This window comes from Phocoena phocoena, chromosome 11 (assembly GCF_963924675.1).
Source record: "Phocoena phocoena chromosome 11, mPhoPho1.1, whole genome shotgun sequence".
NCBI classification, from domain to species: domain Eukaryota; kingdom Metazoa; phylum Chordata; class Mammalia; order Artiodactyla; family Phocoenidae; genus Phocoena; species Phocoena phocoena.
Window position 1 is genome coordinate 88,912,201 of NC_089229.1, and position 72,089 is coordinate 88,984,289.

Genomic DNA, 72,089 nt, shown 5'->3' on the forward strand with positions numbered 1-72,089 from the left:
TATCAGTTTACTTATATGGTAAATCAGACATAAGCACCTTAGCCTCCTCACTCACCCACCACACACACACAAACACATGTGCACAAACACATGCACACTCATACAGTCATTGGTTTAGACCTAAATCTATAAAATAGAAATCATTTTAGTTTTATCACTTTTTCTAATCCCCATGGAAACAGGCAGGGTATCAATTTTAAACAATAATTAATAGATGTGAGTTTTGTCATGCCAAAGTGGAATATAGGCTGTAAAATGTAGTTTGAATCCTACTCTTACTTTTACTCTGGTGCCCTTGAGCAAGTTACTTCATATCTGTAACTCAATTTTACTCATCAGTAAAAGTGGAAAAATAATAAAACTTAATTTATAAGATTATGGTAAGGATTAAATGAGGTAATACTTGTAAAAGTATTTAGAACAGAGGCTGGAATGTAGTAAATGTTTGATGCAGGTTGGTTATTATGTGGGCATTTAGAGAAGTAGAAGGGAATACAAAGACTGTAATACCTTTCTTTTTAAATCACAGTTCTAATGGCTAAACTAAGTAAACATGTAGATAGCTGTCAAAATGGTAACCAGTATGAAGCATCCTTTTGCAAAGAGTTATTTTAAGAACATAGCATATAATTCTATTAACATGAAAAGAGAACAAAGAGAAAGTTTTTGCTCTGAGAAGTATTTCTATGTCTCTTCCTATTTGATTAGGTCTTACCTATTGGGTTTAAGGTGGGGAGAACCCTTAACTATCAAAGATCCATAGGCACAGAAAAACTTCTAGCCATGAGACTATTATGACCCAAGGTAGCCAACATAATTTTTCCAGCTTTTGTTCTAATTTTATAAAATGAGGAGTGTAATCCTAGAATAAGAGTCTTTGAACTTTGTGGACATGTACACAATTAAGGAAAATAATTAAATTTAAACTTAAAAATGCGTATTTAAATATATATACATATATATTTGCAAGTACATATGTGTAACTGTACTAATAAAATATACACATATGAAATGTAAACATACAATTTAAAATAGAAAAGAAACAATGTTTTTAGATGACTTTCAAATCATCATCCTTCATAGTATTTTTAGTTAATAACTCATAGGAAAATATACACTTAATATGAGAGTCATTTTTAATGATAGTGAATTCAAATGCATATTTCCAGTAGACTGTGATATTCATAAAATAATTCATTCAAGATTTTTTTTGGATTTGATCAGACCATCATTTTCTTCTTCTTGCTTTTTTTTTAATCTCTTAATGTGGTGACAGGGAATTCATATTCAAAGTAAAAGCATGTTAGTTCTTCTATTTTCTTACTGTTCCCTTGTGCTAAAATATTTAGTATTATCTTATTTCTGTGCTGTCTTGCTAAAGATTTTCCCCAGGCATGTTTGTATTTTGTGAATTTTTTAAAGTTAAAACCACATGCTATAACCTGCAAATTTAAATTGGGACAAATTATGATCAGCTGAAATATGTTAAAAGTAGACTGAAGAATGAGAGCCCGCTGATTAACCTCTGCCCCCAAGTAAGAGGGATGTCCGCTCTTCCCTCTTATGCACTATGCTGTATCTGACATTCTAGCCAGATGAAGTTACCAGTGCCTGTCCTTATGTTAAAACTTAGGAGTGCTAAATTGTTTTCTTATTTATTAGTTAAAAATAAATTTTAGCTAAAAATAGAAATTTTCATATTTCCTATTCAAATCCTAATAAAGCATTGCATATTCCAGAATGCTAAAAAATAATTAAATTGTCTGTTTATTTTAGGCCATTCCTCAGAATGTTAAAGTTTTTAAGTTCCATAATTTGTATTCAGATTTAGAAATTAAGAAATTCGAGCTATGAGCGATATACCTCCACTTGCAGGCTGCGTGTCTGACTAGCACAGGGAATGCATGGCAGATGGGAGCAGAGTTCCCCCCTTCTGCCCTTCTTCCAGAAGCTTTTCTCACCTCCAACTCTTCATCTCCATTAAAACATATTCAAACATAATTAGTGTAACATTAAAATGGAAGAAATTTTGTAATTGCCAGTTGTTCTGTAGCCATGGTTACATCCAAGATTTATAGCAAGTAACTCCAGGCTGGGCACGAACAAGCAGTTAGCAGGAACAACAGTAAGAAAATGTTTGTGTGCATGTGCAGGTGTGCTGATGTGAATGTTTGCCAAAAAAAAAAGGAAAAAGAAAAAAGAAAGAAAGAGAGAATATTCGGTGACATTTAAGGTGCTAATATCTGGAAGTCAACCTTTAATTTGACAGCTTTTAGTGCTAGTTAATTTCATTCATCCAGGCGAGGTGTAGGAAATTTGCAGCACCTTTAAATTATCACGTTTTTCCACACTGCCTCAGGCCTATGTGGAATACCTGAACCATACATTTTTTTTACCTTTTTTTTTCAGGTCAGTTGAAGTAAAACTTTCATTCCCTTTCTCAGACAATTAATCTTCAGCTAATTGAAGCAGGGATGCTGCAGGATGGGTTTCACTGGGGCCTGTAAATCTCATTTAGCAAAGTGAATTCAAGGCACACGCTGCACCTAATGATGTGACAGGTGGACTGCACCGCAAGACAGCAGCCTCGGAAAAGTTGATTCTCATTAGACCTGCAGAGTCCTGCAGTCAGTTTTCTGATGGCTGAAGAACACTAATCGCATCTGTTTGCTCCTGGGGAGGAGGGGTTGGGGGGAGACAGGGAAGTTGTGGGCTGGGGGGTGGGGGAAGGGAAGGAAAGAAGAGGAAGGGGCAAAATGTTCTTCTTTTCTTTCACGAGTTAATATCCTTGACTCCTGCCCAAAAACCCAGCAGGTCTACCTCCCACCAAGCGATCAGCCTCCGTTCTGCTGACTCCAACAGGGTGCACCCTTTCCCTAATTAACTAAAAGGGCTATGGAAAGCAAAGGAGGCCTTGTGTTGGGTGAACCAATTATTTTGAAGGGTATTAAGTCATCAGATTTACTTTTATCTTGATTGCATTGTGGAAATCGTGCATAATTAATGGTGGGAGCTTATTAGGAAAATGATTAGGCAAATTACACAGGTGTCGGATGCATTTTTTATGATAAATTTGCTAGAACAATCCTGCAGTTCCATCTGTTCAGCTCACATCAGAATGTCACTCTGAAGAAATTAATGGTGCAGAGTTATACAAAGTTACTAGAGGCTTTGGTTGCAGATTTAGGTAAGATATGTGTAAATATATAAATATAAATACATAATAACTAGCAGTTTACTAATAAGTATTTGATGTTACAGTTCAATAAATTTCTTATATAGTCTTGAGAGTAAATGATAGTCAGATGGAAACAAAGAAGTAGAACAAATGTAAACCTCATCTAATCAGTTTGATGTGTATGTAGATAAAAATAAGCACTAGCTATAATAACTCTTTGCTTTGCATGATGACTGCAAATGGGCTATCAGCTCACTAGTGTAGGAATCCTTGTGTTTTGTCCCCAGATCTTAAATCTTACCTGCAACCATTCCCATTTTCAGTTTCCTTTCCGTTTTAAATGGAATCACCTTAAGAGGCACACTTTATCAGAAGCTCTTGTACAAGTAGTATATCTAGTACATATAAACCAATTATTTACTATCTGAGGAGCCAACTTCCTCTTTGAGTGCCAGAAATAAGTCAAGGAGGAGAATTGTTAGGAGTTTTCATTCCACTCGGGCATTTGTTAGCTGGGATCACGCTCATTCTCATCAATTTATATATGATCAAGTAATGCTGTATCTTAATATTCTCTAAACTTCCTGATACTATGAACTGATGTAAATCTTTGATCTGAAATACGAGTTTAGTAATATTTAGAGAGAGTATTAATTATCAATAAAGGCAATATAGAATGTCTTCTTCAAAAATGTCAGGTCTAGTTTCGTTGTTCTATAACGAAAAAGTAGTTCATTTTTAAGTAGCATTCAAAATACGTACATACATCCAAAACATCAGAAAATGCTTTTAGCTTAAATTACTAGTAGTACTGCTCTAAAATAGCTAAGCACTCTTGCTGTTTGTTATATAATGTCATGAAAAGAACTATTGTAATCTTGTGTCTTTGGTCTCTTCAAACTGCAAAGCAACTCAGAATAATTATTAATGTTGACATTGTAGATTGGCCAGCTGTGTCATTCACCAAAGCAATATTTTTGACTTATAAAAACATAAAAGGTGATCAAGGTGTATAGAAAGAACCAGCTTCCATATTCTATATGTACTTTGTTTAAGCTGAGTATTTTCAACTGCCTGCTACACTGCTGTCTGATTTTCCTACAAAACACTCAAACTCAACAAAATAAAAACTAAACTCCTTATCACTACTTCCAAAATAGGGTTCTTTAACAAATGCCATTAATCCCACTTAATTAACCAGATCTAAAATTTGGAAACCATCTCTGTCCTCAGTTTTACTCCAGTGTCCAATTTGCTACAAAGTCCTGTTATTTCTACCCTAGAATATCATTCGCTATCCTCACTTATACCACCTCAGTTCAGCATCCATTGATTTTCACTGGTATTAATTTGATATCCTCCAAACTTGCCCTTATGCCATTAAGCATTTTACATTGCTACTGCAATCATTTTCTAAAGTGTATCACTCAACATTATTACATTGCCTATGAGATAAAATCCATCTTTAGGACAAAGGCCATTCATGATGTGACATTGTGCCTACTTTTGCAGCCTTATCTTTTGCCACCTCCCCACAGTCATCCTGAACAGCCTGTGATTCTTTGAGTACAGCATGCATTTTGGTGTCCCTTTGCCTTTGCAAGTGTTAATACCTCTGCGGGGAATCCCCTTTCTTAATGTTCTGCTGTCTGAATATTCTTCCTCAATCATCAGGTCTCAGAATAATGTCACATCCTCTGTGAAACTTACCTGAAACCCATAGATGCAGGTTTTACCTTTTCCTCTGTGCTAATACAGTGTTTTGTATTTAATTCAGTATTCCCATTTCCTTCACTATGTCTGTGTCTTCCACTTAGACGTGAGTTCCTTGAATGGAGGGATCAAGTCTCACTCACCACTCTACAGCTACTGCCTAATACATTTTCTGTAATATAGTACATAATGAATGATTGTCCAGTAAATGAATAAATGAAAATATATGTGTAGCATTACATGGCTGAATAGTAATACCCCAGTCTGCTTTAGCCAAAGAAGTTGGTTCATGGGTAAATGAAGTTTTGAATAATAAGTCAAAGTATTTTATGCTAGCACTTTTTTCGCAAGTCATAAACCAGGGTAAACTATCATTTTCTTGCTTGCATCCCTCTCTCACACACACAGGAACACAAACACATATTTGCTCACTCACCACAGGAAGCACAGAGAAAATATACTCTCTGGTAACAGTAGCAAAGAGCTGTGTTGAGGGTGCATATGATCTTGCTACCCAGAATGTATACCAGGACTAGCAGCACTGACATCTCTTTGTTAGAAATGCAGACTTTTAGGACCAATCCCCGACCTCCTGAATCACAATCTACATGTTAGCAATATTACCAGGTGATTTGTAGTGCTTAGTGTTTGAGAAGCCGAAGCATTAGAAAACACATCTTTCACAGACTCCAGGGCTTTATGTAGTAATAAATAGAAAATGCTAAAACACTAATAGATGTAACAGTTCAATACATATATAGTGAAATTTTTTTTTTTTTTGCTGTACGTGGGCCTCTCACTGTTGTGGCCTCTCCTGTTGTGGAGCACAGGCTCCTGACAAGCAGGCCCAGCGGCCACGGCTCACGGGCCCAGCCACTCCACGGCACATGGGATCCTCCCTGACCGGGGCACGAACCCACATCCCCTGCATTGGCAAGCGGACTCTCAACCACTGCGCCACCAGGGAAGCCCATATAGTGAAAATTTTAAATCCAAACTTTGATCAGCAGCGGACAGATACTAAGAATTTTCTGCATTAGCCATAGGACCTCTTTTTACACAGGGGAGTGACCTCTCTCTCTCATATTTCTGTAGAGTGTGGATCAGCATTAAAGGAGAAAAGTGTGAGCATGCATTGCAGAACCAAGGAAGACAGAAAATAAGGATCTGTGCAGGATCATAACATGAGTACCATCTATGCCCACTTTGGAGCAAAGTTCACGCCAGTTCCTTAAAGACAAAGATTGGAAGTTAATAACCTATTTCTATAGCTATGTGTGTGCATAACATAATATATCCACAGAGAGTCACACACACACAAAATGGATAATGCTTAAGTGAATATTTTTTACTACTGGTAAATTGTTTTCTTATTATGGATTCTACCATTGTCAAATAATCCTTTTGTTTTCTTCCTAAAATTTCCAATAAAAAATAATTCTTGTCAATATTACTAGGAGTACCTAAACCAGATAGAACTAAACTATGTAGAATAAATTTACAGTGTGAGGGGAACCCTGACGAAATAGTGCCTAAGCAAGTTATATTTCAGTCTAGGTGTGTCCCAAAGCCACAGCCCAAGGTCAGGCCTACCAATCAAAGGAAAAATGGAAGCTTTGGCAAGAAAGTGAATAATTCTGACACCAGATGCAATCTTATTTCAGTTAACCAAATATCCAAGACAAATATTTGCTTTTATCCTCTCGGAATGCATAGGACAATGTGGCTGAGAGAATTTAGCTTAAAATTAATATTCCATGTAATTAAATTAATTAAATAAATATGAGAAGGTAATCTTGGAATTCAAAACTGTAAGCATAAGATTATTCTTTATACCTAAGAATTGGATGAGTTCTTTAGACATCATTCAGATCCTTCTGAATATTAAACTTGTCTTTATTTCCTGAAAAATATAACTTTAAATAGAATATGAGAGGAGGGCAAATTTTTATGAAACTTCTTTTTTTTCAGAGATATGTAAGGAATTTTGATTATCCTTATCAACTATTGTATTATGATTAGTGTAGAGTGCAAAATTTAAATTTCCTTGTAATTTTCCAAATATTTTCTAGTATAATACTGTTTTATTACTATTATACATTTCCCTAGCCATAGTCCCATATTTTGAATCTAGTTGGTTTACATTATTCAATACAGATTATGACAATAATAATTGTAATTAATTTTGACCCTCCTAAATTTTCAAAGATTTTTTGCAAGACATGAAAATATGTAGTGTAGAGTGAAGCATAAGTACTTTATTGATGTTTTAATACAGCAGAATGTGTCAAATACTTAAACGTATTCAAATGTCAACTTATTTCCAACCATTTTATTTTCCTGCCATCAACATAATTTTTAAAAATCAAGCATTTTCCCTACTCCAACTATGATAACTCACCAAAAATTCAGATCTTGTTTCCAATTCAAAGAGCTCAACTGTGTAGTTTCATCACCAAGGAGAACTGCGCAAACACATACAAACAATGCAGTGGGAAAAATCTTATTTCTCTTTTACTGAGATTTCAGTGCTTATATAACTATTCATTTAATTGTAACAATGAAGAGCAATAAAACACAATCGCTAAAGTGATTGGGTTCTAAATAATCAGTGTCTTTGTAAGCACCGCAAAGACCAAAAAGTGATCATCATAGACTATATATCCAATGAATGCTGCATTAAAGATCACCAAATCTTTAAAAAATATACCTAGTATTTCACAGAATTGTATGTTCTAGGTCAGTATGAAAACCTCAAGGATTGAGCCATATAGTAATTCATTAAATTGTTTCAAATTCATAGGCATCATGACTAGGGAGTAAGAATTTTCTAAAAATATGTTGGTGAGAGAGAGAGGTGCTATTCCTGAAGGTTTTTCTGGCAAAATAACCTTCTGTATAACAAATGAAAAGCATGACCAGAAGAGTTCACTAGATATTAACATTTTGAAAGATAGTCACTACTAGAAAAATACATCCCAGATTGTCAAGATTGTTCTGGTTATCCATTTTGAGATGCTATACTACTCCCAGGAATCTATCCCTTACTTACTCCTGTAGCATATCGTCATTCTATTAGATTCAATTCTTAGTGAATTAGAGAGGCATCAAATAAGGTATCTTCTAAGATGCACTTAGAGGATAAACAATTTCCTATATTCTTGTATGCATAAAAAATGAGAGAAAAGACTTTTGTGTTGAGCATAGATGGTGCATATGTTTCAAATGTTATTTCTCCAAGTTCATTAGTTGTTATCTTCCATGGTCAATCCAGCAGCAATTCAATTCTTTATTGACTATGAGACCTTGGAGAAATTTGTTTTTTAGCCACAGTTCCTCATCTATAAAATGGGGACTCCTATATTCTAAAATTCTTTTGAGCATTGAATAAGATAATACACATAAAACACTTAATCCAATGCCACTTAATCCTGGTGCCACCAGCACCAAAATAATAATTCATTGATTATGTCAGATTGAGGAGAAATGCCCATTCTCCTAGTGCTCATACTTTATTAGTTTAATTTCATCTTTATCATGACTACCCCAAAGTTCAGAAAAAAATTAGCATGAATTTTCTCTCAAGATTTTCTGTCCTTTGTTTACTTCTGTCCTGGTGTTCAGCATCAATATTAATGACATCAAGTGCTGGAATTGAGTTGTGCCTTCCATAGTTCTGAAAGATAAATGACTTGTGGGATTATTTTAGCATTTGGCACCTATGTGATAAAAGAATGTGCCTTTTGCATTGTGGTAGGAAAGATCCATGGCTAGGCATAGAAACCAATGTTCATAGACAGCTCTTAAAGAATTGGAGTAACTTGGAAGCAATAATAGAATGTTAACAATGACAAAAACAACAAAAAACCCTTAAATTTAGGAAGGAGGAAAAGAGAAGCCAACAATTTAAGGAGCTCGAGTAAGGGATTTCAGTTACCATTAGGATATGTTCCAAAAACAAAGGCCCCAGGGAACTTAGGTTAATCCATCATTTATCTTACCCACGAGGGGGATCTGTAAATGACTTCATTGATCCACAGCTGTGTTCAGTACCTTACACAACAGTGGATCAGGCAGAAATAAGATTGTGTGGGCAAAGGGACATTAATAGAAAAGATTGAGCTGGAATTAGCTTCTCAGATTCTTTGCTAGTGTGTCCTGACAGCTTCCACCTGTTTGGTTTTAAACTTGAAGGAAATTTCTTCTTATGTGATTATTACCATAGGATGTCATTCAAGGCTGGGACAATTCCTTTCATTTTTCCTTGGTTTAATAAAAGAGATTCCTACAGACTTATGCAATCAAATCATTTTCTAGCCACTGTTCTGCAAGGTTTAAATAGCTCAGTGGTACTTCTAACAGACTTTATAGCTAGTCCGTAAAATAAAAAACTTAAACAAAGCAACTCAGCTCAGAGACAACAATTGGAAAGGGGTAATATTCTGTGTGAGTAAATCCCAGGGAGGTCATAGTTAGCACAGATTCACATCTCACAGAATTCAGAACATCTTCCGAATACTATCTCCCTGTTCTCTCAAGGTCGGAAAAGGAAACACATTGGCATTATGTTCAGTTCATAGTGAAAGTAGTGTGTGTTACAGAAGCAGCGACACAAGGTTGTTACAAATCCTTGACAATACTGTCTCACCCATGAGTGGGTTTGTTACTCTCAGAACAAATCCCGCTAGCATACATTTACAGATATCACCTGAAAACATTACTGAAGCACTATGTTTAATGTGTTTCAAAGTGAACTCAGTTTTGGTTCTGGAATCGTAGCACTAAGAATCAGCCAATTGAGAGATCTGCTTAATTCCCCATATTATTTATTCAGGACAAATTTTCAATGAAAGGCAGTCTGGTTTTCCAATAAACAGCCAAGGAAGATAGAGCAAGATTTCCATTCTGTCAACAGCTGGATTTATTCTCTTCCAAAACAAGTTTCCTGTTTACATATTAATCAATGAACTTTCAAATTACTGTTCTTTGTTATAAGAGAATTGGGACATGACTCAAATTTTGACTAGACTTGTGTCCCTCTTACCACCAGATGTCAGTTGGTTGCCCAGGATGAAATTTCATCTGAATGGCTACTTGCGAGGAACTTACATTGGTATGACATCTCTTCGTTTTATTAGTTAGCAGAGATCACCTTTCTCTCCTGAACCACTTTGTTTAAAATGCTTACTTGGTATGAGAAATGAGAGATGGGTTATGTGCAGAGTGAAAGAAAAGCTACACATTTATAATTTGAGCATCCTTTTAAAATGTAGGAAGAGGGCAAAAAAGTTACTTTGAGAGTTCAGGAGGGAGGCATTTATTTGGACAAACAGCCCGATAGTGATTTAACTAAGGAAGGTGAAGCTTTTGGGACAGAGTTGGGAATAGAGGAAAAAAAGGAAGTCAAACTACCCTGCAGATGAAATGAATAGGAATTAGGAAAGACAGAGAGCAAAAAAGAGAGAGGGAAAGAAAAGAAATGAAAAAGCAAGAACAAAAGCAAAATCTGGACAGTATGTTAGAAAGTTCTAACATATTGGGAAAAGGTGACAGGTGATAATTTCCTGGCTGCAGTGCAGACCACATTTTGTCACTCCACACCATTAGGAGCTTGTTATGTATATGCGCCTTGTTTGAGAGGGCTGACTGAAATTAAAATAAAAGCCTGAATTACACGTCGGAGTAGGCGTAAATGAAACAAGAATCATTTAAAGTGAGATAAGGGAGGCTAACAGATTAACAGAAAAAATAGAGACCTTGAGAACATAGATTGGTAGGTTCTTGGGAGAGACATGGCACTCTCAGAAGATATTGAACAGAGACATCTAGCCATTTTAATTTAAATCTCAGAGTATAAGAGGACATGCACTGATATTTGGTTACATAATTTTTTTTTTTTTTTTTTTTTTTTTTACGGTATGTGGGCCTCTCACTGTTGTGGCCTCTCCCGTTGCGGAGCACAGGCTCCGGACGCGCAGGCTCAGCGGCCATGGCTCACGGGCCCAGCCGCTCCGCGGCATGTGGGATCTTCCCGGACCGGGGCACGAACCCACATCCCCTGCATTGGCAGGCGGGCTCTCAACCACTGCACCACCAGGGAAGCCCTGGTTACATAATTTTTTAAATGAATATATTTTCTTTGTATAAATGACAGTTGTAAGCATTTGGAATGCTATACCCTTAGGTATAGCTATACCATAGCTCTCCAAAATGAAACCCAAAGGCAGCAGAAAGGCTCCTAGTCTTTTTATTCCATTTTATATGAGGAGTTGAAATATGCACTAAATATAACATGTGTAAAAGTCAGGACTATTTCAGTGCAAGTGACTAAAAGCAAACACATATCAGCAGATATTTGAAAACAAGTGTATTGGTCTCTTTATCTGATAAAGAGCTTTAAGATCTAATAGTTCAAATAATGTCATTGGGTTACTTATTCTTTCATCTGTCATCTTTGAGTGATGCTTTTCAGTCTGTTGGCTTGATTTTAAGGTAGACTCTCCCCATGTTGTGGTATTGATGGCTTACCTGCAGCTCCAGCTATCCCAAGGAGAAAATAGTTTCTTAAAAACGTCAGCAAAAATACCATTGCTCAGTTTGGGTTATGTGTCCATTCTTAATCCAATCAGTGTAGCAAAGTAAGACTCAGAAAAGAATTTGTAAAAGTAGATAGGGTCAAGAATGCTAGAGTCAACTCTTTTTAAATTAGTAGAATCTAGCTCACTTATAGTTATGCAGATATGAATTTTATAGTTACTATCCTCTATTCTAAAAACCAGAAAGAGGCCTAAGCTCAAGTACCATAACAAAGAGTGTTTAATTCATTTGTTTTCAAATTTGTTTCATTCACATAGATTTGGTCAGTTCCTCTTTCACTATTGATAGTTTTCCCAATGATTATATTTTTGGAAAGATATTAATAGTAAATGAGGAAAAAACTTGGTTTTTTAAAACTCTCAACAAGCATATGTGTAGCTCCTGGTTTCTGTGTTTTTATTTACAGCATATTTCTGTTGTTTTTTTGTATTGAGATATAGTTGATTTACAACATTATATTATTTTCAGGTGTATACCATAGTGATTCAGTATTTTTCAGATTATAATCCATTGTAAATTATTATAAGGTAATGGCTATAATTCTCTGTGCTATACAATATATCCTTGCTGCTTATCTATTTTATACATAGTAGTTTGTATCTGTTAATCCCATACCCCTAATTTGTCGCTTCTACTTTCTTCTCCCTTTCCGTACCACAAATTTGTTTTCTATGTTTGTGAGTCTGTTTATGTTTTGCATATAAATTCATTTGTATTATTTTTCAGATTCCACATATAAGTGATATCTTAGATTATTTGTCTTACCCTTTGGCTACTATAAGTTGTTTTCTCTGAGTCTGTTTTTGTTTTGTAAAGAAGTTCATTTGTATCATTTTTTCATATTCCACATATAAGTGCCATCATATGATATTTGTCTTTCTCTGTCTGACCTAGTGTGATAAGCTCTATGTCCATCCATGTTGCTGCAAATGGCATTATTCCATTCTTTTTTATAGCTGAGTAATATTCCATTGTGTATGTATACTACATTTTCTTTATCCATTCATCTGTTGATAGACATTTAGGAGCATCTTTTCATGTGCCTGTTAGTCATCTCTATGTCTTCTGTGGAAGAATGTGTATTCAGGTCTTCTACCCTTTGTTTGATTGGGTTGTTTGTTTTTTTGGTATTGCATTGTATGTACTGCTTATATATATTGGATATTAACCTCTTGTTTGTCACATATTTTCTTCCATTCTGCAGGTTGTCATTTCATTCCATAGGTGTTTTCCTTTGCTTTGCAAAAGCTTTTAAGTTTAATTAGGTTCCATTTGTTTATTTTTGCTTTTATTCCTTTTAGCTTAGGAGACAGATCCAAAAAAATATTGCTATGATTTATGTCAAAGTGTGCTCTGCCTGTGTTCTCTTCTAGGAGTTTTATGCTTTCTGTTGTTACTGGTTCTTAAGCCATTTTGAGTTTATTTTTATTTATGGTGTGATGAAATGTTCTAATCTCATTATTTCACATGTATCTGTCCAGTTTTCCCAGCACCAGTTATTGAAGAGGCTGTCTTTTCTTCATTGTATATTCTTCCCTCCCTTGTCATAGATTAATTGAGCATAGGTGCATGGTTTTATTTCTGGGCTCTCTATTCTGTTCCATTGATCTATGTGTCTGTTTTTGTGTCAGGACCATGCTGTTTCAATTACCGTAGCTTTGTAGTATAGTCTGAAGTCTGGGATGGTTATACCTCCAGCTTTGATCTTTTTCCTCAAGATTGCTTTGGCAATTCAGGGTCTTGTGGTTCCATATGAATTTTAGGATTATTTGTTCCAGTTCTGTGAAAAATATCCTGGGATTACATTAAATCTGTAGACTGCTTTGGGTAGTAAGGCCATTTTAACAATACTATCCTTGCAATCCAAGAGCATGGGATATCTTTCCATTTCTTTGTTCTTTATAGAATCACCATTCATAACACAGATGAAATATTACATGGACACACATACTAGATTCCACAGTTTCTAATATTTTACAAAGATAATACTTTAAAATCAGTAAAATTATAAAACTATTTATATAAACTTTCTAGCTTTTTGTTTTACTATGATATCAAAAATTCACAATTAATATTTGGATTATCTTGGCTAAATTTATTATAACAAGGAAATAGCAAAGAGATAATTTTGTTACTATAGTGGCAGAATCTTGAAAGTTATTTTTCCTCCTTTTCTTCCTCAGGTTTCATGTGCAGAATACTAACATTTGTAAACCACAAATGGGCAAATGAAATATGTTACATACAGCAAACCAAAGTTTATAAAGTACACATAGTGAATACGTATATATGTGCATATATATGGGAAGAGATGAGATAGAAAAAAAAGGGGTGAATTATATTCAGATATCCATGAGGAAGAGATGACTGCAGTCATAGTTTATATGGAAATGATCTATAAACAAAAACGTACATAATTTAATCTTATACTAAGTCTACTTCAAAGAACTGCCTAACTTTGACAAAAAATATGGAAACTTCGTAAAAGCAAACAAAATAATACATAATAAAATTTTAAGTCTATAGATTGAAGTTTCCAATATTTACTTGCAATGTATGATTCCCATTTAATCATAGTCATGAATTTAAATCATAAATTCATTGGAAGTCATATTCACTCTATGATTCTTTACAGAAATATAGAAAAATGTTTCTTTAAACGTATTTTCTATATTTATGTGGAAGTTAATAGCAAAAGGAAAACATAGTGTTTAGCTAGAAGAAGGGATTAAGAATGATTCAACATGTCCATCTTCAGATATGTGAAGGTTTCATACATCAAACAGATCAGCCTGATTTCTATGGCTAAAAATTATAGAATTGCAAGAAATTGATGGAAAGAAGTGAGATTTTGGCTTCAATAAACAGAATAAGTTTCCAGCAGTCAGAGCTGTTCAAAAATGGAATGCAGGGCTTCCCTGGTGGCGCAGTGGTTGAGAGTCCGCCTGCCGATGCAGGGGACATGGGTTCATGCCCCCGGTCTGGGAAGATCCCACATGCTGCAGACCGGCTAGGTCCGTGAGCCATGGCCGCTGAGCCTGCGCATCCAGAGCCTGTGCTCCCAGCGGGAGAGGCCACAACAGTGAGAGGCAAAAAAAAAAAAAAAAAAAAAAAAGGAATGCAAGGACTTAGGAAATAGTGAACTCTTTGTCATGGAATTGTGCATGACAAAACAATGGTTCAGGTATCATAGAGAGGAGTCTAGGCTGTGAATTGAGAGGTGGGATATATGAGATGAGATCAATGTTCATCAAACCTCCTGATTCCCAGATGCTATTAAATGTTTTATCAAGAATCTGAAGATAGATACTTTTTGATTGTTAATAACAGATGCTTACCCAAGTCACTTAAAATAAATGATAAATAATTCATGAAATTATAATGGGAAATCATGCCTTTAAAATAAAATTCTAATTTACATGCAGACTCCCAGGAACAATATAGATATCGTAATTGACAAGGTTTTATTTTTTTTTCATTTTAGTGTGGGAGGGGCAAGGTTTTAGTACATCATCCATTCAGACAGCTAGTGAGTCAGGTAACCGTCTGTTCATTCATCCATAAACATAGATTGAGCAGGTAATACGTGCCAGGTCTTCTGCTAACAGTATGAGATGTTTTGGTGATCTTGATAGACATGGCCTCTGCCTTCATGCAGCTCTCATTTTGGGAGGAATCTAAAGCAAAAGCAAGTAAAATAATTTAATTAAAATGGGGAGGGAGTTAGGATTGTCAAGAAAGGCTTTTCTAAAGAGCTGACATGTATCTTGAATCTTGAAGTTTGAGGTGTTAACTCTGTGAAAAAAGGGCAAAATTATTTCAGAGGAGTAAGCACTGGCAAAAGTCTTGGAGGCAGTGAAGAGATGACCAACAAATCGAAGATATGAAAGAAAGCCTTTATGGTTGACGTCAGAGAGAGGAGAATGACATGAGATAAAAATGTGGAAAGAGGCAGGTGTCCGATTCATTTTAAATGAGAAACCATTGAATAATTTTAAGTCAGGGTAAGAAATATGATTGGATTGTTTTTTAAAAGACTTCAAAGGTGGATGAGTAAGGAATGCATTGAGAGGAAAAGCAAGGAGACAAGATGGAGAAAATAAATGATTTCAGATATAATTTCAGGTGAAATTGATAGGGTATGCAGATAAATTTAAGAACTGTATTCTAGGCAATGCCAAAACCATAAACCAGTTTTGGAACTCTACTTACTAGTAAGGGCAGCACACTCCCTTCAGTGGTAGCAGCCCAACTATCACTTACAGTTTGTTAAAAATAAATTTCTACTAAATAAGAGCCAAGAAGAATCACAACATTTCCCCCAAATAAAGACTAATATTGTTCTCACACAAAAAAAATGTAAATATATAAATAAATAAATATATGTGAGGTAATGAATGTGCTAATTAACTAGATGGGAGGAATCATTTCACAATGTATACATATATCAAAGCAACATGACGTACACTTTAAATATCTCACAATTTTTTTGTATGCGTGTGTTTTAGCCATGCTGTGCAGCATGTGGGATGGTTCCCCAACCAGGGATCGAACCCAGGCCTCCACAGTGAAAGTGCCAAATCCTAACCACTAGGCCACCAGGGAGCTCACTAAATATCTCACAATTTTGTCAGTTGTACATCAGTAAAGCTTTGAGTTGAAACAGGTTTCACTACTTTCCTTCAATTTTTTGTAACCTTTGTAGGTCCTGGCTACCAAATTGTGTTGCAAATCAGTTAACGATAGAAGTTAAATATAATAACCTACATCTGAAGAGCATCTTAGCACAATGGTTTCATATTCATTTTCTTTGAAATATTACACATTTTGCAATAGGTATTGTTATCCCCATTGTCCAGATAAAGTAACTGAGGGTCACAAAATTTAGGTGACTTGCCTAAGATTACAAAACAAGAAAAAGGAACAGCCTTGGTACTCAAAACTAGGTTCTCTTCTTCTTACCCATGAGCTCATTCCCACAAGTAACACTTTCCCCTCAGTGCAAATTGGATCTGTCATGCTTTATCTCAGGCTTAAATATGAATTTGTGCAGGATGACTATATTCAAAATTTGCTCGTAATACAAAGCTAGTAGGAATAGTCATGAAAGGAAGGGAATTTAGCCTCTTTAGTCAAATCTTGGCCTTTCTGTTTAGACTGCAAATTAGTACTGATTGTGATAGAAGTTTCCATGGGGTAAGCACTAGGCTCTCAGGAACTGAACTTATATCATCAACATTTAAATCTGAAAGCCATTAGACAACAGTAACTTGGGTCACTGTTGTTATCATTAAGAATTTATGGGCTTCCCTGGTGACGCAGTGGTTGAGAGTACGCCTGCCGATGCAGGGGACATGGGTTCGTGACCCGGTCCGGGAAGATCCCACATGCCGCGGAGCGGCTGGGCCCGTGAGCCACGGCCGCTGAGCCTGTGCGTCCGGAGCCTGTGCTCCGCAAAAGGAGAGGCCACAACAGTGAGAGGCCCGCGTATCGCAAAAAAAAAAAAAAAAAAAAAAGAATGTATGCATCACTTTATATTTGGAAAGAGGTCAATGAACATAGTGCACAGTTTAAAACATAGAGAGCCTTCACCCTTACTGAACCAGGTAGAACACCATTTTTTTAAAACAGCTTTATCATTAACTATTCCAGGGCATCAGTAAAGTTATAAAAGATCCAATTTATTCTTTAGTCCCCAAGTATTAAGGAAAAATAAAATAAAATAAAACCTGAGCATAGCAGGCTTACTTTTATTTAAATGATTTAGGATAGTTTGTTGGCTGTGTTCTTTGAAGTCAAGGCACATGCAGGTTTCAATTTGTGTGTCTGCCCCCTAATAATTCTGTGACTTAAGATATGTCACTTAACTTTCCTGCACCTTTGTTTTACCAACATCTTTGGATGGATTACAAAAATATATGGACATTGCTCATTATTTTTGCCCACCCAGCCTCTAACCTAACTTTCATTAATTGAAGTTATTATTCCAAATATTCTACTTATTTTTATATCCTCCCTTGTGACTATGATGCAAGCACCTGATATGTAACTTGCCAATCCCCAAAGTCATCTTAGATATTTATTCAGAAGCTAGTGATGCAAAAAAGTGGGGATTCCTACAGGAGTGGCAGCAGCTATATCTATTTTCCCAGGGGAAGATATTGGCAGTGTTAGTAGCAGCATCCACTCTCTGATACCCATGGTGTCAAAGATGTACATGTGGGCATCGGGGGTACAGAAGGGGAGGAAATGGCATCATCACTGAGCCAATTCTGCTACATGATTTTGTGTTTTCTCCAGGTTGTTCTTGACCCTTTCCAATGATACTTAGGGTTTTCCAATACCTTTATAAATAATTTTTTCTGCTAGGTAAATTATCTTATAGTGCTTACACCAATGAACCCTGACTTAAAATAAAAATAGTGAACTGAGCACCTGACAATTATTGGTCTCAGCTCTGGAGTTTATGAAAAACTTTCTTACATACTCTTGCTTAGCCATTAGAGCAACACAGTGAAGATTAGCAATTTACAGCTGAAGGAGCTGGTGGTCAGAAAGGTCACCTAATTTTCCCAGGATTACATGTGGGAACTGGCAAAATCCCAAATGTAAACAGGAAAATTCTTTAATTTTCCTGACGCTGTATCTGGTATTTATTACTAAACTGTAACTTTTCAGAGTTGGCATTCATGCAGATTCTGGTTGATTGATAAAGAACAATAATGCATCTTTAAGTCATGAGATGTGGCTTATCAGACAACCACGTTTATGCCGAGCATACAATTGCCCTAAAATAATACACTCATTATAGTTATTATAACAAAGCTTTGTATAAAGTTTGCATAAAACAGATAACTTTACTAGTCTCTGTCAGTCTTCAATTTCCTATCATGCCTGATAGAGCAAAAAATGTATGATTTTCTGGTTTTAAAAAGGCAGAGATGATACGAAGAGATGGAAAGATATACCATGTTCTTGGATTGGAAGAATCAACATTGTGAAAATGATTATACTACCCAAAGCAATCTACAGATTCAATGCAATCCCTATCAAATTACCAATGACATTTTTCACAGAACTAGAATAAAAAATTTCACAATTTGTATGGAAACACAAAGACCCCGAATAGCCAAAGCAATCTTGAGAAAGAAAAACGGAGCTGGAGGAATCAGGCTCCCTGACTTCAGACTATACTACAAAGTGACAATAATCAAGACAGTATGGTACTGGCACAAAAACAGAAATATAGATCAATGGAACAGGATAGAATTTGTGTGTCTGCCCCACATAAACCCACGCACATATGGTCACCTTATTTTTGATAAAGGAGGCAATAATATATGATGGAGAAAAGACAGCCTCTTCAATAAGTGGTGCTGGGAAAACTGGACAGCTACATGTAAAAGAATGAAATTAGAACACTCCCTAACACCATCCATAAAAATAAACTTAAAATGGATTAAAGACCTAAATGTAAGCCCAGACACTATAAAACTCTTAGAGGAAAACATAGGCAGAACACTCTATGACATAAATCACAGCAAGGTCCTTTTTGACCCACCTCCTAGAATAATGGAAATAAAATCAAAAATAAATAAATGGGACCTAATGAAACTTAAAAGCTTTTGCACAGAAAAGAAGGTCATAAACTGGACGAAAAGACAACCCTCAGAATGGGAGAAAATATTTGAAAATGAAGCAACAGACAAAGGATTAATCTCCAAAATTTACAAGCACCTCATGCAGCTCAATATCAAAAAACCACATTTCTCCAAAGTAAGCATACAGATTGCCAACAGACACATGAAAAGATACTCAACATCACTAATCATTAGAGAAATGCAAATCAAAACCACAATGAGATATCTGATGGTCAGAATGGCCATCATCAAAAAATCTACAAACAATAAATGCTGGAGAGGGTGTGGAAAAAAGGGAACCCTCCTGCCCTGTTGCTGGGAATGTAAATTGATACAGCCACTATGAAGAACAGTATGGAGGTTCCTTAAAAGACTAAAAAAAAGAACTATCATACGACCCAGAAATCCCACTACTGGGCATATACCCTGAGAAAACCATAATTTAAGAACAGCCATGTACCACAATGTTCACTGCAGCACTATTTACAATAGGCACGACATGGAAACAACCTAAATGCCCATCAACAGATGAATGGATAAAGAAGATGTGGGACATATATACAATGGAATATTACTCAGCCATAAAAAGGAACAAAATTGAGTTATTTGTACTGAGGTGGTTGGACCTAGAGTCTGTCATAAAGAGTGAAGTAAGTCAGAAGGAGAAAAACAAATACCGTATGCTAATGCACATATATGGAATCTAAAAAAAAAAAGTTACTGATGAACCTAGTGTCAGTGGCAGGGCAGGAATAAAGATGCAGACATGGAGAGAGGACTTGAGGACTCAGGGGGAAAGTGTAAGCTGGGACGAAGTGAGAGAGTAGCATTGACATATATACACTACCAATTGTAAAATGGATGGCTAGTGGGAAACTGCTGCATAGCACAGGGAGATCAACTCGATGCTTTGTGACCACCTAGAGGGGTGAGATAGGAAGGGTGGGAGGGAGGCTCAAGAGGGAGGAGATATGGGGATATATGTATTTATATAGCTGATTCACTTTGTTGTACAGCAGAAACTAACACAACATTGTAAAGCAATTATAGTCCAATAAAGATTTTTAAAAGGCAGGGAAATGGCATGAAAATGAAAAAAATCTATATTTAATCTAAAATATTCCAAATTTATTTGAAAGTTTACTGATTCCTACACCATACAAATAAATAAATGTAAACACATATCTAGAAGTACTGAAATATATGATTTCCTAGAATTTTCCAATATTTCATTCAAGATACACTACAAATACACTACTTATTTTGTTCAGAACCTACAAATATTTATTTTAACTGCAAGCAAATAACTCACTTATGGAAAATCACATCGTATTGCTGGTAAGAGTTCCAGTTGGTACAACAACTTTGGGTTATGGCATGACCTCATAACATGGGACATGTGCAAACCCTGTAACTCAGAAATCCCCCTTCTATGCATATACCTGGAAAAACTTTTGCATCTGTCCAACCATGAGTTTTATACAAGAATATTAATTGTGGGACTGGTTATAAAAAAAATATTGGAAATAAACCAAATGTCAATTAGCAGGAGAATGGATAAATGATGGTATATTTTTAAAATGGAATATAAAATATTAAAAAGAATAAACTATAGCTGCAAACCACAACATAGGTGAAGCTCAAATATATAATATTAAGCCAAAAACAGGAAGTCAGAAAATAAATCATACTTTATGATTTCATTTATCATAGTTCAAAACCAGACAAAACTAATAATACGTTTTAAGGTTGCATGTAAATGTAGTGTAACCCCAGAGGGAAGTAAGCCTTTGATCAACACAAAATTCAAGGTATAGTTTTTATCCCTGGAAAAGTTAAAAATGTGAAGAGAGCCCATAAAAGGTATTGCTTAGATTAGATGATTAGATGAGTGATTATTTTATTATGTTATCTGTACCATAGCAATCTAAACTATAAATATGACATAATTCTTAGTATAACATCTTTTAAATATAACTGTATGTGTTAAGGACCTATTAAAAATTTTAAGTGTTTGTTGAAAGGGCTCACAGGACTCAAAATGTTTATACTCATGGAACAGCTTTAATATAGGTAAAGGGTACAGTACAGCAACAGTAGGGGAAGAATATGCATGAAAAGTGTCTAGAGACTCTAGTGTAGAATTCTTTGTCCTCCTTCCACTGGTCAAGTTGTACAGAACACATTGTGTCTGGGTCTCAGACTGCTACTCCCTTACCTCAGTACCACAAAACCCAACCTCAGCTTGTGGATGGGATATCTTAGAGTGAACTGGTCACAGAGGCAAATTCCAACTCTATGACCTTCCTTAACCATTAAGACCACATCTCCATGCCCACTGCCTCACCCTACCCTGCTCCCATGCCAGATTTCACCAAACCCAAATACAGATCATAAATCCAATTATTATTACTAACTAATGCTAACAGACTGATACAACTCATGGAAAAATAAGAAACCTGTGGTTATAGAACATCATTTTTCTTTTCTATTTTTTTCTTTCCTTTTTTTTTTTTGTGGTACATGGGCCTCTCACTCTTGTGGCCTCTCCCATCGCGGAGCACAGGCTCCGATGCGCAGGCTCAGTGGCCATGGCTCACGGGCCTAGCTGTTCCGCGGCATGTGGGAACTTCCTGGACCGGGGCACGAACCCATGTTCCCGCGTCGGCAGGCGGACTCTCAACCACTGCGCCACCAGGGAAGCCCCATCATTTTTCTTAAAGAACAGACTCCATAGATTGCTCAAGAGTTGGTAGCTCTGGGTAAGTGTGTGGGGTCAACCCAAACCAGGTAAGATTAATCCATGCTATGTAGTACATATTAGGGCATGTGTTCACCATTGGTATGGGAGTGTTGACTACATGTCAAAAATGTATTTCAATTTATATGAATAATTATTTACTGGCTTGTCTTTTATCCACACCCATAAAATCTTGACAGCTAAGCCACTTCACTCATACTTCTAGGCTTGGTCTAGCTGCTGATTTGGAGATCATCTCTATATCTAAGCAAGAACAATATAGGGAGTATCGGCCTCCATCAGCCTCAAATCTGCCTATTTAGCAACTTTGTTTTATTTTGACAATGAGTAATACCATTTATTAAGCATGTTTTGAATTAAGCATTAAGCTAAGCACCAAATATTTATTATCTCATTCAATACACAAAACATGAAGTAATGAGGAAACTGAGACTCAGAGCATTAAAATAACTTCCCCTAGGTTATATAACAAGCATAGCAGTTTGGAATGCTTTCAGCTGTAAGTATCAGAAACTTGATCACAATATATTAAATAAATTGGAGCTGATTTTTCTCTCATAAGGGAAAGTAAATAGCCCTGGCCTAGTTTGCACAATAATGTCAGTACCAGATACTTCATGATGCTTTTGGTTTTTTCTTTATAGTTGCAAGACAGCTGCTACAGTGATATGCATTATGTTTACACTTGACCAGGAAGAAAGGAGAAAGAGGCAATATCAGCAAAAAAATCCATTTTATCAGAAAAGCAAAATTTTCCACAGAAGTTTCCAACACATTCTGCTTATGTCTCATGCAGAAAAAGTGACATGTGGTCACACTCAACTGCAAAAAAGACTAGGAAAAGCAAGGAAGAAAGGTGTTGAGATTGGGCATTGGTTAGGTTAACAAGACTGTATGTTTACCAAGTGGCAAGGTCTGAAGTCAAAGATACCATGTTAAACAGACTCTCCCCCATTGTCTTCAAACTGATACCCTCACTTAGCCATCAGGTCCTGTTTTTGTGTTTATCTTGCATATGAGTCCTTACCTAGATCCTCTACCAAGAACACTAATTTCTGAGATACTTTTCTATCATCCCTCATTCTTTCTGTTAATTGCTCCCTAAAGCAGATTAAACACCTTACTGGGCTTCTATGATATTCTATTATTTTGTACTGCTTACCAACCAACTGTGGCCCAATCGATCCTTCTACTTCATCTGGATTTGGCTGTCTGCTCCTCTCATTAGTCTACTTATTGCTCTCTGAATATATAACCTAGCTTTAATCTCTTTAGATTGTTCCATTCAGTATTCCTGAGATGGCTTTTCTTCTCCATCTGTAAATGTCCATCCACTGTTCAAACCACAGCACATTCTCATTATTGAAAATGTCTCTGAATGACACAGTCTACATAGATTTCTATATTTTCTGAGGTAAAGTAGAACTTACAGGGTATATTCATTTGAAAAATAATGTCTTGCCTTATGAAATCTTTTGGTATATTTGATATTTATCAAATATGTTGTTATTTATTTTTTCTCATTTAAAAAATATTTGAAATATACAGAATAGTACAAACCATTAAAGAACAATCACTCCTATTGTCATCGTCAAGAATTAACTTTTACTTTTTGTCATTTTTTAAAATCAATTAATTTATTTTTATTTTTGGCTGTGTTGGGTCTTTGTTCTGTGCGTGGGCTTTCTCTGGTTGCAGCAAGTGGTGTGCAGGCTTCTCATTGTCATGGCTTCTCTTGTTGCAGAGTACGGACTCTAGAGCACAGGCTCAGTAGTCGTGGCACACAGGCTTAGTTGCTCTGCAGCATGTGAGAATCTCCCCGGGCCAGGGATCGAACCCGTGTCCCCTGCAATGGCAGGCAGATTCCCACCCACTGCACCACCAGGGAAGCCCTCTTGTTTTATTTTTCCCAGATACATACTCACTAAAACTCACTACTGGTGTTCGCATATATATAGTTAAGAATGAGATTAGATCACTCCCTAACACCATACACAAAAATAAGCTCAAAATGGATTAAAGACCTAAATGTAAGGCCAGAAGCTATCAAACTCTTAGAGGAAAACATAGGCAGAACACTCTATGACATAAATCACAGCAAGATCCTTTTTGACCCACTTCCTAGAGAAATGGAAATAAAAACAAAAATAAACAAATGGGACCTAATGAAACTTCAAAGCTTTTGCACAGCAAAGGAAACCATAAACAAGACCAAAAGACAACCCTCAGAATGGGAGAAAATATTTGCAAATGAAGCAACTGACAAAGGATTAATCTCCAAAATTTACAAGCAGCTCATGCAGCTCAATATCAAAAAAACAAACAACCCAATCCAAAAATGGGCAGAAGACCTAAATAGACATTTTTCCAAAGAAGATATACAGACTGCCAATAAACACATGAAAGAATGCTCAACATCATTAATCATTAGAGAAATGCAAATCAAAACTACAATGAGATATCATCTCACACCAGTCAGAATGGCCATCATCAAAAAATCTACAAACAATAAATGCTGGAGAGGGTGTGGAGAAAAGGGAACACTCTTGCACTGCTGGTGGGAATGTGAATTGGTACAGCCACTATGGAGAACAGTATGGAGGTTCCTTAAAAAACTACAAATAGAACTACAATATGACCCAGCAATCCCACTACTGGGCATATACCCTGAGAAAACCAAAATTCAAAAAGAGTCATGTACCAAAATGTTCATTGCAGCCCGGAGATGGAAACAATCTAAGTGTCCATCATCGGATGAATGGATAAAGAAGATGTGTCACATATATACAATGGAATATTACTCAGCCATAAAAAGAAATGAAATTGAACTATTTGTAATGAGGTGGATAGACCTAGAGTCTGTCATACAGAGTGAAGTATGTCAGAAAGAGAAAGACAAATACCATATGCTAACACATATATATGGAATTTAAGAAAAAAAAATGTCATGAAGAACCTAGGGGTAAGAAGGGAATAAAGACACAGACCTACCAGAGAATGGACTTGAGGATATGGGGAGGGGGAAGGGTAAGCTATGACAAAGCGGGAGAGAGGCATGTACATATATACGCTACCAAACGTAAGGTAGATAGCTAGTGGGAAGCAGCCGCATAGCACAGGGAGATCAGCTTGGTGCTTTGTGACCACCTAGAGGGGTGGGATAGGGAGGGTGGGAGGGAGGGAGACGCAAGAAGGAAGAGATATGGGAACATATGTATATGTATAACTGATTCACTTAGTTATAAAGCAGAAACTAACACACCATTGTAAAGCAATTATACTCCAATAAAGATGTAAAAAAAAAAAGAATAAATAAATGATGTGTATTATTCTTTAAGAATTAATAAATAAAATATTTAAAAATTCACCTTTGGCAATACTTCAATCCCACTCCATGTCCCCCATCTTTTCTAAGAGGTAATCCTTTCACAATTTCTGTGTGATATTTTCCATTTTATTTTTTGTACATGTATCCATCTACATCCATGCACATTCTATTATACATATTTTTACATTAGAAATTACACAAATGGTATTTATTTCAACTTGTGTCTTTCATAAAAGGTTTTAGAAATAAATATATGCACATACACGTACACAGATACATATATATGTACACATTGTAATTTAATGTATTCCAATTAGTCACTCTATAGTAATGCATTGTATAAATATACCGATATTTACCCATTTATCTTCTATGAATGAATAGAAGTTTCCAGTTTTTCATCATAGAGACAACACTTGATCAGAATAGTAATATATCCAAAGTGTACCTGTGCAAAACATTCTTTAATGTGTATGAAAAAGCAGAATGGCTGGCTATTAGGAAATAAGCATTTTAATTTCACTAAATTAGTAACATGTTGCTCTTCATAGTATGTGTTTATTTTGTTGGTATATGAGTGTGTGAGGGTGCACTTTTTCTTACATCCTTGCCAATTTCAATAATGTTAGATTTTTATGAATTTTTCAGTGCGATGAGTAAAATATCATGTAATTGTTACACTAGTTGCTATGTGCCTGATTATCAGGGTTGTTGCTTTTCAAAAATAGTTGGCATGAAACATACAAAACTTCAATTCATAACATAAATTTCAAATATATCTATTACTAAAAACTATAATTGCTTCCAAACTTAAGTGATATGTAAAAAGTAAAACATTAATGATGAGGTTAAAGGTTCTTATTATCCCATCCCCAGTCCCCAGATGCACCCATTGTCATGCTTTTTAAAATCTAGTTTGTTTCTGTTCTTTCAGTGTGTATATATGTACCTATAAAGAGTATATAATATTGTAATATGTTTTAAATTTCTGTAATATAACTTTTCTAAAGCTTATTTCCTTAATTTTCTGCTTTCAAGATCCACATATATGGAGATATCAGACATTCATTTTTCCTAGATAGTATCCCATTGTGTAAATAGAAAAACATTTATTTATCCATTCCACTGCTGATGGACATTGTGTTGCTCCAATTTCATGAATTACTAACAAGGACACCATAAACATTCTTGTACATGTATCATGCACATATGTGAGAGTTTCTATACAGATTATAGTGCTACAAATGGTCTTTCTGTACTTTCAGCTTTACTAAATATTGCCAAATTGCTATCAAATTCATTGTACAGTCGTACTTCCCTTGTTTTTTTGTATGCATGGTCATTATTCATTGAATGGCAGACGTTTGCAAATTTTACCGTTTTGAGTGCTGGATATTTTTGTATGGCAACAAATACTCTTCAGCTTTGTTCTAGAGCACAGTTATTTAAGAAACACTGTACTCTTTTTGAGTCTGGCTTTTAAGCTTTGTAAGGTGGGATCAGACTAGCTGTAAGTCTAGGGCTAATATTTCCGCAACTACTGAGACAACACCCTTCCGAGGCCTCTGCCCAATGTTCCATTAACTACGTTTTTTTTGTTTTGTTTTTTGCTGTACGCGGGCCTCTCACTGCTGTGGCCTCTCCCACCGCGGAACACAGGCTCCAGACGCGCAGGCCCAGCGCGCATGGCCCACGGGCCCAGCCGCTCCACGGCATGCGGGATCCTCCCGGACTGGGGCACGAACGCGTGTCCCCTGCATTGGCAGGCGGACTCAACCACTGCGCCACCAGGGAAGCCCCATTAATTACGATTTTTTTCCCACTCTAGTTGTTACCCACATATTCTGATCTGCAAACCCTATCTGCCTTGACCCCCTTGAATTTCCAATCTCTTGCACTCCATCTGGTTACCTCTTACCTATGCTGATGCCTCTCCAAGCATAATCTGGGATAATCATTGGACTTACCTTGCTTCTCGCCTCTCTCAGGGGTTACCATCCTTCATTATCTTGATGACCTATGTTTAGAAACCAATTTGTCACATATTTTGTTAAGTTTTTTAGTTGTTTCAGGAGGGAGAGTAAATCCAGTCTGAGTTACTAAATCTTGGCTTTCAGTGGAATTCTAACTCAATTTTTAATATTGTATTATCCCTACATCCCTGGGATAGTCAAATGTGACCACAATATAATTTTTTCTACATTATTGTATTCACTTTGTTAATTGTTTAGTATTTTGCATCTTTATCCTTATGTAAGTTAGTTTATAATATTTGCCTTGTGTTTTTCTTTCCCAGTTTTGCTATCAATGGTGTATTTCTCTCTTTCCAGTGTCTAAAGCAATTATTGTTAGTTCAATTATCTCTTGCTCGAAGACTTAGTAAAACTCCCCAGTAAGAATTTTTTTGATTGGTGTATTTTAGATTCAGGAGATGTTTTATGTTTAAAACATTATTTTTGTTTTATGTAGGTTTACTATTTCTTATGTAACATGTACATACAGTGTCCAAATCACTCAAGTTTCTAAATACATTGGCATAGATTATTCTGTATTACTATGGTTTAAAAATCCTGAAAATATCTGTAATTATTTTCCTTAGCTTTTAAAGTCTAATACAACTTATTTATGCTTTTTCTCTTTCTCTTTTAATAGTCTTGCTAGAGGTTTTATCATTATTATTGTTATTAATAATAATGGTTGAACTTCTATTTTTCATTTCATTTATTAATTTCTGCTTTTATTTTATTATACCTTTATTCTAGTTAACTCTTTCTCCTATTTTTAACTTGAATGTTTAATTTAATATGTTTCCTTTTATCTTTTAATGAAATTCATAAGGCTATGGATTTACCTCTAAATACCATTCTAGCTTTACCCATAGTATGGATCATTGTGACTTAATTGTAAGATATTGATTTCACAATTTTCACTGTAATTTCTACTTTTATCTATGAACTAGTTAGAAGTGAAATTTTAGTATCTAGATATATTTTATTTTAAGCCATCTTCCCTTTGTGATATTTAATTTTATTTACTTTGTTCATAGCACATGCTTGAATGATTAACACTTGATGAAAATTGGTAAGAATTTTTTGTAACTTTTGTGGTACTCAGCTTTTTCTATAATGTTCATGAATGCTTGAAAATAAAAGAACATTTTCTTTCTGTTGTTAATAGGAATCTACTTAAACTTACTAAATCAAATTATTGTCCAAATATTTTAGACAGTTTTTTTAATCTGTTTCGTCTAAAACTTTTGGATATTTTATGGTTTTTTTACCATCATAAAATGTTTTTCTAATTCTGTAATATTTTTTCTTTTATATATTTCAAATATACATCATGAGGATACAAGTTTACTATTGAAATATTTTCTTTATAATTTTATTTTATGTTTACATTGTTTTTATCCATAATAATATGGGGTTTTTTGCTGAAATTTTATTTTGAAAGATACTAATGTTTTCTTCTCATGTATATTTCTTATTGCATAATTTCCCTTTTTTCTGTGTCCCAGTGTTTTAAGTGTGTTTCTTGTAAGCACATATGATGGAATCTAATTTAATTTAGAAATCAATTTCATATACTCCAGATTTTAATAGAGTTTAATTCATTTATAATTATTATGATTGCTTATATATTAAAGTCTATCTTCTTGTTTTTATTTTGTTTACCAGTAATTTATTTTGTCCTTCTTGTCTCCTGTTGATTTGCTAGTATTTATCCCCTCCTTCTCTTTTTCGCTCATCACTGCAGGTTTTATTAGAAGCTGTAAATTGCATTTCATCCATATAACCATATAAATGGTTACCCACCTTTTTAGTCTGCACATTTTATTACACACATTTTCAAACAAAGTTTAAACATCTCTACTTTCTTCCAAAAAAACAAAATTCTTCTCAGATTACTACTACTTATTGTACTGGGAAAGCTTGTCTTTAAAAAAAAATTCACTTCCTTTCATTGTTGTTATAAACCATAAAATTCCTATAGTTTCTGGTAACTCTGCTCTTCCCCTGGGCTCTGTGTCTCCATCCACAGGAAAACAGGAGACACCAGAACTCTGCATCTCAGGCAAGACTTCTATTCCTCCCTCTTTCTTCATGGCCCACAACCTCATATCCTGGTTACCCTGGAGTCTATCAAAACAAGCTATCATGCCTTTATTTCTGTTTACTTCAGTCCTCAAAAAAGAAAAATATATAAATAAATTTAAAAATAAAAACAATAAAAACCAAGACCTTCTGTCAGCTCTCATCACATAGAATCATATCCTTGTAGTTTGTCCACCCCTATTGGGACCCCGTCTCCTACTCCTCCCCAACTCCCAAAACTCTTCCATAGTTCTGCCTGAAACTGAGGGATCTCAAACTCCTGTATTCTTAGAATCTCCTCTGAGCATTCCCTTAACCTTCCTGTTTCAATTGAAACTGACAGTTTTCTAAGCACACAGGTTTCCTTGCCATTCTCTTTCTTAGGTGGTATGTTTTTTTCTTCATACCTTTCAAGTTACCAACTTTGGAAGTGTGTGAGGTATTTCTTATTGTTCTTCCAGACCATTTTTCCTCTTATTTCATTTAGAAATAAAAATTGATCCACGTAAATATCTTTGCCAGCCTCTAGTCTTTCTTTTTGCAATTATCACAGAACTCGATATTTCCTTTCATGTATTGACTGTTTTAACTCTACAATAACTCTCATATTTCTCCTGCTAATATTCTTGGTGATTTTAATAAACACATAAGCAGTCCATCAAATATGATCTTGCACTTTCTTCTCTATTATGATGATATTGATATATCTCTCAATTATATACTCCCAGAGTTAGGTGCTAAATCCTTCCGTTGCCAGCAATTGAAATGTCTCCATAATCTCAATGGCAGTAGTTCCACTCTGACATTCTCTGATTTTTCCAGCTCATACTATCTAGAAGCCCAGTATGACAACTTTTCTTCATGGCTAAGAACTATAACCTTTTCTCCTAATAAGTTTTCACTACACCCTATCACCTTCATGTCCCATTAGTTGTGTTTTGATGCAGTCCATGGTCCATTATTAAGACCATTTTATACTTATTCTCTAGTCATCTCATCAAGTGTTATGGCTTTGATACTATTTATACACTGATGACTCCCCAAAGTGTATCCTCAATCCCAGACAAAGATCATGAGCTCCATATCCATTTTTTTTTGTTGTTTGTTTGTTTGCGGTATGCGGGCCTCTCACTGTTGTGGCCTCTCCCGTTGCGGAGCACAGGCTCCGGACACGCAGGCTCAGCGGCCATGGCTCACGGGCCCAGCCGCTCCGCGGCATGTGGGATCTTCCCAGACCAGGGCACAAACCCATGTCCCCTGCATCGGCAGGTGGACTCTCAACCACTGCGCCACCAGGGAAGTCCCTCCATATTCGTTTTTTCAACTATTTCCTTGCCATTCCTACCTGTGTTTCAAATAGTTTGACACACCCCAATCTGAATTTCTAATTTTCTTCTTCTTATGTGATCCTCTTTAGCTCAGTGGATGGCAAAATTCACCTTCAATTGCTCAGATCAAATTCTTGAAATCATCCTTGAACCTCTTTCTCTTCTACTCCACATCAAACTTATCAGCAAATTCTGCTAAATCTGATTCAAAGTATACATGCAATCCTATCGCATAACTATTACTACTCTCATGACTGATGCTATCAGATTGTTGCAATAGCCTTTTAACTTAGAGGTCAGCAATCTACTTCCTGCAAGCCAAATTATTTGTTCATATAATTTGCACATTTTGATATGACTTTTTTATCTTCTACTCACTGATATGTAGGCAGTAGTCAAATATTCTGGATACTAATCATTTGTCTACTGTATATTGTACAACTATTTTCTCCTAAAATTTAGCTTACTTTTTAATATTAATTATAGTTTTTTGTATATAATTTTTACATTTTTTAAATTACCATCTAAATTTTAAACTTTCTGACGGTATGGATCTTGCTTAATACAACTTTAATATTCTACTCTAACACATCATGGGTGCTCAATCAACATTTATTTATTGATTGATTCAAAACACTGCATTTCACTAGAGTTTCTATACACAGCTCATAGGTAACAAAGCAACAGGATTCATCAGTCTATACTAGCATTGGCCTGTACCCCATCAGCAGTCAGAAATGAGCATTAGAGGATAAGCTGGTTTCTCATGTTCTACTGTGACAGAACTCAGGTATACAGGGCAAGAAGTAGGAAGCATCGTATAAATGTACAGAGGATTCCAGACAGAATCTTAAAGTAGTAAATGCACTTTCAAAAATGAAAAGGTTTACTTCAAGGTCCCAGTTCCTTACACTGTTAGAAATATTATTCAGGAAGTCTTTTAAAGGAGGTCTGTTCACATAGTATGCAATTTCATACACACAGGATAGTCAGGCTACTAGGAACTAGTTTTGTGTTCTATAATTCATTTGCCACCTTCAACTGTTAGCTTATATGTATGTTTATGTAAGACTATATTTTCCATGTATTACCAGATCAAGCAATATATATGCAGCACCAAGAGAAAGTATTCCTGCTGCCCCAACAATATCATTCACTACAAATTTAAAGAATAGGAGAGATGCCTGCCTAGCCAATGCATTTCTCTCTCTGCCTCTCTCTCTCTCTCTTCCCTCCTCTCTCTCCCCCTCTCTCTCAAACAAATAACTACCTTGGAAGTTCACTAAGTTCATAAGCCTGTAAATGAGTTATGCAGATATAAGAAAAGTCAGGAGGGACAACATCTGAGCAAAATAAATCTGAAGGAAGAGGAGAGGAAAAAGTGTACAATGTTCCAAAAACTATGTATTAACATGAGGCTCACATTGATTTTTATACATTTCAGTTCTCTATTACACCTGTGGGTATGGTTAGAAAAAATTTAAATGGCTTCTGAACATCATTAACTCTACTGAAAAACTACCATCTTACGTGGAAATGGTAAATATAAGAGATTACTCTGGGAGTGGCAGGCATAAGAAAAGTAGACAGAAATTGACAGTAGGAAGAGAAGTACTTGAAGAGAGAGAGAGAAAGAGGAACAGAGGTGTATGGAAAGAGAAGTTAGAGATAGCTGGTTCTGAAATGAAAGATAGGAAAAAGTAATAAACCTGATACCAATTAATCTATATACTGAAGGTATTATTGCCAGTTATTTACTGCACTGTGAAGAATGAGCTGGTGTTAAAACATGTATGATTATCAGACTCAACTGGAGAGCTTGTTATAAGATAGGGATTCTCCAGATCTATCCCTCTACCACTGGTCTATCCCACCCCACTTCATGCGTTAGGATGGCACTGGGGCATCATTTTACATTTATGTATGTATGCATATATATGTGTGTATACACACACACAAACATGCACACACGCACATATTTAGGTTCAGTAGCTGGTCCTAATTTCCACACAGGAACTCATACTAATTTTGTTGAGTACTGAAAGCATGAGGGCCTCTGTCCCTCTCTCTGCCTCCCAAGCTTTTTCTTCACAAGAAGAAGAAACATCAATCACATTGAATGAAGTTTCAGGCCTGCCACTAAAATATAAGATTCAAGAGAGAAACTCTCTCTTCTGCCAGTTTGATAAAAAGGATAGAGTATAGAGTTCTATCAGGTAGATACAACCAACTTGCTGTTTTCCATATTTCCTTTATTAAGATTACTTTGATCCCTTCAATTATTTGTTTCTTATAATTAACTCGTAAGATTTGGACTTGGAGAACCGGTCCTAATATTTTCTCCACAAAGTAGTTAACGTATAGCTTTCTCAAGGTTCCAATGTGACTCTAACTGTAAAATAGGGATAATAACACTTATCTATCTACCTTGCAGTTTTGAAAAGAGTACAGAGAAATAATGTATACGTATGTTTTTAACCTGTAAACTAGTATAAAACATTATTTACATAGTTAGCTAAAAGTGGAGTTGTGCTTTGACTTCCAAGCTAGACTTTTAGCATTGCCTGATACTTTCTTATTATCCTTGTAAAACAGATCACACTACAGTAATACATGGTTTCTAGGTCCAGCCCACGTTTCCAGCTTCCTGACAAGGTCTTAGAGTTTCAGTGAATCATTTTTCACATTTTTTTTCAATTCTTTATTCCATCTCCTTATAAGGAGAAAGAGAAAATCATCTTAATTCATATGGTTAAAAATTATTCTCTGAAATGCATCATCAGTTTTCACAACAAAAAACTGAATACAAGTTCAGTTATATAATATATTTTTAATATTATATTTTAAAATATTATATAATAAAATATATATTATATTATTAAAAATATATTTTTGTCTGAATATAAGTTTTGATTTCTCTGGGCTGCATACTTAAGTGGGCAATTACTGGTTTTTATGGCAATTACATATTTCATTTTATATTGATATTTTTTAAAAGCCAACTTTTACTAAACTCACCAATTTGTTCTAGGTAGTTGTTTATGTAGGTTCTTGGCATTCCGATCTGTATGACATTTACTTTTCTTGCCTTATTTATCAGTGTGGTAAATGTCCCTTTAAGCACTATTTTCACTACATCCCTAGTCTTTGATAATTTGTATTTTAATTTTCATTAGTTCAAAATATTTTTCAATTTCTCTTAGGACATTTTCTTTGACCTATTTGTTATTTGGAAGTATGTTGTTTAATCTCCAAATATTTTTATAATTTTCTACTATCTTTCTGTTATTGATTTGTAGTTTTAAATTCCCTGGTGGCCTGAGAGCATACTCTGCAAAATTTCTAGTCTTTTCAGTTTGGTAAGGTGTGGGTTTTTTTAACACAGACTGTGGTCTATCCTGATGAATGTTCCTTGTGACCTTAAAAAGAATGTGTTACTGTACAAAGTATTCTGTAGATGACAATTAGATACAGTCAGCTGATGGTGTTGTTCAGTTCAGCTGTATCCTTACTGATTTTCTGCCTGGCACAGTGTGTTGAAACCTCCAACTATAATGTTGTATTCGTCTATTTCTCCTTTTAATTCTATCAGTTCTTCCCCATGTATTTTTTTTAACATCTTTATTGGAATATAATTGCTTTTCAATGCTGTGTTAGTTTCTACTATATAACAAAGTGAATCAGCTATATGTATACATATATCCCCATATCCCCTCCCTCATTTTTTTTAATAGATCTTTATTGGGGTACAATTGCTTCACAATACTGTATTAGTTTCTGTTGTACAACAAAGTGAATCAGCCATATGCATACATATGTCCCCATATACCCTGCCTCTTGAGCCTGCCTCCCATCCTCCCTAACCCACCCCTCTAGGTCATTGCAAAATACCGAGCTGATTTCTCTGTACTATGCTGCTGCTTCCCACTAGCTATTTTACATTCAGTAGTGTATATATGTCGATGCTACTCTCACTTCACCCCAGCTTCCCCCTCCCACCCCGTTTCCTCAAGTCTATTCTCTACATCTGTGTCTTTATTCCCATCCTGCCCCTAGGTTCATCAGAACCATTTTTCTTTTTTTTTTTAGATTCCATATATATGTGTTAGCATACAGTATTTGTTTTTCTCTTTCTGACTTACTTCACTCTGTATGACAGTCTCTAGGTCCATTCACCTCACTACAAATAACTCAACTTCATTTCTTTTTATGGCTAAGTAATATTCCATTGTATATGTATGCCACATCTTCTTTATTCATTCATATGTCAATGGACATTTAGATTGCTTCCATGTCCTGGTTATTGTAAACAGTGCTGCAATGAACATTGTGGTACGTATCTCTTCTTAAATTATGGTTTTTTTCAGGGTATATGCCCAGTAGTGAGATTTCTGGGTCATATGGTAGTTCTATTTTTAGTTTTTTAAGGAACCTCCATACTGTTTTCCATAGTGGTTGTATCAATTTACATTCCCACCAACAGGGTTCCCTTTTCACCACAGTCTCTCCAGCTTTTATTGTTTCTAGATTTTTTGATAATGGCCATTCTGACCAGCTTGAGGTGATACCTCATTGCAGTTTTGATTTGCATTTCTCTAATAATTCGTGATGCTGAGCATCTTTTCATGTGGCTCTTGGTCGTGTGTATGTCTTCCTCGGTGAAATGTCTATTTAGGTCTTCTGCCCATTTTTTAACTGGATTGTTTGTTTTTTTGATATTGAGCTCCATGGGCTGTTTGGAGATTAACCCTTTGTCTGTTGTTTCATTTGCGAATACTTTTTCCCATTCTGAAGGTTGTTGTTTTGTCTTGTTTATGGTTTCCTGTGCTGTGCAAAAGATTTTAAGTTTAATTAAGTCCCATTTGTTTATTTTTGATTTTATTTCTGTTATTCTAGGACGTGGGTCAAGAAAGATCTTGCTGTGATTTATTTTTCCTCTGTTTTCCTCTAAGAGTTTTATAGTGTCTGGTCTTACATTTAACTCTTTAATCCATTTGGAGTTTATTTTTGTGTATGGTGTTAGGTAGTGTTCTAATTTCATTCTTTTACATGCAGCTGTCCAGTTTCCTAGCACCACTTATTGAAGAGGTTGTCTTTTCTGCATTGTATGTTTTTGCCTCCTTTGTCATAAATTAGGTGACCATATGTGCGTGGGTTTATCTCTGGGCATTCTATCCTGTACCATTGATCTATATTTCTGTTTTTGTGCCAGTACCATACTGTCTTCCTACTGTAGCTTTGTGATATTGTTTGAAGTCAGGGAGACTGATTTCTCCAAACCCATTTTTCTTTCTCAAGATTGCTTTGGCTATCAGGGTCTTCTGTGTCTCCATATGAATTGTAAAATTTTTTGTTCTAATTCTGTGAAGAATGCCATTGGTAGTTTGATAGAGATTGCATTGAATCTGTACATTGCTTTGGGTAGTATAATCATTTACACAATATTGATTCTTCCAATTCAAGAACATGGTATATTTCTCCATCTGTTTATGTCATCTCTGATTTCTTTCATCAGTGTTTTATAGTTTTCTGAGTACAAGTCTTTCGCCTCCTTAGGCAGGTTTATTTCTAGGTATTTTATTCTTTTAGTTGTGATGGTAAGTGGGAGTGTTTCCTTAATTTCTCTTCCTGATTTTTCATTGTTGGTGTATAGGAATGCTAGAGATTTCTGTGCATTAATTTTGTATGCTGCAACTTTGCCAAATTCATTGACTAGCTCTAGTAATTTTCTGGTGGCATCTTTAGGATTCTCTATATATAGTATCATGCCATCGTCAAACAGTGACAGTTTTACTTCTTCTTTCCAATTTGTATTCCCTTTATTTGTTTTTCTTCTCTGATTGCCATGGCCCAACTTCCAAAACTATGTTGAATAAGAGTGGCGAGAGTGGACATCCTTGTCTTGTTCCTGATCTTAGTGGAAATGCTTTCAGTTTTTCACCATTGAGTAGGATGCTTGCTGTGTGTTTGTCATATATGGCCTTTATTATGTTGAGGTAGGTTCCCTCTATGCCCATTATCTGAAGAGTTTTTATCATAAATGGGTGTTGAATTTTGTCAAAAGCATTTTCTGCATCTATTGAGATGATCATATGCTTTTTATTCCTTAATTAGTTAATGTGGTGTATCACATTATTTGATTTTCATATATTGAAGAATCCTTGCATCCTGGGATATATCCCACTTGATCATGGCGTATGATCCTTTTAAAGTGTTGTTAGGTTCTGTTTGCTAATATTTTGTTCAGGATTTTTGCATCTATGTTCATCAGTTATGTTGGTCTATAATTTTCTTTTTTTGTGTTATCTTTTTCTGGTTTTGGTATCAGGGTGGTGGTGGCTTCGTAGAATGAATTTGGGAATGTTTCTCCCTCTGCAATTTTTTGGAAGAGTTTGAGAAAGATCGGTGTTAGCTCTGCTCTAAATGTCGATAGAATTTGCCTGTGAAGCCATCTGGTCCTGGACTTTTGTTTGTTGGAAGATTTTTAATTACGATTTCAATTTCATTACTTGTGATAGGTCTGTTTATATTTTCTAATTCTTCCTGGTTCAGTCTTGGAAAATTGTACCATTCCAAGAATTTGTCCATTTGTTCATGGTTGTCCATTTTATTGGCATATAGTTGTTTGTAGTAGTCTCTTATAATACTTTGTATTTCTGCAGTGTCAGTTTTAATTTCTCCTTTTTCATTTCTAATTTTATTGATTTGCGTCCTCTCCCTTTTTTTCTTGATGAGTCTAGCTAAGTCAATTTTGTTTATCTTCTCAAAGAAGCAGCTTTTAGTTTTATTGATCTTTACTACTGTTTTCTTCATTTCTATTTCATTTCTGCTCTGATCTTTATGATTTCTTTCCTTCTATTGACTTTGGCTTTTCTTTGTTCTTCTTTTTCTAGTTGTTTTAACTGTAGGGTTAGATTGTTTATTTAACATTTTTCTTGTTTCTTGAGGTGAGATTGAATTGCTATAAACTTCTCTGTTAGAACTGCGTTTGCTGCATCCCATAGGGTTTGGGTCATCGTGTTTTCATTTTAATTTGTTTCTATGCATTTTTTAATTTCTTCTTTGAATTCCTCAGTGATCTCTTGGTAATTTAGTCATCCCATTGTCTAGCCTCCATGTCTTTGTGTTTTTTTACAGTTTTTTTTTCCTGTAATTAATTCCCAGTCTCATTGTGGTCAGAAAAGATGCTTAATACAATTTCAATTTTCTTACATTTTCCGAGGCTTGATTTGTGACCCAAGATGTGATCTATGCTGGAGAATGTTCTGTGTGCACTTGAAAAGAAAGTATATTCTGCTACTTTTGGGTGGACTGTTTTGTAAATATCAATTAGATCTATCTTGTCTATTGTGTCATTTAAAGTTTGTGTTTCCTTATTTATCTTCTCTTTGGACGATCTGTCCATTGGTGTAAGTGGGGTGTTAACGTCCCCTACTATTATTGTGTTACTGTCAATTTCTCCTTTCATGGCTGTTAGCATTTGCCTTATATATGGAGGTGCTCCTATACTGGGTGCCTACACATTTATAATTGTTATATCTTCCTCTTGGATTGATCCTTTGATCATTATGTAGTGCCCCTCCTTATCTCTTGTAACAGTCTTTATTTTACAGTCTATGTTATCTGATACTAGTATTGCTACTTCAGCTTTCTTTTGATTTCCATTTGCATTCAATATCCCTTCACTTTTCCATCCCTTCACTTTCAGTCTGTATGTGTCCTTAGGTCTGAAGTGGGTCTCTTGTAGACAGCATATATATGGGTCATGTTTTTGTGTCCATTCAGCCAGTCTGTGTCTTTTTGTTGAGGCATTTAATCCATTTACATTCAAGGTTATTATTGATATGTATGTTCCTATTACCATTTTCTTAATTGTTTGGGGTTTGTTTTTGTGTGTCTTTTTCTTCTCTTGTGTTTCCCGCCTAGAGAAGTTCTTTAGCATTTGTTGTAAAGCTGGTTTTGTGGCGCTGAATTCTCTTAGCTTTTGCTTGTCTGAAAAGCTTTTGATTTCTTCATCGGATCTGAATGAGATCCTTGCTGGGTAGAGTAATCGTAGTTGTAGTTTCTTCTCTTTCATCACTTTAAGTATATCCTGCCACTCCATTATGGCCTGCAGAGTTTCTGCTGAAAAAATCAGCTGATAACCTTATGGGGATTCCTTTGTGTGTTATTTTTTGTTTTTCCCTTGCTGGTTTTAATATTTTTTCTTTGAATTTAATTTTTTGTTAGTTTGATTAATATGTATTTTTGTGTGCTTTTCCTAGGGTTTATCCTGTATGGGACTCTCTGTGCTTCCTGGACTTTGATGACTCTTTCTTTCCCCATGTTAGGGAAGTTTTCGACTATAATCTCTTCAAATATTTTCTCAGACCCTTTCTTTTTTCTTCTTCTTCTGGGACCCCTATAATTCTAATGTTGCGTTTAATGTTGTCCCAGAGGTCTCCGAGATTGCCTTCAATTCTTTTCATTCTTTTTTCTTTATTCTGCTCCTTGGAAGTTATTTCTACCATTTTGTCTTCTGCCTCACTTATTCATTCTTCTGCCTAAGTTATTCTGTAATTGATTCCTTCCAGTGTATTTTTCATTTCAGTTATTATATTGTTCATCTCTGTTTGTTTGTTCTTTAATTCTTCTAGATCTTTATTAAACATTTCTTATATTTTCTCAATCTGTGCCTCTATTCCATTTCCGAGGTTCTGGATCATCTTTACTATCGTTATTCTGAATTCTTTTTCAGGTAGATTGCCTATTTCCTCTTCATTTATTTGGTCTTGTAGGTTTTTACCTTGCTCCTTCATCTGTGACATGTTTATTTGCTGTCTGTTTTTTTTTAATGAGTAGGAGGATCACATTCCTTTCTTACTGGTTGTTTGGCCTGAGTCTTCCAACAGTGGAATTTGTAGGCTGTTGGGTCTTGGTGCTGAGATGAGGACCTCCGTGAGACCTTACTCCGATGAATATTCCCTGGGGTCTGAAGTTCTCTGTTAGTTCTGTGGTTTGGACTCAGAGCTCCCACCACAGGAGCTTCGGCCTGACCCCCAGCTTGTGAACCAAGATCCCACAAGCTGTGTGTGGTGGCAGAAAACAATAAAAGAGAATAATAACAAAGTAAAAAATAAAATTAGACTAGGAAACTAACAGATATGTTTAGAAAGAATGTAAAAATATAGATGAATCATCAACCAGAAGGTACATTAGTACCACAATAGTAAAAAACAGGAGGAGGGAAAAGAAAAAAAAAAGGGGGGCTGAAGGCCTTGGCTGTGGAGGGCGAGACCTAAGGAAGGGTTTGGGTGGTAGGCAGGGCCTATGCTTAGGACCCACAGGGCTGGAAAAGGCCCTGGGTGCTGTGGAGGGTGGGGCTTATGATCAAGAAAGAGAAGGAGCTCAGGCATGCCTGTCAACCCATTCTCAGAGGGTGGGGGACCTCGCCTGGGAGCCCAGCTGACTTCCTGGGTGTGAGTAGGCCGGGCAAATGCCCTTCTCTCCTCTCTTGCTCCTCCAGTCCCGGAGGGTCCCTTCCGCCTGCCTCTCCTCATCTCCTGGCCTCCCTCCTATGCCCCCAGGACCATTGCGGCTGAGGGCGGGCCTTGGAGTGCAGGGGACTGGCCTGGGAGCTCAGCAGGCTCCCCTGGCCTGAGTGGGTGGGGGCAATTGCCTTCCACTCCTCTCCCTCTTTGCCCGGATGCTTCAGCCTGCCTCTCTCCCTGACCTCCCTCTTATGCCCCCAGGACCCACGTGGCCTGGAGGGGGCTTTGGATGGGGGGTACTGACTTTGGAGCTCAGCAGACTCCCCAGCCCAAGCGATTGCCCTCCGCTCCTCTCCTGCTCTTCCCTGAGGGTCCCTCCCACCTGCCTCTCCTGATCTCCCTGGCCTCAGGGACACCAGTCCTGTCTGGCCTCCACTTCTCCTCCACCCTCAGGCCCCCTACATCCTACCGGTTCACGTGGGGGTTCCTCCCATCTCCTTGGACATCAGGGTCCCCCACCAGCAGCCAGCAGGTCCCCTAGTTGTGGGGAGATGCTAACTTGACCTAAACATTATATTTTACAACTGCATTCATGTAAAGATGGATATAATGAAGGCTGCATTTTATATTATATATTCATTTTATATTATATATTCATTGTGTATTCGTTCTTATCTTCTCATCATAAAAAAAGTTATTCAGGGCTTCCCTGGTGGCGCAGTGGTTGAGAGTCCGCCTGCCGATGCAGGGGACATGGGTTTGCCCCAGTCCAGGAAGATCCCACATGCCGCAGAGTGGCTGGGCCCATGAGCCATGGCCGCTGAGCCTGCACTTCCAGAGCCTATGCTCCGCAACGGGAGAGGCCACAACAGTGAGAGGCCTGAGTACCGCATAAAAAAAAAAGAAAAAAAAGTTATTTAAAAATATTCTGTGGGCACTGTGGTCCCAGGCACTGTGCCTGCTGGTCCTGGGGAGGTGGTTTTCCTGATAGCAGGGCAGCCACCCTGGCAGGGAAAAAAATCTTCCCACGTATTTTTGATGCTCTGTTGTTAGGCACATACAGGTTAAGGATTGTTATGACTTTTTGGAGAATAGACCCCTTTATCATTATGTAATGTTTCTCTTTATCTCTGATAATTTTCCTAGTTCTAAAGTCAACTTGTGTGAAATTAGTATTGTTACTCTAGTTTTTTCTCAGTTGGTATTAGCATGATACATTTTTCTCTGTCCCTTCACTTTTACCTATATGTATCTTTTATCTCTATATATACATATATATTTAAAATGAGTTTCTTAAAGATAATGTATATTTGGGTCTTGTTTTTTTTAGTCCACTCTGACAGCTTGTTTTTTAATTCACGTATTTAGACAATTCACATTTGAAATCATTGCAAGTATTATTCATTAGTATCTACCATGTTTTTAAATGTTTTCTATTCATTGCATTTTGTTGTTTACTTTTATCTTCCCCTCTTTTTCTGCCTAGTTTTAATTAAGCATTTTATGTTATTCTATTTTCTCTCATCTCTTAACATATCAATTTTACTTCTTTTAATTCTTTTTAGCAGTTGCTTCAGAGTTTGCAGTACACATTTACAGCTACTTTAAGTCCACTTTCAAATAATGCTCTACTGCTTCATAGATAGTACAGGTACCTTAAAATAGAATATTTACAATTCCTTCCTCCTATCCCATATAATATTGGTGTCATACATTATACCTTTATGTTACAATCACTCAGTAATCACCCAATATATTCTTGCTATTAGTACTTTGAACAAAAGGTTATCTATTAGATCAGTTAAGTATCAGAAAAATAAAAGAATTATTTTATGTTCATTTATACATTTTCCAGTTTCTTCATTTCTTAATGTACATCTGAGCTTCTGACCTATATCATTTGTCTTTCTCTCTAAAGAACTTGTAACGTTTCTAGCAGTGCCAGTTTGCTGGTGACAAATTCCCTTAGTTTTTGTTTGTCTGATAAAGTATTTCTCCTTCACTTTTTTTTAAAGTGGGCAGAATGTGTAACTTTTTTATAGTGGCAAAAACCTTAAAATTTACCATCTTAACAATTTTTAAGTGTACAGTTGAGTAGTGTTATTTTCACATCATTGTGAAACAGTTCTCCAGAATTTCTTTATCCTGCAAATCTGAAGCTTTATACCCATTAAACAACTGATTGATTCTCACCCCTGCTAACCACCATTCTACTTTCTGTCCCTATGATTTTGACTACTCTAGGTACCTCGTATAAGTGGAATCATACAGTATTTGTCTTTTTGTGACTGGCTTATTTTACTTGCCATAATGTCGTCAACGTTCATGCATGTTGTAACATGTGACAGGATTTTCTCCCTTTTTAAGTCTGGATAATATTTTGTTGTATGTGTATATCATATTTTGTTTATCCATTCATCCATAAATAGACATTTGAATTGCTTCCACCTCTTGGTTATTGTGAATATGGCTGCTGTGAACAAGGGTGTACAAATATATCTTTAAGACCATGCTTTCAGTTCTTTTGGATATATATCCAGAAGTAATATTGCTGGGTCATATGGTAGTTTTATTTTTAATTTTTAAAGGAAACTCCATTCTGTTTTTCATAGCGGTTGTATGATTTTACAATCCCACCAACAGTGCAGAAGTGTTCCAATTTCTTCACATCCTTGCCAACACTTGTTATTCTTTTTCATAGTAGCCACACTAGTGGGTGTGTCTGTTTTACTTGTGAAAGATAATTTCACTGGTACAGAATTCTAGGGTGACTTTTTTTTCTTTATTTCAATAGTTTATATATTTCATTTTACTCTCTTCTTTGTTGTTTGGTTTCTGAAGAGAAGTCCTATGTAATTCTTGTATTTGTTGCTCTATACATAAGGTGTTTTTTTTTTTTCCCCCTTTAGCTATTTTCAGGATTTTCTCTTTGTCTTGGGCTTTCTGCCATTTGAGCATGATATTCCTAGGTGTAGATTTTTTCAGTGTTTTTCTTATGGTATTCTCTGAGCTTCCTGGACCTATAGTTTTGTGTCTGTCACTAATTTTGGAAAATCTCATCAATGGTTACTTCAAATATTTCTTCTGCTTCTTTTTCTCTTTCTTCTCTCTCCAGTATTCTCACTACATGTATGTCATACCTTTTGTAATCACCTCACTGTTCTTGGATATTCTGTTCCATTTTGTTCACTCTTTTTGCTTTCCATTCAATTCAGGAAGTCTATTGACATATTCAAGCTCACTGATTCTTTACTTGGTCATATCCAGCTTATTGATGAGCCCATAGAGGCAATCTTCATTCAGTTACATTTTTTCCCAGCATTTCCTTTTTATTCATTCTTATAGTTTTCATCTTTCTACTTATATTATCCATGTGTTCTTACATGTTGTCTAATTTTTACATTAATGCTTTAACTTATTATCAGAGTTATTTTAAATTTCCAAGCTGGTAATTCTAAAATCTGTGTCATATCTGATTCTGGTCTTGTTGCTTGCTTTATCTCTTCAGATTTTGCTTTTAGGATTTCTTGTAATTTTTTATTGAAAGCTGGTGATGACATAATATATCTTGTAGTAGGAATATTTAAGTATTCCTACCAGTTTCTGGTTTCAATATGTCTATTCTCAGTAAGCTGATCTTGGCTATAATTCTGTCACCTGTCTCTCTAGGTTTTAAGGTAGCAGTTTGTCCTGGAACCTCAATTATTTGATAGATCTAAGAAAAGTCATTGATTTTCAGCTTGTTGAACTTTTTTGTTATTATAAAAGTAGGAATGATAACTTAATGAGCTTTACATGTTAGAACTGAGACTAGAAGTCTTAAGTGTTGCTTTAAGACTGTTTTCATCCTTATGACAGAGAGCTAACATTTTTATACATACATTCAATTCATACTTTTTTATATAAAATTTTTTTAGAATATAAAAGCACAATTCAATCATAATCCCATCCCTTTTTATCTGAATAATATAAAATAAGAATGGAGTGCTTCTGTCTACTAAACCCACTGGCATTTCCACTTCAACCCACTCAAGGTTAAGTATTATTTCTATTTGGTATATATCTTTTCTTTTATCTAAAGGTGTACAGATGCACACACACACTTTTTAAACAAAAGTTCAACCATGACTTATATATTAGTCTTTTATGTCAAGACACTTAGCTCCATACAGGGATAATCAGAGGAATTAAATTAATAGCATTAAGGTATACTTTAATACATAATAACTCTATTGTAATTTTTATTGGCTACTTTGTAATGACTATCATCAATAAGATGAATATGTTGAACATCTACTGAATGCAAGGCACCCTAGTAGATATTGTGATTATAAGGGTGGCTTGGGGAAAGGAAAACATACATATCAATATTGTACTAGCAATTAAAGGAAGCATAGTATTAAAAGTCAAATAACTAGCACATATTTATAATTGTCCCAAGTTCACAGGAGGAAGGGATCACTATCTTATGCAATAAAAATGTTTTCACTTGGTTAGGATCTGAGGTAGGATAATTGGGGAATAAAAAACATGTGATGTTGAGAAGAAATTTTAAACTGAGTAAATAGTAAAACAGTTTTAAAAACTAATCTATACTAAACACATGTGCCTGTTCTAGGAACTTTCCATATATTAACACATTTAATACTCAACAATCCTATGAGATAAATACTCATTATCTCCATTATAACTCTGAGGAGACTGAGGCTTAGAGAGAGAAATAATGTGCCCATGCATTTAAGCTTTGAAGCAAAATAGTCTCTAGAACCAGTGCTTTTAAATTCTGCTAAATCCCATAGGTGGGCGTGTATAGCATTTAGGGAGGGGGGATGTTTGGAGCTACATATTGCAGGCTTCTGAATGCCAGCCTAAGTAGTTTGAATATTTATCTCCAAGCAATAAAAAGTCAATGAAGACCAGAGGAATAGCTTGTACAAAGAGTGTTTTAAGATAATTAATTTAATAGCAGTGTATAGAATGAACTGAATTTGAAAAGATAAAAAGCAGAGTAATTATTGAAAGTCTGGTTTAATAGTTAAGTAGTAAAGGGGTGAATGCCTACTTCAGGGTAATAGCAAGAAATAACAAAATCAAAGGACAGACATTACAGTCATATTACTCTTTTAATTCTGTCAGAGGCACTATTATCACACCAAAAAGAAAAAAATGGCTCTCTTGAGTTCTTAGTCTTAGATCTCAAATACAGAGGTCTTACCTCTTAGTCCAGCCAAATAAAAGAATTATTTGTGTATATCACAGTTAAGGGCAGATGGAGAAAATTCCAACTGCCGTTCAATGCATTTACCAATATTCATAATTTTCTAAAGAGTGTTTTATAATATAAAATTGTAAAATGGTGTACATTTGAAAAGTTGAAAAATAAAGATTTATGATGGGGTCAAAGTACGTATGTTAATGTATCATATATTATCTTTAGTGAAAAAACCATTCTCAAAGAGGTAAGCAGGAAAAATCTTTTAACTGAGGCAGCACACATCACGGAACCTTATTAAAGCATAAGCACATGAGAAAATGAAAGAATACAAAAATAAAAGCAAGATCTGAAAAACAGATATTTTCAGTCAGAGAGCAGAACATTCAATATAATAATAAGAAAAGGCATCATAATAGAAAAAGGAGAAAGCAGAAACACATCCAGTATACACACAAAAATAATAATTGATTTTAGAAACTAGGTGATGGGTTCCAATTTCCATAACTTAATAAAAAGACACTTTACATGCAAAAGAGCCCTAGAAAAGATTAGAGACTGAATGACCTAAAATAATGCTTTAGAAATGCCCTGTTTTTGTCAAAATCTCATATTATTCAATATAATCATATACACAAAAAAGTAATCTAGCAACAAATTAATTTCTAAATGCCTGAATATAACAGAGAAGGACATGTGCAAATAAACCCAGCAGGTAGTTAATAGCCAGCTTCTCCAAAGGATTGATGTCATCTTTATATGTGAAAAAAAATCAGGGTACTGCCTTTGGGAATATCTCTAACATATTTATACTGGCCATTTAGCTTAGTAGTTACCGGACATCAATAACCTGGCACCAAAATAAAAGTACTGGAAAGAGATTGAAATGAGCTCAAAGGAAACATTTCACTTCAAGATAAATACCATGAAAATATAGCTGATTGCAGTTTCTTGGGCATAAATTGTCATGAGTACACACTTCATTAAAAATGAGATTAATATAAAAACTATTCTTGTACTCCACTAATGTATCATTCTCCCCACTTCCTGTAGCAGTTTAGTTTAGCTGAGTTAAATGATTTTAAAAAATGGTAGTGCAATAGAAATGGGACCAAGAGCTATTGGGGGTGGCTTAATAATCAGGATTAGAGTACCCAGTTTTCCTAGAAAGACATCCAAATCTAAATCTCAGTAGCAATTCCACCTTCTATTCTTGAAAGATAAATGAACTGTGTTCCAAATAACTCATTTTATGAAGGTGCTTTAAGCAGGACTATGAACATATAGCATTGTCTTAGGGAACATGGGGTAAAATGCAGATTCTAATTTGGAAAACTTTATTTTCAAAAGATACTTTAAATTAAAAAAGGCAATTTTTTACCATTGTCCTATCTTTTCATGGACTTATGACCTCAGTTTAAAATATGAAACTTTATGATTCTATCAATGAATGGTTATTAAAAAAATAAAATACCTAGTCTTACTTAGACATTCCCTGCTAAAGCCTAGTAGGCTTTCTGTCCCATTGTGCTTAATTAGCTCATCTGGCTAGCAAAACGCTGTCCATGTGATTGCTGCTCATCACGTGTCATAACAAAAGATCCAGGCCCAGGATGAACATGGTTTCCAGTACCCTGAGAAGTGCAAAAAATTGTACCATCTTGTACAATTTGTAATGTAATGTAATGTACAAGTTACATTAGCTCTCTGGACTGTGTTTTGACCGTATTTGATGATCTTAAAGTAGCCTTTCAGTGCTTGGCTGCCACATTCTCATGTGCAGACCAACATTTTCAGATTCCAAACTGACGAAAAAGTCAAGTGTGATGAACCGAGTGTTTCATAGTATTCAAGCACTGAAATCTTACTAGGTGTAACTAGGACAGAATAATCCGTGATCAAATTACTTTCAACATGTTTGTTTTTGTGTGCCAAAGTGTCCAGCAGCTTGTGGTGCACAAAGTAAAGATGATTTCATAAGACTCTGTCAAAGTCAAATTCAACTAACGTTGATTGAGCAAAACCTGTGTGCAAGGAATTATGCTAGTTCCCGCCACATTATTTATTTAACTTAATCCTTAACAAAAATTTCTAAATGTCTTATCATTATCACTATTTTACTATTGCAAGAACAGATGCTTATAGACACTGATAAATGGAAGAATGAAAATTTGAACCCTGACCTTCTGGTCCATATAGTTAAAGAGTGTTTTGTGTGAGTGTGTGCATGTGTGTATAGTACAATACTTACATATGTATCATTAATTTAATTTATCCTTATTTTTTATTTTTTTTATTTTTGGCTGCATTGGGTCTTTGTTGCTGCACGCAGGCTTTTCTCTAGTTGTGGCGAGTGGAAGCTACTCTTCTTTGTGGTGTGCGGGCTTCTCATTGTGGTGGCTTCTCTTGTTGCGGAGCACAGGCTCTAGGTGCGCGGGCTTCAGTAGTTGTAGCACACAGGCTCAGTAGTTGTGGCTCGCGGCCCTAGAGCGCAGGCTCAGTAGTTGTGGCACAAGGGCTTAGTTGCTCCGCGGCATGTGGGATCTTCCCGGATCAGGTCTTGAACCCGTGTCCCCTCCATTGGCAGGCGGATTCTTAACCACTGTGCCACCAGGGAAGCCCTGTATGTATCATTAATGAACACTTGTTATTTACCAGACATTGTGCTAAATGGGTTATATATATGTGTGTGTGTATTGCAAGGTTGATATTACTTAATCATTAAAACAAAGAGATTTAATAACCTGCCCCTAGTAGCAAAGCTCTTATTTGGTAGAACCAGGATTAAAATCAGACAGGTTTAATTTTAGAGCTCATACTCTCAGTGACTTCAACACCCAGCCTGCGGACAGTGTGCTTATTTCTCTCTTCAATTTTCATTTCAATTCCATCACTACTGGACCACAAGTCTAAACCATTATAAAGTTATTTGAATCCTATACAATAAAATGTGGGATAAGACTTGAATATTTCCTAGTGTCATTTTCTGAAGTCACCTAGTTCCTATCATATTAAGATGATAATGTGGAGAAAATATTCCTTGCTTTGTCTATGCTTTTGTTTTTTAAATCAATTAAATGGATTTGCATATAAAATAATGTGTCTATTATGTTTACAGCTGGCCATGGACTGTTGATCTACTCTCTGTAGCAGGGATTATGAAGACCTTATGATCATTTTGCTCTTGACTTGTGATCCCTTTATATTGTTAAGTGTGGAGGGTGGGGCAAAGGAGCATACACACATTGCTATCCTATACCAGGTCAGATCTTTCAACCAACACCTAGAAGAAATGGCCTGCTGAAATAGCACTCTATTTAAATGCAGATTCTTTTCAGACAATCTCTTGGATGGCCGGCTACATATATATGCGTGGTTTTTTTTCTCACACATATACTCTCCAATTGCAGCTGTAATCTGCCTTTAAATACCACATTTTCCCTTTGAAAAAACAGTTTCACTTTTGAAAACAGGCTTAGTTCTTCAAAACAAAATTTATTAATCTCACTAGTGTTTTTAGTAGCAACAATGAAAAGAGACAATTTCTTAAATGGAAAATCACAAGTTACAGTGATTAATGACATTTTTGTTTATTTGTTTGCCTGTAGGCCAAGTATGAAACAGTGTTTCCCTAGACTCCTTGTTGGTAAAATTGCAGCAAAAACAGGTGCAAAAACATTACATATAATATAGTAGAAAAGGGCTTACTTCCAAGAATGTCTATCCATATTAGTTTCTATATTTTGTACTTCACTAAAGGAGAAATGTGGATCAAATTTGTTCCAACACAGTTGGAAGCTCTGTTTTCTTTTTTGGTCTACATATTATTTAAAAAGTCAGTCAAGATAAATGTAAAAGACTTATGCTAGTTTCTGTTTTATAATTACTGTAAATTCTTATGGGTCTTTACTTTTTAATTCCTCTTTCAGGCTACTTTTATTCTTACTAGGAAGAAATATACAAATAACCAAACAAAGAATATTTATCAAATAGCAACTATCCTTTCCTTTATGTGCTACAGAAAACAATTTCTGTCCTTGAGAAGCTTCCAGTCTGATCAGGAAAACTAAACTTCCAGCACAGGCTGCTCTCTTTCCTAACTAGATAGCAGCTCCAGGTCCATTAACATTCCACTTGCTTCAATTACATTATTTATTTCTCTTTCCACCATCTCATCACTTAGATCCCAGATTTGTAATATTTATGCATCAAATGTTCTCATTAAAGTTATTGACTGAGATGTCCTCATAGGAGATAGAGCACAGTCACCTAGGTGCTCCCAGTCTACAGACACAGATAAAAGGAGGTAAAAGACAAGAAAAACATAGTGACTCATTTTTACTGAGGGAGGAATAAAGTGTAAAACTTCTGATGAAAAGAAAGCACATAATATGCAAGTACTCAAACAGGTATATTGAATAAATAAAAATTATTTTGTAAGCCAAAATAGGCTTATAAAGGAAAAGGGAACAACCATAATTTTTAAAATGTATGTATATTCTATTTGCTATTAGATATCCTGGGACCTTGAATGTTCTCCCACATTTTATAAAAATCATTCAAGTGCTCTAGAAAGTTATGTGAATTTCTCCTGGCATACTCTCAGGATTTGGATATTATTAAAGTATTTATTTCTATCAATTAAATGAATATATCTCCAGTGGAACCAGTACCTAGACTCAGGTTTGCAACCCCCTACTGTATACTGGTATTGTGAGAAAGGAATAAAGTTATATTAGCAGTAACTTTAATATGTGAAATTTTGTTATGATTTTTAAAGTCTTTTACCCTTAAGGCACTTGAGCAACATAAAAATTGCAGCACACCCATAATCCATCACCAACTGTTTAAAATATAGTTCAGTCAAACATATACAAACCATCAACGCTCATTTCATTGTCAAAATTACATCATAATCAAACTTCAGCTGATTGTCTTCCAGTCTCAGGAAACTCAACTCATTAGGGACATGATGGGGGTGGGGCATTTTAAATTCTCTAATGCAATGATTAATTGTCCAGCAAAAATACCAGTGGCACCCCTGCTGAAATCACTGCCTGTATCTAGCCCTTTCTCCACAGGAAAAAAAAAAAAACATGGAATAGAAATATCCTACATCAGCCATTGTTTTCAACCCTAGCTCTGAGGGTAACACAGGGCATCCCCAGTTATCTGAAGTGAACTAATGACATTTTGTAGAACTTCTCAAAGTAGATTTTTAGGGTCTTGTACTTAAAAAGAAAATGCTGTATTGCATATTCAGTGAAAAGATCTTGAGGTAAAGCTAGGTAAAGTATTGAAACTTCCAGTTAAAGAGCCTGTATTGGGTAGGCTATCTAAATCTAGTACTTAGGACAAAAACTAGGAAATTGTAAATCATCCATCATCGAGGAAAGATTGAATGGATGGGCTAAATGAGTGGATAGATATTTTGTTCAATGCAAACTGCTACAGAGAATGTCAAAAGGAATCAGATATTGTCCCATCTTTGTGTAGCTTTATATTGAATTGTGGGAAAACAAATAATTATTTTACAAACATTGGTGGAATGAATACCTTTAGACATACAGAAACCAATGCTACTGAAGATTTTTAATGAGAATTCTGAGAATCCCCCAGGTGGTAATGTGACAAGTTAAAGCTTTGTTTTATTATAGCTGGCACAAAGAAAATGCTTGGGTAAAAATTTAGATGAGTCATAGTTCTGGCTTGTTGTTTAATTAGTTAGTTACTCAGTGTAAGGCTTTTTTGTAAATTTACAATAACATTTTCTATCCATGAATCAAAAAGATAGAAATAGCATTGACCAAAGCAGTAATGGAAATTTGATCACTACCTTTCTTTTTTTTAAAGATTTTAAATTGTATCGTTATTTATGGTTTATCTTGAGACTTTATTGAGGGATACTTTATTCACTCATTTATTTACTTATTTATTCATTCATTCATTCATACATCGATCCATCCATCCATCACTAAATAAGCTTCTGCTACCCAACTCCTATTGGCAAAACTCTATGCTAGACAATTTGAGAGAGGAAAAAAGATACATAAGTTAAAAGATCTATTCTCTGAGAGTTTACAACTTCCAGGTCCTCTTTGACTAAATAGATTATAAAACCCTCTGCAAAGATGCTGATTTGACAGCAAAGAAATTTGTGATGGTGTATTAAACTGGGTCATTGCTATTGCTTAACATTAACCTAGAAATGCCATTTAAATAGAGCATAATAAATCTTCAATTTACCATGTCCCATCTTGTCCTAAGTGCTCCTATGAGATCACAAATTAGACCAAGATAGCCTGATCATTTCTCTATTCACCAAAAAGAGCGGAGACACTAAGTTTACATTGCCTCGGAAAAATGTTCATAAATCACTGTTTTTATGCTGATCCTAGGTTTCAAATAGGCATTCCAATCTAAAGTAATGACAAAAAGGTAGCACTTCAATATTGGAATGATTGACACTTTTATGGTGTCTTTTTCAGGCACATTCAGTAAAATACTTTTCTATGTGTCATACTTTTCTACTATTATTCTGTCAGTCATCAGCTGGATACAAAACTTAAAATGTGGTGATAGTCATAAGTGTTTCTGCCCTCACCTTTCTCCTTTTCTGTACTTATTCATGCATGTATGTATCTACACATACAACATAAGTACATATTTGGGTAGATAGATGATAGATAGATGATAGATAGATAGATAATGTATCATTCAATTTAGCATATTTACTTGTTTTAAGCCTATTATATTATTGGAAGAAGGAAGGAAGGGAGGGAGGGAGGGAATATTATATCTTTATCCTGTTCAGATATGAATCCCAACATTGTGTAACTTTATTTCAGGTAACTTCACTCCTAAGAAAAGATGTCCATGGTCCCTTTTTAATGTTCTTAAACCCTGATACAAGTTTTCAGGGACAAATGTTCCAAACTGTGAATGACTTAGGTCTTTGCATTTTCTTCCTTCTTCCTGTGTCTGTCTCTGGATAATGTCATAGATCAGCACATGAATCAAAAGATTTTTAAAAAGCATTAGAGATGAAATTAAAACTTCTAAAATTATTTTGTGCATAACTCTGGCAGGAGTTTGGTGAGTGAAAATGTTTAATGATGACTGACTTGTTTCTTTTGGGTTTGCTTAATTTTAACATTGACAGCCCAAAACAAACACACCAAAACTGGCTTCTCTTCAAACAATGATCCATCTTCATTCTCTCTTTTATAAAATCAGATTTCCTGAAAAACTGTCTCCACCCACTGACCCTGTCACTGATTCTCTGACATTCTTTTTACACCTCTAACATTCTATTGAAATTCCTTTCTCAACAGCCAAATTCCTTTCTCAACAGGCTCTTCTTTGTCAAATCCAATAGCCTCTGGTAAGTTCTTGCCTTTTTTTTACTCTCTGCTGCATTTTCCATTCTAGACCATCTTCTTTTTTTTTTTAATTTTTTTTTTTTTTTTTTTTTGGCTGCACAGGATCTTAATTCCCCAACCAGGATCGAACCTGTGCCCCCTGCAGTAGAAGTGCAGAGTCTTAACCACTGGACTACCAGGGAAGTCCCTAGACCATCTTCTTCTAGGAATGCTCTTCCCTTGTGGTCTTGTAAAAAATGCCATGGCTGTCTACTCTTCTAACCTCTCTGAGTGCTTAGCATTCTTCTGCCAAGCTGACTGGTCAGTCAGCAGGCTTTTCTCACACATACAGAACTTCCAAGTAGCTTTCAGTGTCTTAATCTTTAATATGATGAATGGCCATGGGTAATAGGAAATATGAGGAAAACCTCAATCATGAAAAAGAGAGCTTAAAAAAAATTAAAAAGAAAAAAGCAAGTTGGATAATATTGAGATTTTTTTTCAATGTACAGGAAAAATAAAAGGAACAACAAAAAGTTGTTTGTTTAGTGATTTTTGCAAACTAAGTCTTTTATGTCTGTATCTTTTGCCATGTGTGGTCACTGAAGTCTCTGCTTAGTCACATAGTGGTCAGCTACTGATTAGATGAAGGTTTCCTAAAATGCCTGGGACCAGTAAGTACCCCAGTCTTTGTGGAGGTGTCCGTGTTGGGGCACACTATCCACACTCAGCCATGAGGTTTACAGCTCTGCCTTAGCCTTCACTTCCTTCTTATGCAGAACCTCAAGATTATTCAGAGGTGAAATCATATAGCCCTGATTATTTCTTGAACACACACACAGTCCTGGGCATGCACACAGAATATGCACATATATATGCATTGTCTTCTAGATTCCCAGAAGTATGTTTGAGGTTTTCAAAGTCCCTGCAAACATCTCATTCTCCAGATTTTTTTTTTCCTTTGTGAGCTTTTGCTTAGCCTCTTGTTTGCCCAAACTTAGGAAGTCACAATGTTCAACAGTTACCTCAATGTATTACTTTTTCAGTGATATTTGACTTTTTAAATGTATCACTCTGATAAAAATAACTAAGTAAACAAACATTTAGAAAAGAAATTAAAAAATAAAACACATCATAACTTTTTCATGTTTCGTTAGGAACCACTCTTTGCCTGGTTAATTTCTCTCATCCTACTACAAGTCTCAGTGCAGAGGCCATTTCCTCAAGGAAGTCTGCTTTGAGCTTCCAGATCAACTTCAGACAATGCTTTATGCTACTGTAGATCTGAGAATTTATTTGATGGACCTTATCATAGTGTATGTATCTGAATATTTGTATAATTCTTTGCCTACTGCTGTCTGCCCAGCTAGGCAGTAAGTTCCACTAGGGCCGTTACATCTGCTTTGTTCACCACTGTATCCTCACTACCTATCATACTTACTATCACATTGTAGAATGTTAAACACGTATTGAATAATGACAGCTCTACATTCTAGGCATGGAGAACTCATCTAATTCCATAACTTTATTTCCCCTACATACATCCATAATTCCAAATATTCTCCAGAGGTCCATATGCTGTGTTACTAACTGCCTGCTGAACATTTTTCCAATAGAGGTCCACTAGGAGCCCAAAGCCAAGTGTCTTCTTCTCAAATATGCTTTCTTCTTTTCCCTATGCCAATTGATCATGTCACTTCTATTAAGGATAGAAACTTATGAACATTTTTATTCTTACTTTATTTTCACATTACTTATATATTTGGAATAAGTCCTGTCTTCCTATAACTAACTGCACTATTATCAATATGTTCTCAAACATTGTGCTGGAGATGTTCTTCCAGTACATATTCTGCGGTAAACTTTGAAACAATATCTAAATTCCTTAACATGGAAATTTTAATTCTTTATGATTTGTCCTTCCAATATTTTAAAAATCTTCACTCTTGTCTCCAATTCCACCTCACTCCTTTGCACAGCTAAGTGGTCAGCTACTGATTAGATGAAGGTTTCCTGAAATGCCTGGGATCAGTAAATACCCCAGTCTTTGTGGAGGTGTCCGTGTTGGGGCACACTATCCACACGTTAGATTATAGTGTCAGATTTTTTACTGATCCCTGAATGTGCTTTTACCTTCTAAACCTAAGCAGCTATTTTTTCATTTTAAATTGAGACATAATTGACATGTAATGTTTAAGTTTAAGGTGTTCAATGTAATGATTTGATAAACATATATATTACAATGCAAATTACCATTGTAGCATTAGCTAAGACCTCAATCAGTTCACATAATTATCATTTCTTTTAAGTTGTGAAAATATTTAAGATCTAGTCTCTTAGCAATTTCCAAGTATATAAGGCAGTATTGCTAACTATAATCACAATGTTATGCACAAGATCCCCAAAATAAATTTTCTTCTAACTGCAAGTTTTATAACCTTTGGCCAACAACTCTTCAATTTCCCCATCTCCAAGCTCCTAGTAACAATACTTTACTTTGTGTTTATATGAGTTTAGCTTTTTTAGATTCCACATATAAGTGATATCATACAATATATGTCTTTCTATGTCTGACTTACCTCACTAGGCATTATGCCCTCAAGGTCCAACCATGTTGTCACAAATGGCAGGATTTTCTTCTTTCTTGTAGCTGAATAATATTCCATTATATATATTTGTGGTTTCATGTCTTATGTTTAACCCATTTTTGAAACTGGTATAAGATAGGGGTCTAATATCATTTATTTTGCACGTGGTTAGCCCAATTTCTTAGCACCATTTATTGAAGACACTATTCTTTCTTGTTTTTGTTTTTTCGGTACACGGGCCTCTCACTGTTGTGGCCTCTCCCGCTGTGGAGCACAGGCTTGGGACGCACAGGCTCAGCAGCCATGGCTCATGGGCCCAGCCACTCCGCGGCATGTGGGATCTTCCCGGACTGGGGCATGAACCCGTGTCCCCTGTATGAGCAGGTGGACTCTCAACCATTGCGCCACCAGGGAAGCCCCTATTCTTTCTTCATTGAATATTCTTGGCTCCCTGGTCAAATATTAGTTGATAGCATATGCAAGAGTTTATTTCTGGGTTCTTCATTCTGTTTCATTGATTTATGTGTCTCTTCTCATGCCAATACCGTACTATTTTGATTACTATAGCTTTGTAGTATAGTTTGAAATCAGAACATGTGATGCCTCCAAGAACATGGGATATTTATTCCTCTGTTTGTGTCTTTCATTTGTTTGCATCCTCTTCAATTTCTTTTTATCAAAGTCTTGTAGTTTTCAGTGGACAGATCTTTCACTTCCTTGGTTAAATTTATTCCTAAGAATTTTTTATTCTATTTTAAATAGGAGTTTTGTTATTTATTTTTCAGATATTTTGTTGTTAGTGTGTAGAAACACAAATAATTTCTCTACATTGATTTCATATCCTGGAACTTTACTGAAATCATTGATGAATTCCAACAGTGTTTTGGTTGAGTGTTTAGGATTTTCTAAGATCATATCATCTGCAAAGAAGACAATTTTACTTCCTCTCCAATTTGTTTGCCTTTAACTATTTATCTTGCCTGACTGCTGTAGATAGGACTTTCAGTACTAGGTTGAATTACAGCGGTGAGAGTTAGCACTGTTTTCTTTTTTCTGATCTTAGTGGAAAAGTGTTCAATCTTTCATCACTGAGTATTGTGTTAGCTGTGGGTTTGTAGTATATGGCCTTTATTACGTAGAGGTATGTTTCTTCTATACCCAAGGTGTTGAGGGTTTTTATGACAAAAGGATGTTGTTTATTGTCAAATGCTCTTTCTGTATTTGAGATGATACGATTTTCGTCTCTCATTCCATTAATTTGGTGCACCACATTTATTGATTTGCATATGTTGTGTAAGGTTTATCCCTTGCACCCCAAGGTTAAATCCCACTTGGTCATGATGTATAATCCTTTTAATGTGCTGTTGAACTTAGTGTGCTAATATTTTGCACTTATATGCACCAGGGTTATCAGATTAGGGTTTTCTTTTCCTGTAGTATCTTTATCTGGCTTTGGTATGAGGGTAATATTGGCCTTGTAAGATGAGTTCAGGAGTTCTCCCTCCTCTTCAATAATTTGGAAGATTTTTGAGAAGGATTGGTGTAATTTTTTTTTAATGTTTGGTAAATTCACCAGTTAAGCCATCTGGTCCTGGGCTTTTCTGTGTTGGGAAGATTTTGATTACTAACTCAATCCCTTACTTATTATTGGTCTACTCAGAATCTTCATTTCTTCATGCTTCAGTTTTGGTAAGTTCTAGGTTTCTAGAAATACATTCATTTCTTTTACGTTACCCATTTTGTTGCCATATGATTGTTCATAGTAATCTTTTATGATCCTAGTATTTCTGTGCTATCAGTTATAATGCCTCCTCTTTCATTTCTGATTTTATTGGTTTGATTCCTTTCTGTTTTTCTTAGGCTAGCTAAAGGTTTGTCACTTTTGTTTACCTTCTCAAAAAAATAGCACTTAGTTTTTTTGATCTTTTGTTTTTCTGGTCTCTATTTTATTATTTCCACTTTTATCTTTGTCATTTCATTTCTTCTGTTAACTTTGGCATTAGTTTGTTTTTCTTCTAGTTTCATAAAGTGTAAATGTATGTTGTCTATTTGAAATCTTTCTTTATTGCTTCTGCAGCATCCTATAGGTTTTGGTATGTTGTGTTTCCATTTTCATTTGTTTTAATATTTAAATTTTTTTCCTTTTGATTTCTACATTACTCAGGACTGTGTGGTTTAGTTTTCACATGTTTGTAAATTTTCCATCTTTCCTCTTGTTGTTTATTTCTAATTTCATACCATTGTAGTCAGAATAGGTACTTGGTATGATTTGAATGTTTTTAAGTTTTCTAAGACTATTTTGTGGCCTATCATATGACTTATCATGGAGAATGTTCCATGTGCACTTGAGAAGAATGTATATTCTGCTGCTGTTGGATGGAATGTTTTATATATGTCTGTTAGGTCAATTTGCTCTAAAGTATGGTTCAAGTCCAAAGTTTCTGTGTTGATTTTTTAACTGGGCAATCTATTAGAAAGTGGGGTAATGATGTCCCCTACCAATATTGTGCTGTTGTCTACTTCTCCATTCAGATCTGTTTGAACTTGCTTAATATATTTAGGTTGTCTAGTGTTGGGTCCATACATATTTACAATTGTTATACCTTCTTAATGAGCTGACTTCTTTATAAGTATACAATGACCTTTTTTGCCTTATTATTATTTTGGGGCTTAAAATCTATTTTAGCTGTTATAAGTATTGTTACCACTGTTCTCTTTTTGTTTCCACCTCTGTGGAATATCTTTATTCCATCTCTTCCCTTTGAACCTATTTGTATCCTTAAAGCTGAAGTGAGTCCCTTGTAGGCAATGTATAATTGAGTCATTTTTTTTTTTTAAGCATCCATCTGTGTCTTTTGACTGGAGAATTCAATCCATTTACATTTCGAGTAATTATTAATAGGAAAGGACTTACTAATGGGATCTTATTAATTGCTTCCTGGCTACTTTGTTGTTCCACTTTTCCTTTCTTTCTCTCTTGCTGCCTACCTTAGCAGATTGGTGATATTTTGATGGTGGTATGTTTGATTCTCTTCCCTTTATATTTTGTGTATCTTCTATAGATTTTTGTTTTGTAATTACCATGAGGCTTACATAAAACATCTTACTGATTTGACTCTATTTTATACTGAGAGCAACTTAACTTCATTCACGTATAAAAACCCGACTCTTTATGCCCCCCGCTTTTATGTTTTTGTTGTTACAATTTACTTCTGTTTATATTGGGTATTTTTGAACAAGTACTAATAGGTATAGTTATTTTTAGTAGTCTTTACCTTTAATCTTTATACTATAGGGAAGAGGTTAATGCACCATCATATTGCAAAATTAGTTTTCTGAATATGACTATATATTTACCTTTACCAGTGTGTTGTAAATTTTTGTTTTCATGTTACTAATTAGTATCTTTTCATTTTAGCTTGAAAAACTTTCAGCATTTTTTGTAAAGCAAGTCTAGTGGTGATGGACTCCCATGGCTTCTGTTTGTCTTGGAAAGTCTTAAAAGATCTCAATTTCTGAAGGATAATTTTGCCAGATAGAGTATTATTGGCTGACAGTATTTTTCTTTCATCATTTTGAATATATCCCTCTCTCTCCTGGCCCATAAAGTTTCTGCTGACAAATCTGCTAATAGCCTAATGGGGATTCCTTTGTCGTTTATAATCTTTTTTATCTTGCTGCTTTTAAGATTCTCTCTTTTTCTCTTATTTTTTATTATCTTATTATACTGTGCCTTGGAAAAGGTCATTTTGGATTGAAAAAATGAGGTGATCTGTTAATTTCATGAACTTGGATGTCCAAGTCTCTCCCCACTTTGGTACTCAGCTATCATTTCTTTCAATACACTTTTAGCTTCCTTCTCCAACTTTTCTTCTTCTGGAATTCCAGTGATTCAGATTAGTCCTTTTGATGGTATCCCATAGATCACACAGGCTTTCTTTACTCTGTTTTATTCTTTTTTATTTGTTCTTCTGTGTTTGCATTATTTCAAAGTTCTTATCCTCTAACTCACTGATTCTTTCTTCTACATGATCTATTCTGCTATTGATGCTCTGTATTGCATTCTTCATTTCACTCGTTGACTTCTTCAGCTCCAAAATTTCTGTTTGGTTATTTTTTAATGATATCTATCTTTGTTAAATTTCTCATTTTATTCATGTTGTTTTCCTGATTTTGTTGAATTGTCTTTCGGTGTTTTCTTATAGCTCACTGAATTTTCCCAAAAAGTTTTTTTGAATTCTTTATGGGTAAATCACAAATCTCTGTGTCACTGGCTTTGGTTACTGGAGGAATATTGTGATTTTCTTGTGATGGCATGGGTCCTTGATTCTTCATGTTCCTTGGAGCTTTGTGTTTCTGTTTCCACATTTGAAATAGCAGCCACCTCCCCCAGTCTTTACTAGCTGCCTTCAGGTGAGAGATACTTTTTTTGGTTCTGCTGTATATTCTGGGACTTCCTCTGGCCTTGTATGAATATGTTGGTTCTATACTTTTTTTTCTCTGTTGTGGCAAAATTCTTAAGCTTGTATGTTTTCTCTAGTTCTTAGAACTCACCAGGCCTGCTGCTGGAAGCCTATTTTTTTTCCTGTTGGTGGCGATAAAGCTCAAGATTGTGGTTTCTCCTTTACCTACCTTAAACCCCTGGCCTGTTTTCTGCACAGGCTCCCTGTCTACCTGAGCTTGCTTTCATGAGCACCCTTGGGTTCATGCACAGGGAGCTACCTAAAGATTGGAGGGAGATGTGGGATTAGCAACAGGGAATTGGTGGTGTTGCAGGCCAATTTGGGAGATCTTTAGGTAAGGTTTTCCTAGCAGACTGTGAGTATGCTTATTGCTAGAGCCCAAAATACAACAGGGACAGCATCCCTTTCATGCCCTCTGATATTCTCATTGGCTTCTTTCCTGATGTCTTTCTTCCCCCAAGTCATGGATTTCCTGCTTTAATACTCTGGGCACAGAAGGATAGAAATTGATTTCTTTAGCAGCATCCCACACAGATGGGGAGTTCCAGCATTCATTCACTTTCTCTCTTTACCCAATGGGAGAGATCATGGGCCTCCTCTAGCTCTAAGTTGTACCCTCTTGAGGAGAGGGCAGATGGCTGTCAAAGTTTCTTTACCCACTCCAATGTCTCCAAACTTGTTTTGTTTTGTTTTGTTTTCTCCACTGAGTACTGAAACTTCTCCTCTGGAAATCTTGACTTCTACAAAGTCTCTGTCATCCATGGGTAGCTTCCCAAGGAAGTGTTTTCCAGGTGCTCACACGCCAGAGGCAAGAGAGTCTGAGTCAGTTAACAGGTTCCTGCTAGTTCCACAGTCTGGTCCAAGATCTGTCTGCCTATTTCCCAATGCACAGTTGGGTTAGACCAGTGGTCCCCAACATTTTTGGCACCAGGGACTGGTTTTGTGGAAGACAATTCTTCCACGGACCAAGTGGCGGGGGGACAGTGGTGGATGGTTCAGGTGGTAATGCGAGTGATGGGGAGCAATGGGGAGCAGCAGATGAAGCTTCACTCACTCACCCACCACTCACCTCCTGCTCTGTGCCCTGGTTCCTAACAGGCTGCAGACCGGTACCAGTCCACAGCCCGGGGGTTGGAGACCCCTGGGTTAGACTCCTCATGTGTTGTTAGCATGTTGGATCCCACCACTCCCATAGAGGCACTTTTGTTTGTGGATGCAAGCCAAATTTTAGGTGTTGGGGATGGGGTGAAGCAAAAAGGAGGGACTTATGCCACCATAATGCTAGCATCACTTCTCTTTACATTTCTAATTTTTAAATTGTCCCTACTCTTCAAAGCTTATATCATGTGCACATGATTTATAAATTCTTACATCCTCAAGGTCAGTGTCATCTCTCCTCTGTTTTCTAAAACTAATTTTATATAACTAACAGCACAAATAATATTATTCTGCTTAATAACCATGTACATATCATACATATATTATGTTCTACCTGCAAACAGACACTAATGAATTTCTTCTTTTTATATATCCTACAAGTACCACCATACTTAAAACATAGTAGTCAGTCAATATAGGCTTATGGACTTAAAATTACCTGGGAAAAGCTGATATTTTCCTCAAATCTTGAGAACTCATATTGTTCACTCTCTATATAATGATAAATAGGTGAAAAGCAAAGTATCTAGTTATTTGTCATTGCCCACAAATAGAACATGAAAGAGCACTATTTTCTCAAAACTGATATCATCAAAACTGCTATGTTGTAGTCATATAGTGTTAACAAAACAGGTTCACCAGATGCTATTTAATTCATTAATTTGTACACAAACTCATGATTGTTAAATGATTGTTAAATTTTACAGGTTTTATTGTAAACTTATTTTAGTTTTAAGTTACTTTTATTATTAAATTTATAATGATAAAGAAATGCACTTACATGATTAAACATTAAAATGGAATAAAATGTTATTTATTTAACTCAATAGCTTCCAGTCTTTTAATTTTCTCAGAAACTTTCTATGTATTTGTAAACCTTCACAGGTATATAAACAAACACACACACACATCTTTGTTTTCACATAATGGTAAAGATGTAATAAACACCAACCACAGATTCTACACAGGGAATAATAGGAAGTGTTTTGTTTCTTTGAGAGGTAATGTAAAGTGAGAATTCTGGTCCATTGGTAACAAGGATGAACAGAAAATAGGGTATGTGGTAGAATAAATGTTGCTTTGATAAATTTGTGTATCTAAAGTAATTTGAATGTAATTTTTTTAACATCTTTATTGTAGTATAATTGCTTTACAATGGTGTGTTAGTTTCTGCTTTATAACAAAGTGAATACATATATATATGTTCCCATATCTCTTGCCTCTTGCGCCTCCCTCCCTTCCACCCTCCCTATCCCACCCCTCTAGGTGGTCACAAAGCACCGAGCTGATCTCCCTGTGCTATGCGGCTGCTTCCCACTAGCTATCTATTTTATGTTTCATAGTGTATATATGTCCATGCCACTCTCACTTTGTCACAGCTTGCCCTTCCCCCTCTCCATATCCTCAAGTCCATTCTGTAGTAGGTCTGTGTCTTTATTCCCATCTTGCCCTTAGGTTCTTCATGACCTTTTTTTTTTTTCCTTAGATTCCATATATATGTGTTAGCATACTGTTGAATGTCATTTTGACATTATTTTCTAAATGATGAGGTGAGAAGGGAGTAGCATAAAATAATTTTCAATAAAATTGCTTGCTTTCCAGGAAGTAAATAATTTTGCCAGTAGTCTGCCATCATTTTTGGAGCTTCTGTCTTCACACTGAATCCCAGAACAACTTGGGAGCATTTCTTCAGAAGAGTGCACCAGAATAGCTCATATGGAATAAAGTAATTAATGGGTAGAAATGGTAGAAAAATATATAACTTACAGATTCAGATGAACACTTTTGATGATTTTTCTTAGGCTATAAGGGCAATTGCACAAAGAAAAAGAAATTGATAATTAAACAGAATGAAAGAAAAGTGAAAGAGAAGTTTTGGAAATTAATTTCTAAAAATTTTTCAAAATATGTGTTTTTAATATATGTTCATTCAATGAAATGTCAACTCTTGGAGGGTTCGTCTTTTTTAGTCTGAACAAATGTGTTTTCAGCCTGAACAGAGTATGTATTTTCAGCCAATATTAAACGATTGTTGACTGATGGAAGGTGCCATATCACTTTGTCTAACACTTGAACCATGAGAGGGTCATTTTTATTAAGGCAATAAAGCTCTCCCACTCCATTCAGGTTTTCCATTTGGTCTCTTTAGAGTACTCCTCTCTCTAACTTTTCTTAAAGAAGGAAAGTTTTCACTATACATTTCACAATTTATTCTGTCTCTAGTCCTTTCTGAGAGTATCTTCTCCAAATCAGGTCCAAACAGAGAAATTTAGTGCCCTTTGATGGACTGAACAGTATCCATGGAACTTTGACAGTATCCATTCTCCTTATCTTCTTTCATTAAAATAAACTTTCCAGATTTTAACTTAGTCCATGCTCCTTTGCAGCTATGTTTACTTTATGACTAAGTTTTAATCGATTGAAATAGAGAAGTTGCATAAGCAATTTCTTTATCATCTTATTTAAGACAGAACCTCCTGCCTAAATTTTACCTTTTCACTTTTCCCTTCCCATTGTCTAAAATTCAGAAGAGGTGCTAGTAAGCTGCCTCATCCAAGCATAGATGAAACACCAGCTCTTAAAACCAGAGAGGAACACCACATGTTGAGGATGGAGAACCACCCTGGCAAACCACGTTCCTAGATGACCTCTTGGACCAGGTCCCTCCCTTCCTGGACTATTTCTGGAGAGAGAAAAAAACTAATTCATTTAAGCAACAGTATTTTGGGTTCTGTTGATAGAATAGTTTAACCTACACACTAAATAATATCAAAATGGCAATGGAAATACTATACTACCATTTATATATATATATATATATATATATATATATATATATATATATATTATATACATAGGACTTTGTCTCAGTAGATGGTAAGAAAACCTATATTTCAAACTGCAAAGCTATGAGCCTTGTTATGTCTTGGCCAAATATTTTAAATTGTCATCTGCAATAACTTGGAAAGCAGATCACATGCTTTAAAGAGAATGTAATTCTGGGGCTTGGAGATGAAAACAGAACATTGTAGTGTGTTGGATGTTCCTTAATGCTTTTAGCAAGGTATTATAATAAACAGATGAGCCCAGTCAGTAACTGACAAATTTGCATGCAGAGATGGAAAAGACTAGAATTCTGTAAAGGAGATTTTATCTGCCTTTGGCCTCAGTTAGACAGTCTAGTAATTTTTAGCAGGCAGGGTTGGAAAAATCAACAGCTTGTTTAACTCAAACAGTAGAAAGTAATGCTCCAGACACTTCTCAAATAACTCTCATTATGGCTTTTCAACTAGGAAAATGGAAGTTAACCTAGTGGTAAAGATCAGGTTAAGGGGAATATCTTAGTCTGTTAGCCTATTTTTTCAGATTATAACCATTAAAATGAGGGGAGTGGGGATGATCCTGGAATAGAAGCCAGTATTTAATACAGTTTTAGGGAACTATGTCCAAAAATTAACTTTGGTATGGTAAATGGTACATGAGTTATTGAAACAACATTAACTTGAAGTCAAGTAAGTTTTTAAGGAAATTCTATTGTCAAAGAATCATCTAGCCAAGTCTTCAAAACCCATATGGGTTGTTTGAGTCCTAAAATTATTCCTGAACTTTCAAACCTGCACCAGCAGGGAGTGGGCTGCAAAAGCTGGAAAGTTGTGTAATGCCCACTCCAATACAGTCACAGAAGATAATGAACAAGGAAGACTGATCTGAAGGGCCAAGACAGGTCAGAGAGAACAATGGACCAAGTTCTCTTTTTCCAAAAAAACAGAACCAGTGTCTAATAAGGAAACTTGTTCCACTGCCAAGACAGAGAATTTGTGCAATTTCTGTTCAGCAGAAGTTCATCATTGATATGAACTAGTAACTCCCATGTCTCCTATTTTTACCTTTTCCAAATGGAAAGATGATTTTGCATTCATAATGTACTACTTTCCCTTATGGAGATTGATCTCATGTGGGGAAAGAAAAGTGAGCATTGGCATCTTTAAGATCAGAGACCAGAGAGTGGAAATTGCAAACCATCCTCCAGGATGCATTTCCCCAATTATTCTTTTAGTAATTACCCCTCCTCATTTATTTTTAACTGAGTGTGTATATACTCAACATCACACTATATTTCCCAGTCTCCCTTGAAGATAGATGCAGTCATGTGACTACATGTTTGACAATGAAAGTTGAATAGTGTCAACCTACCAGCCTAGGTTCCTGAATGAACTTTTAGAGCAGAATCTGCGTACCTTCCCTGAACTATTATGAGAAAGAATAGTATACTTTCATTTTATTTAAGCCACTATTAGAGAATCTTTGTTATAGCAGCTTAGTTTATACGTTAACTTACATAACAATAGCATAATATTACTAGACTACATTTGCCTACTGCTTGTGTTTTGCCAAACCATAGACAACTGTATGTTAAAATGTATTTGATTTCATATTCTTGGTAATTCCATCACTACTCTGTTATAGCTACTTCCCCAAGCCTACTGTGATAGTTAATTTTATGTGTCAGTGTGGCTGGGCCACAGTGCTCAGATATTTGGTCAAACGTTATTGTGGATGTTTCTATCATGGTGTTTTATTGGCTGAGACTAACATTTAAATTTGTGGATTTTTAGTAAAGCAGATCATCCTCCATAATGTCGGTAGGCCGCATCCAATAAATTGAAGGCATTAATAAAACAAAGACTGACCTCTTTTAAGCAATAAGGAATTCTTCCAGCAGGATGCCTTTGGACTCAAACTGCAACTGTTCCCAGAGTCTCCAGCCTGACCCCATCCGTCTTTGGACTCACCAAGCCTCTACAATCTTGTGAGCCAATTTCTTAAAAATAAATTTCCCTCTCCCTCTCAACACACACCATCATCATCATCATCAGACTTTAATACCATTATAAAATCACCATTTTGCTATTGACAGCATGTATCTCAATTTCAGATTATTTTTTCATGGTACAAATATTTATTGAAGATTTATTACGTACCAGATTGTAGTTTTGGAATACAAAAGAGCCTTTCTCTCATGGGGCTTACATTCTAGTGTAGAGACAGATAATAAATAAATAAATGAATAAATTTTAAAAATGATAAAAGTACTGTGAAGAAAAATGAAGCAGAAGAAAGAGCTTGAGAATGACTGAAAGGAAGTATTTTTTAGAGAGTGTCTCGGCAGGGTGGGGAGCTCTTGATGATTTAAGAGATGAGCAGTGTTATTTTATAGTGAAGGAGTCATCCATGAGGATATTTCATGAGGTCTAGGCTAAGGAAATAGTAAAGGTAAAGTTCTCATGGTTAGAGAATGCTTGATGTGTTTGAGAAATTTTGCTGGAGTGCAATGGATAGAATGGTCTGGGACTTAAGCTGGAAGGGGTTTTCTATTTTTGAGATTCTAAATTGAGCAAAAGGCAGACCTTAATCTAGTGGTAATAAATGTCTTAGACTTTCTGAGACTACCTTTTCTGAGTATGTATTTTGAAATTTCCAGATATGTTTGAGAGTCATCCCAACATTTATAGGAAATAAGGCCTCTTCCATGTGTTGATAACTAGTCAGGAAAAAATTCCTATAAGTTTCTTCAAGTTAAGGATGAGATAAATGTTGTATACCATATTTAGATAGTTACATGTTACAATTTTTTTTTTATGTTCCTTATAAATTTCTAGAAGTTAGGTGTACTAACCTAGTCTCAGCTGCAGTTAGGGACTGGGAGAAGTGGTGTGAGCTCCAGGAGACCCAAGTACTAGCCAGTAGCAGAGATTCCACTTGCCTCTGAGCCCAGGACATTGAGGAGGTGAAGCCAGTCATCAGAGGAACAGAATGAGGAGCTTGAGGGCAGGTTTTTCTATCAACGTGGAGATTCTCAACTTACCTACAGCAAGGGTCTGGACTGTATTTGATTAAAATAGGTAGCATGTTTTCTTACCATGTATAGCCTTGTATTCAACCTTATGATTCTGGCTTTTAGCTCTCAATTGACCATTTAGTCCTAGTTTTGATAAGCAGGATTTATTAGCAGAGATGAAAGTTGTAAAATAGAGCTTCAAGCGGTAAGGGGTTTCCACTTTTATTAACTATTTAATGACAACTTCAGGAAGGGTGAGGCCTCATTGCAAATGCTGTTCTTAAATATAGCAATAGGCTAACTCTTATCATAAAACAAAATCTGAATCCTCCAGGTTGGTAAGCAAAAGAGAATCTCAGTGTTAACAGAGGATAGATTCAAAAGGCCAATCACCTTTCCTTCCTTTTAGGAAGCTGTGAAATGACAGCACTCCTGTGTCAGATGTCACATTCAAAATACGGTAATTCAAGGAGGTCTTACTTTAAAAGAGACTATTTAACAAAGATGTAGATTTAGGGTGCATGATGAAGTGGCCCTAAGTATAGTAGTATTTTCTATCACCATTCCAGGCCCAAAGGGCAAATGTAAGGATAGGTTATTAGAACCCAGAGGAATAGAGTCACATAGATTAAGAAACATTGAAAAGAACAGTAAGCTTCAGTGTAAGGGTAAGGATACAACCTTGTAAAGAAGGAGCTAAGGAAATAAATATTCTGACTTCACTCTCCTCACTCCTTCCAATGCTATAGTGCAGGGATGTCCCAATGGACAAGCCCAACAGTAAACAGCAGTGTGGGAACCATGAGGTAATCTGGGATAGTTAGCAGGACAGAAAGGGGTTGAAAATTAAACTGAAGGGAGAAATGGGAACTTTAAGGCACAATTCCCTTTCTCTGCCTTGACAGTGAATCTGTCCCAGGGTGATTTCAACAAGTGAAATTTCTATAAATGACAGAAAGATAGCTCTTCCTTTCTTCTTGTCATTGATAGAGGTAGTATGCAAGAGGCAGGCTCATGACTGCCCCTCCTGCAATATTCTGATGGATGGTAAGCTTTCTATGAATGGATTAGTTACTATTTCCTGGGGAAGGAGGATGAGGCAAAGACGGACATGGATATTGGAAATATATTTTTTTCAAATAATTTTCCAGTTCAAAGGAATGCTTCTTATCAATGGGCCTAAAGAAAGAACTTGGGAAGAGGAGCATCTGTACTTACAAAGCCCACAGAGCTCACATCCAAAGTTAATAATTTCCTCAACACAAAAAATGTCTAGGCACGTTTACCACACTCATAAGACCTAGATTCATTTGTCACTTTTAAAGAATACTACAGTTAATATTGGAAATATATTTGCTTCCTTCCTGGGATGAGGATTCAGAACCTGACCTCAGGCCATTCTTTATGGATTTGCAAAGTAAGGCCCTAAATGAAAAGATGAGTTTTTTCAGTTCTTTCTAAAGGTCACTGTGCTGCAGATCATGGTAATCTTTAATATGTGAGTCCCATGGCACCAGAAACACCCATGTAATACAAACTGAGATTTTTTTTTTTAATTTTGTCATCTAGTGTTAATAAAGTTCACTTTTCAAATATACATATGTTTGAAAATCAAAGGCAGTATGTGTATGTTTTTGCATAATTCAATAAAATTATTCCTGAAATTTAAAATTTTTATTCTCATAAACAAAAATTAAATTAAAAATTTTTTCAAAAAACACTCAAGTAGATTCTGCATCATTGAAAAATCTTAGGGCAGAAAAATGGTTTATGTGCTTCTCTTACATTGAAAATCCCAGATGGCAGCCCAGTACTATATCATATATTTTTAAAATAACTCACTTAGATACAGTATATTATGTAATTGTATTTTAGTACCTTTAAATACACTGACATGGCTTAACTTATACCACAGACTGCACAGGTGATGGTACAATTGCTACACAATAAAAAAATTAACAGCAAGAAGAGTGTTGATTTGACAACATTATCAAAAATGCTATGAATAAAACCTAATGTCAAATAGCATACAAAAATAGCTACCAAAATGTGACATATATTTTAATACATAAAAGAATTTACCAATCAGAAGAATTTAGAAAATAAATACTCAAGTTAAAAAGTAGAGAAAAATCAAAAAGAGATTTAGAGTCAAAATCACACATCACATTTGTCTACATCTCCTAATTTCCATCTAATCGTCATGATTTTTCTCTTTCTTTTACTACAAGAATAGCCTAACTCTTCTAGTAGCTTCTAGCCTCTTTTTGAGGGAGTAGATTGATTTCTCCTATCCACATATCATCCAAAATAATCTTTGTAACACCTTTACTTGATCACACTCCTTCCCCCAGCTTAAAATTTTAATTACTTACCATTATCTTTAGAAATAATTAATAATTGCAACCCATGTTGAAAATATCTTTCATGGGACTGTTCCTACAGACTACTCTGTTTTTTCCCTCTGCCACTCTTCTTTCCCCTAGCTACCTTTGCATATTAGTCTCATGTTTGTTCATTGAACACCCCAAGCTTGTTCCCAGCTTAGACTTATTCACTCTCTTTGAAAAGCTCTTCCCTAGCGATGACATATGAGTGACTCACTAATTTAATTCTGGCCTCCTTTAAATATGCCAGTTTTTTCTCATCTCAAGGCCTTTGACATATGCTCTTAAATCTTCCTTAAATTCTCTAACTCCTTCATTTCAAATAGTTGGCTGCTTATTATTCCTCTATCCCCAATTATGCATAAACTTTATAGAGTCATCCTCCATAAAATTTATGTTTAAAAGATACTCTCTATTTCTAGTTTTAAAATAAAGGCTATCCTCTCTTCCATGTGATCAATGAGAAAATAAAATAAATTTTATCTTCTAAAGTAGATAGGAATATCTATACTATTGGCAGAATTCCATGATGCACTCTCAAGACTTTTCCCTGGTGTACACACCCTGTATAATGCCCTCCCCTGAATGTGTGTGGGACATGAGAATATGGTAAAATAGTGCTTCCATGGTTAAGTTACTAATCAGTTGCCTTTGAGTTAATCAAAAAGGAGATTATCCTGGATGAGTCTGACTCAAACTGATGAGTCCTTTTATAAAGGTGTGGCGTTAGAGAGACATTCTGCTGGACTTCAAAATGAAGGAAACTACCATATTGTGGCAAAAACAACCTTAACCTGTTACCATCATCAAATAAAGGCAATGCAAACAAAAAATCAGAACAATATCTCTCATGAACATTGGCTTAAACAAACTTAGTAACATATTAAATCAAATATATAAATATATAAAAATATAATACCTCATAAACAAATGGGATTTAATGCAGGAATGCAAGGTTAGTTCAACATTTGAAAAGAAGTCAGTTATTTCACCATTTTAATGGACTGAAAAAAACGATCTTGATTCAGAAAAAGCATTTGACAAAATTCAGCATTCATTCATGCTGCATACTTAAGAATTTCTATACATATTTAGGAATAGAATAAAATGTTCTTATTCTGATAAAGGACATCAGGAATAAAATTACCACTAATATGATATTTACTGGTAAAAGAATGAATGTTTTCTCTCTAAGATACAGAATAAGGATAAGGTGGCTGCTCTCACTTCTATCAACATTGTATCACAGGGTCTAGCCAAAAATTTGTAACTACGAAATTAACTTTGGAATAGATGTAAAACTATTCAGGTTATCTAGGTTACTTTGAGTGAGTTTGATAGTTTGTCTTTTAAATAATTTTTCCATTACATCTAAGACAAGAAAAAGAAAATAAAAAGCATACAGATTGGAATAGAACAAATGAAACTTTATACTTGCATCTGCCATGATTGTCTAAATAGACAATTCCAAAAATAATGTAATACTGGCATCAATAACTGTGTTTAGCAAGGACACAGGAAACAAGGTCAATATTAAAAATCAGTTTCATTTCAACTTGCAATATAGTAGCAAGAAACAAATAGAAACTGAAATTAAATATATATGTATATATTCATATATATAATTTACATTTGAATTAGAAATCACAAAGTGCATAAGGATAAATTTACAAAATATGTGTAAGATCTATACATTGGAAACTATACAATATTGCTGGAGAAAATTTTAAAAGATCTAAATTAATGGAGAAAACGCACTATGCTCATGGACCAGAAGACTCAATATCATTAAGTTGTTAATTCTTCTCAAATTAATCTACAGATTCAAAATAAGCCTAATCAAAATCCCTATTGTTGTTTTTATTTTTGTTGCTGTTGCTGTTATTGAAAATAAAAAAATACAAGCAAAAGCTTGACAGAATGCATAGATTATATTTAAATATAGGACTTAATTTACAAATAAAAACTGTGAGAAATTATGTGTAAAAAGTAGCCAACTTGAAAGAAATTATATGATAAATAATAGTTGAATAGAAATCTATTTTATAGTTAGAAATAAAAATACATCATTTACAGGCAATAAATAAAAGAAGCATAAATATATTGCAAAATATAAAAGTAAAAAGTTAGAAAAAAACTTGTAAACAGGAAAAAATTGAGTTATAGATGAGAGAAATTAAATAAAAAATATCATTTTTATTTCTCTAAAGAGAATGATGAATACTAGTAATATGAAAACTACTTTAAAAATAGAACATTATACATATGTCATCAGCTAGAGTTATACATGTATCCTCTGAAACAAAATACATAGTGTGCCAATGATCACAAAAAAGTAAGTAAAACAAAGAAATATTAATATTGTAAAGGAAGAAAAATAATATATTGACAAGAAGTATAACTTAAATATTACTACAGAATTCAAACCAAACATTTCTGTCAAATCAAAGGAAATATTTTAATCAAGTATTGGTTATGTAAGTTAAGTTGCAACATATAGTGAAGTGTAGTTAGAATATATGCAGCCATTGAAAATAACGAGGCAGTTCTATATATACTGATGAGGAATCTTTAAGTAAAAATTACAAAATGAGGAAAGGTGAGTAAGTCAGTTATTATTATTTTTTAATCACACACAAATACACAGAATATCCCTAATAAAGTATAGAGAAAATAATTGAATATTGATTTCCTCTGAAGATACAATTTTGGAGAAAGTTGGAAGAGAGATTTTTCACAGTATGTACTTTTGTATATTTTAAATTTTGTGCAGGCTCATATTTTATTTCTTCAAATATAAGTATTTTTAAGAAGTACTTCTTTCATTTCTATCTCTGCATCCCATTCACTTCTTTCAGGGAACCTATAAAAATCTGTAATTATAAATAATGGATTCGTTCTCATGTTTGTTGTTTATCAGGCTCACAAAATTGTAAGCTTTATGTGGGTTGGGGCCAAGTATATTTCCTCTT